Here is a 70,732-nt window from a genome sequence, read left to right on the forward strand (position 1 = left end):
CGATTTCTAGCACCTCCTTGTCTCACAACGACAACCGTCATGGTCATCGCCACGGTTGTGGGCGCGGCAGCGCTCCTCACGGTGGTTCTAGCTCGCCACGTCCACCCATGGGCTAGGCATCGGGCCACAACCCATGGATGGGCATGGTCCAGGCCAAGCCCATGTCGTTCCAGGCGCTAGGCGCAGGCGTTCTTGGTCCACGCCCCGACACTGCTCCTCATCAGGCATACTTCATCGGTGGCGCGCCCAGTACACCGTTGCTCAGCCTCCTCCACCGCCACCATCGATTGATCCATGGAACCACCAAGCGCTCCTTGTCATGCTGAACACGGCGCACGCCTCGCCGGCCATCCCCCAAGCGGTCGAATGGTTCCTTAACATCGGTGCCTCCTCGTAGATGGCCTCCAACGCTGATAAATTCTCCAACCCTCAGCCTATTCTCAATTCCATGCCCATCGCAGTTGGCAATGGCACCACCATGTCGATCACCCATCGTGCTTCCACATCAATACCCACCTCCAAATCCCCTCTTCTTCTACTTCACAATGTTCTAGTGTCACCATCATTAGTACAGAATCTGATTTCTATTCGTGCACTCACCCGTGACAACAATGTCTCCACTAAGTTTGACCCTTTCGGTTTTTCTGTCAAGGATCTTCCAACTCGATCGGTGATCCTCCAATGTGATAGCCACGGCGAGCTATACCCCCTAATCCCTGCAACACCGAAGGCTCACACCACCACCATCACCAACATTGACCTCTGGCATCTGTGTTTGGGTCACCTAGGGCGCCGTGTGCTTCATCAGTCCCTCCCTCACCTTGAGTTTAGCTCCACCAAATAGTCGTCTGCTCTTTGTGACGCTTGTCAGCTCGACAAGCATGTTAGATTGCCATTTGCTTCTTCAAATTCAGTAACTTATGTACCTTTTCATCTAGTGCACGCTGACATCTGGACATCCCCTGTACTTAGGTTTTTTGGTTTCAAAAACTATCTTGTTCTTATAGATGATTATACACATTATGTTTGGACCTTTCCATTACATGCCAAATCCGAAGCTCTTTCATGCATTCTAGCATTTCATGCTTATGTCAATTTCAGCTTCCCTTGATTGCTTTGCAAACCGACAATGGCAAAGAGTTCGACAACCACACCATGCGTAGCTTCCTCAGTACCCATGGCATCGCGTTCCGCTTGTCATGTCCCTATACATCTTCACAAAATGGGAAGGTTGAGCGTATCCTGCGCACTGTCAATGACTATGTTCGTAGCCTACTTATCCATGCTGGCATGCCCACGACTTATTGGGTTGAGGCGCTAGCCACGACGACCCATCTAATCAATCACCGGCCATGCCAAACCAGTGGCGTTGTCACTCCCTTTCAACTCCTACTTGGTGAGCCACCATCCTATAATCATCTTCGAGTCTTTGGGTGTCTGTGTTACCCAATCAGACCGCGACCACGCCGCACAAACTCAGCGCTCGCTCCACGCCGTGCGCGTTCCTCGGCTATCCATCCGATCACCTTGGTTACCACTATCTGGATCTTCACACATAACGCGTGATCACTTCTCGTCACGTCATTTTTGACAAAACGTAATTCCCCTTCCTCTCTGAGCCTTCGTAGCCAGCACCGACAACAGCTGGTTCTACTAGTGTCGGATGACACTATCGTTCTTCCGACAACAGTGCCTGCACACCAGGTACCACCTACACAACCCAGTCTTGCTACACCTAGCCCACAACCCAGCCCCGCTGCACTCAGCATCCCAAAATTGACACCTCCAATTTCATCATCATTCCAATCTCCAACTGGTTCTACTCCTCTCGCGCAATCACCTGCTGCAGCGCCTGCCGCCCCAACCGCTACTCATCCCATAATCACTCGCGCCAAGACCGGCATCCACAAACCCAACCCTCGATATGCCCTAGCGTCAAGCACCTCTACCATATCACCTATTCCTAGCTTGACACGTGCTGCTCTCAAAGATACCCATTGGCACAATGCCATGGCATAGGAGTTCGACGTGCTTCAACGCAACCGTAGCTGGCGACTTGTTGATAGACCACCGAGTGCCAACGTCATCTCCGGGAAATGGGTGTTCAAGCACAAGCTCAAGCCAGACGGAACATTGGAGTGCTACAAAGCAAGGTGGGTGGTCCGTGGCTTTACTCAACAGGCCAGCGTCGACTTCGGCGAAACATTTACTCTAGTGGTCAAGCCGGCGACCATCTGGACTGTGCTCACCGTTGTTGCATCGCGACGTTGGGCGACAAAGCAACTGGACGTGTGTTGGTATTTTTAAACACACACAAATAAATCCGTAAGCGCACGGATACCGTTGTAGCTTTCACCCAGGAGTATTCCAGAGTATCATATTTATCCACAGGGAAACAATGGTTAAAGAAGTTGATAGTTCACTACCATGTATCTACTAACTAGTATACCAACTGAACTAAAGTGGGGGTAGGTGTTGATGATGATAAGAGTTATGAACAATAACACACATAAGAGAATTCCATGGTATATAAATGAGCAGTCTAGCTAAATTGAGAGGACAACGGTTGAGTTCAAGGTTCCTAAATACTTCTCTATTACTTTGGTTCTATTCTAGTTTAGACTAGAGGGTATAACTAAAACATGGGTAGATATAGCGATCACACACAATAGCACTTTGGGACATCAGAATACTAGCCATAGAAAGGGATGAGAAAAGGGACTAGGAAGCTCCGACTATGGTCCTACAAACACCAACCCAAACATGGTGGACTGTAACACTCTCGGTGTTACGCCCTAAACAAACTACTAAATCATGTCATGAGCACCATGTTTATGTGATAATACATATGATAGAAAGTGTTGATAAATTTCTTGTAGCCTAAAATGACCAATAAAAATGTTAAATAGAAATTTAATCCAATAACTCATGTTATGTCAAGTAAGGTGGAAAAACCAATTTTTATTGAGCAAAAATACTATAGAACATGTGTGTGATACTTAAATAAAGTTTGAAGTACAAACTTTATAGATGACAATGAAATACTTGCTGTGGATAAAATAACATTGCTAGCTAACATTTCTAATAGCCTAAAAATAGAACTTGAAATCAAATTCGGCTCAAGGACTTAGCAGAATTTAAGTATATATATACACACACACACACACACATATACATATACAGCAAGACAATGCCATGTTTGGCAATTTATTTTGTGAAATCGAGTTATAAAATGGTGTCATGTTTTAGCTCGGGTTGGTAGCCTGATATGCTCTCTTGAGCATGGGGAAGATGGTTTAGGTCCAGAAGCAACCGTTTAGTTGTTATAGGTGCTTTAAAATGCGTGCACGACACGTTCTTGGGCTGGCTCGCCGGGTGGACACGGTCACCAAGCTCTGGCGCTTGACGTCGCCGCGATGGTCGCACGTGCGCGCGCTGCCGGCCGTGGCTGCATCTGCCCTGGCTGTGGCCCGGCCACCGCTGGCCTAGCCACACGGAGCCACTACTGCTGCCGCCTGCCTCGCCCCGCGCCACGACGAAGCCACTGCCGGTGCCATCACCTCATCGTCGCGTCCGCGCACCGCAGCCCTGCCTCGTGTTGCCGCTACCGACGCCACCACGACGCCATGCTACGCTGTTGCCGCTCGCTCTACCACCGTGTGCATGTGGGCTGTCCTAGCTGCGCTCGAGCTATTGCCTCGCCTTAATGGCGCTGCAGCCGTGCAAGCCGCGCCCCACTTGCCTTCCCCGTGCGCACATGGTCTGGTCGCGTGTCACGTAGCGAGTGCGTAGACATGGTCGTGGGTCCGACCGACCGCTAGCTGCCAAGGTGAGGACGACCAAAGCTCGGACCCGTCTCCCTCTTTCCCTCTGCTACCACCGTCGGAGCCACGCCAGCACGTTAGACAGTGAGATACCATCTCTAATCAATTCCACCTATCTTCAACCCCACTAGTGAGTTCTCCAGCGACCCAACTCCATCCAGCCATGAAGCACGTATTGCCAAGCTCCAATTTGGAGCTTTCCCCGCCGCCGTGCTGATAAGGCCGCGATCGATCATGGTCAAGGGCAGCCCTCCTACCACCACCCCAAGCCAATTCACTTGCACTACTAGCTTCGCCTTGCCTCCCTCTCCACCTTAAGCACGCCAGAGGAACTGCTATCACCTCCCCGTCGCCGCTGACACGACCGTGCCACCACAGTGTGCCGCCGCACGGCTCGGATGCACATGGTCACCCCTTCTCCGTCATCCTCTACCCCAACTGTCACCTCATTTTGGTCCATGGTAGTCTCCTGATGCTCACTCGCTTTCCAATTAGGTCTGTAGCAGCCCCAGCTCACCGGTCTAAGCCCACCGTAACACATACCATTTTATAATTACTCTCATGATAAAATGATGAAATGAAAACAGTGTAACCAAGCTAAGCCCGTGATCACCGTTGGATGAACTGACCTAAAAGGCTAAAACCACCTTAGAATCAATGGTGTAGATCATAGGAAGGAATACGTGGCGGCGGAGGGCGATGGGCCACCCCCATGGTGCCAGGTGGGCTCCTCCTTCTGGTGGCAAGGCTTGGGCTCCGTCTTGAGTCGACTTTCATAGGTGTCGCAGGTAGAATCACTTGTTGATGTCGGTTTGCTTGTTTAGAGTGTATGACAGTGGTCCCAGGAGCTGTTTTTTGGAAAATCCTCCTACGGTCATGAAATCATCAAAGCTCGTGGAATTCATTAGTTTAACCCCCTAAACCTTTATTGGTGATTACATGTAAGACCTTATACATGTTTAATTAACAGTTTATAATGGTTGTTAACTACCATCAACAACGTATCTAATGCCTTCCTCCATGGACACCTGAAAGGTCCTAATGGCTAGAGGGGGGGGTGAATAGCCTATAAAAATTTCTACAACAACACTTAAGCAAAGTGGTTAGTCAAATAGATGGCGAAGCGAGTGTTGCGCTAGCATACTAAAAATACAAGCCACCTACCACAATTCTAGTTGTTATAGTCTCTATCTACACAATGGTTATGTCACTACACTAAGTTAGTGAGTTCTCAAAGACTAACTAAAGAGCCTCACTAACTACTAGTCCCGACGCAAGCTAGCTCTCAAAACTAATTACACTAAAGAGCTTAGCTTACACACTAGGAATGTAATACAAGAGATGATGACAATGATTATACCGACGTGTCAAGGTATGAGCCAATCACAAGATGGAGCCAATCAATCAATCACAAGATAACCAATGAAATCCTCGGACAAGGTGACACAAGATTTTTTTTACCGACGTTCACTTGCTTGCCGACAAGCTAGTCCCCATTGTGGTGATTCACTCACTTGGAGGTTCACGCGCTAATTGGCATCACACACCAAACCCTCAATAGGGTGCTGCATAACCAACACAAGATGAGGATCACATAGGCTACGAACAATGCACTAGAGTACCTTTTGGCTCTCTATCGGGAAAAGGTCAAGAACCCCTCACAATCACCACGATCAGAGCCGAAGACAAGCACCTTTCTCCGCTCGACGATCCTCGCTGCTCCAAGCCGTCTAGATGGCGGCAACCACCAAGAGTAACAAGCGAATCCCACAGCGAAACACGAACGCCAAGTGCCTCTAGATGCAATCACTCAAGCAATGCACTTGGATTCTCTCTCAATTTCACAAAAATGATGAATCAATGATGGAGATGAGTGGGAGGACTTTGGCTAAGCTCACAAGGTTGCTATGTCAATACAAATGGTTAAGTTCAAGCACTTGATCATCATGTCCACACCATCATCACATCATGATCTTCACTTGCTTCACTACTTGGAATGTTCCACCTATCTCATAATCACTTTGATAAACTAAGTTAGCACATAGGGTTTCATCAATTCACCAAAACCAAACTAGAGCTTTCAACACCTCCACGAACGAGTCCTCTGTCAACAACCGATCGACTTCGTTGACCAAGCACAGCCGAACGTTGTCTGCCTCCTCGACAAGTCCCTGTATGGTCTCCGCCAAGCACCGCGCGCCTGGTTCACCCGTTTCGCCAACTTCGTCGTCAAGCTCGGCTTCCATGCCACACGTTCCGACTCATCACTCTTCGTCCTACAACAGGGGCATGACATCGCCTACCTCCTGCTGTACATGGACGACATCGTCCTCACCGGCTCCAACCCCGCCCTCCTCTAGAACATCGTCGAACACCTACGGGCTGACTTCACGGTGAAGGACATGGGCGAACTCCGATTCTTCCTCAGCATCGACGTCAAGCGAACACTATCCGGGTTCTTCCTCTCCCAGGAACGCTACGCCGAGGACATTCTGGAACGCGCTGGAATGGCGCAGTGCAAGCCAGTGTCCACCCCATCGACTCTAAGGGCAAGCTGTCCACTGAAGGCGCCGTGATCGACGACAGCTCCTCCTACCGTAGCTTGGCGGGTGCGCTGATGTACCTGACGGTGACCAGGGCGGACCTGGCGTTCGCAGTGCAGCAAGCATGCCTGCACATGCACGATCCGCAGGCACCGCACCTTGCCATGCTCAAACGGATTCTTCGGTACCTGCACGGGACGACGTCTCTTGGCTTACACGTCCGCGCATCCGCGGACCTCGCCATGACGGCCTACTCCAACGCCGACTGGGTTGGCTGCCCGGACACCCGGCGTTCTACTTCGGGCTTCTGTGTCTTCCTCGGCGACTCGCTGGTCTCGTGGTCCTCCAAATGGCAGCCCACCGTGTCACGCTCGAGCGCCGAAGCGGAGTACCGTGCAGTGGCGAACACAGCCGCGGAATGCATCTGGCTACGGCAGCTCCTCGGCGAACTCCGGAGTTCCCTCTCCAAGGCCACGGTGGCCTACTGCAACAACGTGTCTGCGGTGTACATGTCTACCAATCCGGTGCCCCACAAGCGCATGAAACACATAGGAACATCCACTTCGTTCGGGAACGCGTGCAGCTCGGCGACTTCCGCGTCCTCTATGTTCCGACCGGCGAACAGTATGTAGACATCATGACAAAGGGGCTTCGTACACCGACGTTCGAAGCTTTTTGGTCCAGTCTATGCGTTGTTCAGATCACACGCCAGACTGCGGGGGGATGTATTGTGTGTTTGTGTGTACACGTAGGCCTACGGGCATGGGAACAGCACGGAGCGTGTGCGCGGTCACCGCCCGCTCCCACGACGCGCACGTTGTGCGCTAAATGATTTCGGTTGCCAAGTCTGCAACCCGGTTGTACTCGATATATATTCATTGGAGATCAACAGCCTGTTCGGTTGGCTGGTTCGTATCGTTGCTGGTTCGTGAAGAAGTACTGCTGGCTGGTTTACGTGAGAGAAAAATACTATTCCGGCTGAAAATTTACGATCGTTTACGACAAGCCATAGCCAAACGAACAGTGTGCAACTTGATTCCCTGTTGGCTCCCAATTCTACTCTCTACAGCCACGATCTCTTTGCCACCAGAGATCATCGGCATTACGGCAGCGTGCTTTTCCCCTGCTGACGACTTGCCGTGCGCCGTGTCCGTGTGCGGGGGCGAGATCGGCCGGCTGCGAGCCAACGGCTGGACGTGTTCGCTGAACCAATCCACACTCTGTGGCACGCTCCCGGCCGGCCGGGCCTGCACGGAGAGCGACGGTCTTCGATCCAGAAAGTGCTAGAACACGAGTTGCTACGAGTTATATCACGGGGAGGTGCCACCACGGCCGCCCGCCAGCCGCCACCTGTGCCTAGCTCGTGCGCGAGTCGTGGCGACGACCGAGTGGGCGCGTTACGTGTCGCCTCCGGCAGGCGTCGGGGCGTCGGTGAGCCGGCCGGCCGGTCGCCGCTCACGAGTCCGACGAGGAATGCGGCTCTGTGGGCTGTGGCAGACTTTTTGCCCGTTGCGTGTGGAGAAAATTAAAGGGCGACGCCGGCCGTGGACCGGAGAACGACGTTCCCTGCTGCTGCTGTCCGCGAGACCTCACAGCCTGAAGCCCTGAACTGAAGGAGAATCCATGGCTGCCTGCCTCGCCGAAATGCGGTTGCGGCAGCATCGTGTTCTCCTTCGTGCTGGGCTGCAGGCTCGGCTCAGCAGAGCAAGAAGATCGACCGCCCATCGTGGAGGGCGCCTACAGAATAGTTCTGATCTCTTGATCGACTAGTTTTTCATGAGTTGGTACGGCGAGGAGGCGAAAGCGACTGCCTGGTCTGCTGCATCCAAACGTGTGTTTGGACCGTTCGCCGGGCAAAGCCTTTTACTTACAGCTTACGGAAATCAGGTCAGAACGTACAGTGGAGTGACCTGCGCGCGCTGCACGTCTTCGACGACGACGACGACGAGGCCGGGCCGTGACGGCCGCACAACTGATGCCGTGCACTCTCGACTATTCCAACTTCCGACGCAAATGAAATGACCCCTGGCCGCAGGTCCACTGCACCTATCCGTGTGCAGTAGAAATGTGGTGTGGCACCGGCATGGACGTTACGGGTAAGTGATTGCGTCCACTTGATGCGGACATCACCATTCACCAGTCAGCTGGCGTTGGACGAACTGACGAAACGAGGAATATACGTAGCACTCTTCGTTATAGTCGTTAAGGAACCCGATTTCCATGTGGAAAATACAACTACGCCAATCAGAAACGACACAGATCAAGTACACGTCCAGTGTGAAACCATCCAGCTTTGGCACACCCTGCATCGGCTCATAGGCATACATACTTCGTCTCGCTAGGTAAAGCTAGCCGATAATTACTCCGTCATCACTTAATGCATAATGAATTGGACATAATCGTTGAAGCCAGAAATGCCTTTGGTAGTGCCGTAGTGGAATCTTTAGAGATTTGGTAATTAATAGTTGCCTATTGAACCATTTGGAGACATGGAAACATTTGATACTAATGAGCATCTGTCCCTTCTGCAGTGGAAGCATCTTTTTTAGGAGCTTGCTTTGGTTGTCATAAAAAGCCAAGTCAACAGTAAAAGCTCTCCTAATTTGTGGCTAGAGTATTTCTAAATATTTCCCCTCTTTTTTTAAGTTTGGGTCTAAGGTTTGGTAACTTATACATACTCTCTTCCTTTTGTTAAAAAAAAAAGGTAGAGGACTCCCCTGCCTCCCAAGAAAAATGAAGAGCCATCCATGGACAAGTTTATTGATGGAGTGCTTGTTGACTCATCCTTTTTTAATACCTGAGTATCTACATTCAATTTATTTTGTCCGGAGATTGTGGGTTATCGACTAGTCACTGGTCTGTTATTGCTATGTAGGTCAGGTATTGTTGATATGTGGTAGGCTGATTGCGTACTTCAACCAGTTTCCTAATCTCTTAGAGAAGTGTCTATATCATTATGCATTGCGAAGGTATATGAGAACATGGAAACCCGCTCATTATTATGCAGTGGTGGGGTGAATTAGTTTCAAGTCTGATTATGCAGTTTCAAGTATAATTATGCATGTGAACCTGTGAAACATGCTTTGACTATGCAAATTTATTGCCATGCTATCCGTTGGTAGTTTGAAACACAGATAATAATAACAAACGTGCGTGGTAGTGGCGACGTGACCAGCAACCACACCATAACAGCGCCACATGTATGGCCGTATTCAACGAAATTTGACGGTCACTCACCGTAGAACCTATTGCTGGTACGCACGGGGCGCTAGGAGTTAGGACGGTGGGGCAAGGTATGGTGGTAACGGTGGACACATAGCCTCTCCGGGTGGCATAGGAGAAGAAAGGTGTACTTGTGAGTTGTGAAGGTGTGTTGCACGACACGAAGCGATACTTACGTATGGCCAGGTCACTCGGAGTCGGAGCCACAAGTTTGGTAGAGTACACAGAGGAGCTTGGAGAAAAAAAAAATCACCCTAGATCCCATAAACGTGTCAGCCTGTTAATCTTGTCGTCTGGCACTACTACGGCAATGGCCAACAATCGTCATCGATCAATATAGTACAGTACACCTCGGCAAACTCCGGCCCAGCTCACAGTTTGCGATGATAAGCGGACTTTTTTGGTTGTGCACCCACTGCACGGGCCGGGGTACGTGGCCGAGTGGACAGGTGTTGGATGGCCGCTGCTTCTAGAAAGCGCAGCGCAACGAACGTCAAAGCTGACGCGACCGGGAGACACTGCCGCCCCGTGACGACTGCACTGGCGTGAGCGAGTCCGAGTCCGAGTCGGGCGGCCGGGCGGTGGGTGTGGTGGGGGTCCAGCCGGGCCAGCGGGGTCCGGTCTCGCTACACGGAGAGAGGGGAGACACACAACTTGGCATTGGCCATTGGGTACGAGGAGTATTCTACCGTTAGGCACAGTGTCCGTGTGCGAGTGCGAAATGTCTTCGCCGAACCTGATCGATCCAGCGCGGTGGCCCGCCGCTGTACGTGTACGCGCTCGTGAACTCTAGCCCGTCCCGTGGGCGGGGATGCTTGGGCGGGGCCTGGGGGCAAGCCGGCAGCCGAGTAAAGAGGGGCAGGTGCATGCGCGTAGCAGCGTAGGCACGAAGACGACGCACGGCACACGGGCATCGCACATGCACGCACGGCCCTGCTGTGCCTTTGTGTGACGCCCACATTGACCTGGCGGCGCTGGTGGTGGCTTTTGCATGCATTGAGTGATCGGGGTCTCTCGGATCCGTCAAGGCGCCTTGAGATGGGGGCCTGGCCTGGGGCTGCCTCCGCAGGTGGCCCTGCCGGGCTAACCAACCAGCCGTACCGGGTCGGTGAAGACCACACACACGGGCAGGCATGTCCCTATCACGGGGAGGCGCAACCAGCCTGCCCCTACTCGACTGTCCTTGCTCTTGCTCCTGACCGCGTCGCTCCCAACAAACGATAGACGGTCGCAGCTCACGGGTTCTATAGGAACTAGCAGGAAGGTCCGCGCAGTAGCGCGGGCTAGGAAGCATCACAATATGCAATTTTTTCATTATAAGTACCTGAGGTGTCATAACGGTTCTACGTCTGTCCTCATGGAGATGTGGGCTGTTGTTACGTAGCCTCTTCGGAACGATTGGCTTGTTCGTTGCTGATCCACGAGAAAGTACTACTGACTGGTTTGTGCGAGAAAAAAATATTATTCTTGACTGAAAATACTGTTCACATAAACAGTGCCCACGTGAGATGGCTGGCCAGCACCAGCCAGCCAGCCGCTCCAGCCAAACAGGCCGATAAACAATATTGAACACTTACAATCAAGGACGATGTAGAAGAGGTTTTCCCTGGACTGGTGTTCGCCATGGGCATGAGCTGTTGTGTGGATTGGCACATAAGGAAAATGTTTCAAAGGACACCCAGTGCAGAGAGTTTCTGCTCTGTGTAGGGTCTGGGGAAGAGTGTCAGTGGCAAGCCTTACTCTACTCTGTGCAATGCGAGGAGACTGCGACTCGAACCCGGGACCTTCTGGTCACAGACGGTAAGACTCTACAGCTTACACCAGGCCTGTCCTGTCCTATATAAGGAAAAATGTTTTAGTAGGTAAATAATATTTTTGATTAAAATAGTACGCCACAGATAATCCTAGTTGTACAGCTGACCACTGTACAAATTGATTTAAAATGATTGTAATGCATACCACATCATGAAGAAATGATTAATTCTATTATATGGCACAGATTCATATGGATCCTCTAACTAAAGAGGATGAAATCATAAATGACATTGGTAAGGTGATGGCAGCAAAGCGCATATCCGAAAATGGGGGCACTAATGCTGTGTTGTAGGGACATCATTTACCAAAAGGACCTATACAGAGTCCATGTATATATCTATACACGGATTGTTGGTTCATAGTCCTACAACTAAGGACGGATATCGAGCCAGCTCAGCTCGGTCCAGTTCGGCTCGGCTGGTTAATATTATGAGCTAGATGGGCAGTTCAACTCGTATTATTAGCGAGCTCGAGCTGGCTCGTTTAGCTCGCGAGCTACTTAAAAAAATAGGACATACATGTTTATAATGTTCATACCACAATAATTCCAGAATGTGACGTCCAACATTATGCAACCATGCATGATTAATACATATCAAGTTTATCAAAAGTATCAACCATGCGACATAGTTGGTCCATCAATGATCCATGCAGTTCCAGCATACTTACTGGTTGCTTGCCACTATAGACTTAGAAAAATCCACAAATTCAATGTCAGCATCATCTTCTCCTTGGAAAACAATTCATAAATCAACATTTAAGTAACACAACAATTATAAAATCAAAATTCATATAAAATAGTTGAAAATAAGAATTACATATCAATGGAATAGGTGTACACTTCTATGTCAGTATCATCATCTTCTGGATTCATGATCGTGGGCTGATAGGCTTCAGCTTGTGAGCAACTCGTGAGTTGACTCGTTAAAACAGCGAGCTAGACTTCTAGCTTAGCTCGTGAAAAAATTAAAACGAGACGAGCAAGCCGAATCGGACACGAGTCGAACGAGTTGGTGAGCCACGAGTATTTTATCCAGCCCTACATACAACGGTACACATGGCAGGTAGTAAAATTAAATAAGCAATTGAAACACAGGAGGAACAACAGCAAGTTAGGAGCTTCCGACGGTGTCGATTGCATAGCAAGGGCGCCGAATTCTCTGCAAGTAATATATATGTGTGAAGGAATACTGATAAAAGAGGAAGTGTTGGCGGTGTGTCATGGAAGAGCAGTGTTGGTTGTTTGGCTGGTAAATTATGAGCACGTACCCTTTTTTTTTTTTGCTCCGGGAGCTATCGCTCTGTTCGTTTGGGTTTGTTTGACTGATAAATCATGATTGAAAGTACTGTTGACTAATTTGGTGTGAGAGAAAAATACTATTCGTTGATTGAAAAAGTACGACTTATAAGCAACAAACCCAACCAAACAGGACGTATAACGGACGGACGTCTTTTGCGGCTTTCAGTGGCAATGAACGACCTGGGCGTAGCATATGTATTGCAAAGAAATAACAGAGATTGGTCAGTATGATGACATACGTGGTCTGTGCTGGCATAGCTTGACGAATTTTACTGACTATAGGAAGAATCATCCTACTGATTGTAAAAAAAAAATATTTGACAGGTCATAGAAGAAGCAGGCAGTAGTCTCGGCATGGTTTGCAAAAATGTGAAACTTGACATCAGAGACAGGAAAGCATTAGATATGATATACATAGAAGTAGGCAACATCACAGGGGAGTAAATATTAAATTCTAGAATCACCTAGCCGGTCGCCTGACCAGGCGTGTTTGTGAGACTGCCATTCTCGAATCCGAAGGTGACATAGAGGAAGCGTCACAACGTAGTTGTCCGCTGGTATGTCCGGCTATATCAGAAAGGGAAATTAATGAATGCCTCTGTGTATGCCTATGAAGGCAAACACTGAATCAGCAAAGCAAATGGAAGCAGCAGCGTTGAGAACGACAACATTACCTATATGTGGCTCATCAACATGAGCAGGCCCGCGCTTACGGCCTTTAACCATAACTGAAGGAACTACGCCACCGGCAGTGGGAGGGCGACGAACAGCACAGTAAGCAGACTGATAGAGTGTTTGAAATAGCAGGCTGTTCTCACAGCTAGTGGATGAAGAGACCTATTAAACTCTGCATGTTTCTTTGATGGAACAGTAAACATATTTCCGTTAATCATTTTCATCTCTGATATGGCCTCCAACAGCGCAGACCCTGTACATAGTGCATGCAAATGACATTTGCATATCAATACTAAGAGTACTATAGAAGGTAGCATCAAACTCTTTGAATGAAACCTGTACTGCCTAATTAGAACTGATGTAAAAAAAAAAAATTCAAACTCTGCATCCCTGTAAGCTCGCATCTCTTTGTTGATTAAAATTGGACTTCATCGAGGGTCAGCTTTAAGTCTGTATCTCTTTGTCTTAGTAATCCCTTGGTGTATGTTGTTCGCTGATGATGTAGTGTTAGTGGACGAAAGTCAGGCGGGAGTAAATAGAAAATTAGAGTTATGGTGGTAGATCCTTGAGTCTAAAGATTTTAGATTGAGCAGAACTAAAACCAAATACATGAGATGCGACTTTGACGGAGTTGTACAGGAAGAGGGAGACGTGAGTTTGGAAGATAAGTAGTGCCTAAGAAGGATACATTTCGGTATCTGGGATCGATGCTAGAGAGGGATAGAGATATTGATGCGGACGTTAGCCATAGAATCAAAGCAGGCTGGATAAGTGGCGATAAGCTTATGTCATTCTCTGTGACAACACAAAAGTTAAAAGGCAAGTTTTATAAAACGACGATTAGACCGACTATGTTGTATGGAGCAGAATATTGACCTACAAAGATTCGACATGTTCAACAATTAAGTGTTGCAGAATATATTCGATATGTTCAACGACTGAATGTTGCATAAATACGTATCTTCTGAGCACCTGCACGGCAGCGGAGAGCGAGAGCGGAGAACCCATGCCTCCTTCATGGGGACGTGCTAGTAATACACTAAGGCTGTGTTTAGTTTGCGAATTTTGAGAATTTGGCTACCGTAGCACTTTCGTTTTTATTTGGCAATTATTATTCAATCATGGACTAATTAGGCTCAAAACGTTCGTCTCGCAATTTCCAACTAAACTGTGCAATTAGTTTTTTTTCGTCTACATTTAATACTCTATGCACGTATCGCAAGATTCGATGTGATGACTACTATAATACTTTTTGAGAAAGTTTTTAGGAACTAAACAGGCACTAATACTACGCGTTGGTCAATTGTCGTCGATAAGGCCGCACACAGGAAACCGGGAGCGGAAGGGAGGACAAAGCTGCGTCCGTCCAGAACATGAAAAGGCATGGAAAACCAAGGCACAGAGGCTGTAACTATCTGAAAAATAAGATCAGTTCCACAACAACGACATGCACCGCAGAGTCTGCACGGCATCGACGAGACCGACCGTTCCAGCTTTGAAGGCTAGTCAGACACCCAGACCACCCTCCACTGACCCAGGCACTCAGGCAGTAACAGTGACCCAGTGGCGGCCACTCGATGCGAAAACCACGAGTCGGCAGTAGGTGAGTTGGAAGCCTATTCAGAACCACACGGTCCAGACAAGGGAAATGATTGCCAGGGAACCAAATTCCCACGAGGATTCTTTTTTATGGACCACGAACGCACGAATCAGTAGCATACAAAACGGCAAACCAACACATGCGGAAAGAAAGTTCGGCTCGTGAAAATGAAACGGTACTAATTTGTAACACAGCATGCCTGAACAAATGTAGCAGCTCAAAACAGACAACAAGCGTCAGACGCAAACTACAAATACCCCATTACTACTTTGACAGAATTTTCACTCTGATTCTGATTCTGACTGGCACGCAGGGAGGTAGTAGGTATCCAGTTGCCAGTATTTCTGCTTCACGCCCTTCCAAACTTCTTCCGCCAGGCAATCTTTGACCGGCAAAGGGATGAACTGCGTCGAATACCCCAGATTGGCTAGCTCTAACGCGACAAGCTGGCAGTACACGGCGTGGAAGAACGCATTGTCGCCGCAGAGGCCATTGAAGTATGAGTAGATGCCTCCGGGTTTCAGTAGCTTAGGAAGGTGTTGGTGGAACTCTCTCATGTCCTCGTAGTATTCCCCGTATGTGTCAAAAAATATGCCTGCACATGTAAGAAAACAATGGCATTAGAGAAGATTTCCGTACTATGGTTTTCATGGCTGTACTCGAGGAAAGTCAAGCTATTTTATGGTAGTATCCATTCTGAGCGTGAATTCATATTCATCTCTGACGGTAAATAGATGATAACTTTTGCTTGATTATAAAATCAAAAGGAAATGGTTATCGCATTGACAGTTAGTTAGTTACATATCAATTTCAGTTATCATAACAAATACTATAACATAGTTGGTTGCAGGTTCCTTTCTTCCTTCCCTTTGATATTTTCAAAGATAAAAACTAGGTAAATGGTCTATGTGCAGTTCAAAGTATCAGAGATGGCAAACTGCACATGGTTTGAAATATCCGAAACTAGATTCATAGAGGACATATGTGCTCATAATTCAACAACTTATCCACAGAGGATGGTGACTAGGGTTTGAAATCAATCAATTGTCATGCACTGGCCTACTTCTATTTGAACATATATTATTCATCACTCAAGTTATCTATGCTCATAAACGAAGTATAAAAAACATGATGTTGAAATATGCATCCACAGCGTTAGAATGAACTCAAGAAGATGCAAATCACTTATTTAGAACAGGTCTGCTACACTAAAACAAATAAATCACTGTATGACACTTGAAGAAAGGATTACAAACACAGTGAAGACAAAGGGTTTTGCTTATAAGGAATGCTTGGGTGTTGACGGGTTCTGTTGTTTGGTAGGGAGCAATGTTGGTCCAGGTGCTTGTGCTCTTAATATAAGAAGAGCAACAAGGAAAAAGGAGGAGAAAGAGACATGGAGAAAGCAAAGTAATATAAAGAGTAAAATGCACCACAAGTCGATTAACTTTTGGAGAGGTGTCATCTAGGTCCATCAACTTTCAAAGTGCATTTTCGGGTCCTTAAACTTTCTATGTTGTGCATTGCAGGTCCATAACCATTCAGTTGCTTGATAATTTTTCATTGAACCCCTTCACTTGAATAACTCTATCTCAAAATAGCCCTCACGAAGAACATCGGTGCTGGCAACCACGACGTCGCTCAGTGAGCGTGCGGGGCCAGCCACGTCACCGCGCCAGGTCAAGAACGCCATAGCGCCGCAGGCAAGCAGGATGGCGGTCGTGCGGGGCCAACCACGCCACCGCCGTTTGAGCGGGACGAGCGGGTGGCCACGTCGCCGCTGGGCGGGCGGGCAACCACACGGGGCCCACCACGCCACCGATGGGCCACCACCCTGTCCTTTGAGTCACGGATCCTCTCACAGAGGAGTACGCACGTGGATGCCCCGAGGAGTGTCTCCATGTTCCGCTTGGCGCTCTCCGTCACGTCGTCGTGCAGCGCTGCCTCGAGCGCATTCTGCATAGCCTCGGCCTCGTGCACCTCTGCTTCGCGTTCTCCAGCGCGTTCTGCATCCACGACGTCACCCGATCATGAGCGTCCGAATCCTTGTGCGGCTGTGCCACTGCCTCCGCCTGCATCGTCTCGGCCTGGCACCTCTGTTTTGCGTTGATGAGCCGCATGAAGTAGATAGGGTAGACAACACGTACCGCTACGCTGATATGAACATTCGGGATAGACGGTGCCAACGAGCGTGGCCACCTGCGCCACACAAGGTGCACCATCCGCATCGACAAAGTCGGCGTGGCCCCTGCCAGGTCGAGGTCCCCCGTCCCCATGTATGCCACTCTGCCTAAGAAGCTGCTGCACTGCTGCAGTAATGTGGATCGGAAAAGCAGTCAGCTTGTTGGTTCTAGCGACGTACTCCTACTAGGAAGCAATTAGCAATTAGCTTCAGGGCTGCATACATACGGTGTCATTGTCGCTGGCCACCCACTGGCACTGTTAGTCTTGGAACGGCGGTGAACGCCGACTGCGACGACAGGACGCCGGGGACGAAGGAGTCAAGCTCACGAACTCACACAAACACAACGCGAACTCGTGTAACACTTGGGTGTTTTGGTGCTGCGATGAAGCGGCAGCTTTTCTGTTCTTCTATTCTTCCTTTTATTGGGAATTACAGGAAAGTCATGCCTGGCCAGTGGCGGCGTGGCTGTCCGGCTGAGCAGCCCGACCACCCAGGCTCCGGCTCGCCTAGCTGTGGTGTAGCAGGCCCGTCCTAGTGGCGCGCGTGGCTGCCCAGTGCGAACGACTGCCCGGCCGCTAGCACGGCAGTGCCGTGGCTGGCACACGCAGCTGGCTGCCCACTTGCCTGGCGGCAGCATGGCACAGGCGCCTGCCCGATCCCATGGCGTTGTTGGCCTGGCGCGGCGGTGTGGCTGGCCTGTGCGACCGCCTGCACGCTCGCTGAGCAACGGCATGGCTCCCAGCGCCGATGCCTGCTCATGTTCTCCATAAGGCTATTTTGGGATAGAGTTATTGAAGTGAAGGGGTTCAATGAAAAATTACCAAGCAACTGAACGGTTATGGACCTGCAATGCACAACATAGAAAGTTTAGGGACCAAAAAATGCACTTTGAAAGTTGATGGACCCAGATGACACCCCTCCAAAAGTTAATGGACTTGTGGTGCATTTTACTCTAATATAAATAGACAGGTTTCCAGGTTCTGTTTTCACAGTTTCCCATTGCATGTTGACTAAAATGTACACACATCACATTTGTTTATAAGTATTGCAGTGTCTTCTAAGTTCCTATGTTTTCTCAACTACCAATTGCAGTGTTTTTGTATTCTTTTTCGAATTTATGCATTCTAAACAGGCCTTATGGCCTAAACACTAACCAACTGTTCTTATTTGGACTAGCACAACCACCACCACGACCACCGTGCCCAAAAAAATGGTTACTTCAATGGATGAAGAAAGATGCCCAAAAAATAAGAGTAAGATTACTAAAATAAACAAAGGTTCACCTTTTAAATAAGTTTCATCAAAAGAAAACAGTAGCTCTGTGCATACTGTCGCAAATTACCCCACCTGAGTGAAGCTAAACAAGGTTTCCAAGTGCCACACAGAGCCATGAAACGGCTGTTTGCAACATAATACTCATGTGGTAAGCACTTCTATAGACGCCTTCCAATGTAAACATGTATTCAGAAACTATCTAGACGCACACTTTTCCTGACAAAAGGTCCAAAATTACCTACTCCGAAAACTTTTAGAAGCACTAGCTTGAAAACTTTGAATATACTCCCTCCAGTCAATAATAGCTGATGTTTGTGAGATTCTGGAAAAGTGCACCAATACTTGACAGTGGATAAAATTTGGCCTAATTAAACGTATCATATCCATTCATGCCCTGCATCCCTATGAGCTCCATGTCCCGTCCTGTGACAGCCACCATCTCCACGGCTGACAGCGGCAGTCCCTTTCCTCCGAACATGCTCCTCTCAGTATCCTCAGGTACAGCTCGGAATGAGCAGTAGTTGGCTAGCGCAACATCTGGGGTTCACACAAAGATTGCCTGGATGAGGCCGCTTGTGGAGACAGCTGAATATTGTCACCCAGAATGTCCTGCTTCCATCTCAGGTACAAGCTTACTGGTGAAAGTCCTTATCTTGAGCATCCCACTCTCCACTCATTCATCTTTCCTCCTTTCCTTTCAGATCTGAGGTCCAGCCGTGATGGAGGTCCGAGCTTCTGTGAGGGCATCGATGGAGGCCAAGGAGTTCTTAACGGTGGTGAAGCATGCTGTACTCTGATGGACTAGGTGAGGAACATGAGAGTCATCCAGACAGGATCCATGGTCTCCGCAATTCACTCTCTCAAATCAATGTTAGATGGCCATCCCTTTGGCTGAGCACAACAGCATCAGCGGATGAGGTGAACACTGGGAACCAGTGACATTAGTGGATGCGGTCACTGGGCAGTGGGCACCAGTACTGGTGGAGTCATGCCGGTGGATGGCGGGAACAGCGATGTGAGAAGTCACATTCAACGGGGAAGAACAGGGAGAGTAATTGAGGAATGGTCAGACGGGGAAGCACCAGAACCAACTGGAAAACTAAAGTATCATCTTTGATACTAATAAGCATCAGCATAAGCTTCTTTATCATTCATTGAAAACAATGAATCTTAACATCACCAAATCCTATGTCATTCTACAGAACATTACTCCAGAAAGGCCACAGACACAGAGAAAACTATTGTTAGATACTACCAACTTCTTCATGCTCCTGAATTCCTGCTAGAGCCTATGGAAATTTCACCTGAGACATACTCCAGAAATTTCCTATCTTCAGCCAACTTCTCCATACTCTTGAATCCCTACTAGGCATACCATGGATAATGCAACCTATGAAATTTCACTTGAGAGATACTCCCAAAAAATTTCTATCCTTCAGCTTTTGCACAACTTCTCCATACTCCAGAATACCTACTAGGGCATGGCGGCATGCAAGGATAATGCAAACCTACGGAAATTTCACCTAAGACACCTAGAACTAGGACATTCAGCAACAGAAAACTTACCCCCAGTCCCCAGACAAGAAAGCATTTAGCATTGCAACATCGATGACCAAACATGACAACACTGAAATGAATAAGCAAAGGCAAAAGATATGTTATACCGTCATAAGATCCGAGCTGCGGCATCACGTCCTGCCATCGGCCGAACACGATTCTGACGTTCTTCTTCTCGCCCCACCCGAGCTTGAGCATCCGCTCGTACACCTCTGGGTGGGCCTCGACGATGGTGTGCTCCTCGGGCTCGTACCTCTGTATCGCCTCGTCCACCAGCCCCATCCCGAACCCCACGTTGAGCACCTTGCCACCGCCTTGGCACACCGCCTGCGCGTGCGCCTCCATCAGCGGCCGCTCCCACGCCATCATCACTGCCTTGCTCTCCGCGTCCATCACCCTCTCCTCGCTAAACGAGACCCTGGATTCGAGGTAGCTCTCGGCCGGGGCACCGTCCGAGGCGTTCGCGGGGACCGCTTGCCGCCGCGCGACGGTGCCAAGGACGAGCTCGGAGCGGAGGGCGTGGTCGAGGAGGATGTCGTAGGTGTCGGGGTCCGAGGCTAGGTCCCCTGCTGAGAGGCCCGAGGGGGAGAGCGCGTTCCAGGGCGCACCGCGGTCGAGGAGGAGGCGCGCAACGCCGGCGTGCCCCCCCGCGGCCGCGTGCATGAGCGGGGTCAAGCCGTCGGCATCGAAGTGGGTCGCGTCAGCTCCTGAGGCAAGGAGTTTAGCGACTTCCTCCTCTTCACCGGACTTCGCCGCCGCGCAGAGCAGCTCCTCCGGCGCCGCCGCCATTTTTTGGGTCGAGCAGTGGTCAGTGGAGGCTCCCCTTTTCTCGCTTTCTGAGGTTTTAGCTCACCAGCATTGGGCCTTATGACTTCTCATTAAACCAATGTCGGCCCAATCAGTTCACCAGGTTTAAAGCCCATATGCCTCTCTGCCTTGACTTCGAGGTCACTCCACGAAACGGACTGGATCGCACTCGCCCAGTCGCACCTGTTCCTCTCTTCGATTTGGCGGTAGCTTCGTAGCGCCGCTCAGTCGCCGCCGATCACCTTCGCCTCGCCTGTGGGGAAAATTGGTTCTATAGCATTGAAAGAATCGTGTTTTCGAAAAATACCATTGAAAGATCTGGAACACGTGAAATACCACCAAAAGAGTCTTCCGTCACCGAAAACTAGCATTCTGTCACGATTCAGAGATAACACCGTGAATCCACCGTCCTCGCCTTCTTCTTCCCATCTGCTCATCTCACCTTCTTCCCATCCGATGAGAACCAGCGGACAATCCTTTCTGCGTCAGCTTCGGCTTAGATGGAGTCCATGCGCGCTGAGGGACCAGATGATGCGCGCGGGCAGACGGGTCACGGGTGACGAGCGGCTCGCCCGGCCAAGGCAAGGCCGGCACTGCACGGATGGGTGACGAACAGCTCATGCGGCGCGGCTCCTGCTCCACCTCGTAGCCGATAGCTCCAGCCCGTGCGAGGGCGAGCAGCTCGCGTACGGTAGCGAGGGCGGCGGGTCACGGTTGTGAGCACGGGTGCGCGGGCACAGAAAACGGCGAGACGGGTCTTCAGCTGGGCGGCTCCGCTGGCCCGCATGGAACCACCGGCGGCCAGGCGGGCGGACGAACGGGCACACATCGCGGCGAGGTAGGGCATCAAGTTCAAGACGTAGGCGGTGCGCGGCGATGTCGGGCCGCAGCTGCACACCCTGGCACACCACGGCGACGTCGTCGCGTTCCACTTCCACCTGCTGCTTGAAGAACATCAACTTCACCTCGACGCCATCGAAGTGCTGCAGCGTCTCGGCATTTGCCATCGAGCTCCAGGCCTCCAGCACCAACTGGTGCAAGACTTCGGCATCGGCATAGCCGCGCACCTCGGCGCCAGCACCAACCAGCGTCGTCCTCGCGTGGGGACCTCTCTATCGCGTCGTTGTCACTCGTCACCACAGGCCGGTGGCCACACACGGGAAGCTTCGCCGTCGTCATCACCGAGCACTCTGACACCGACATCATGGCTCCTCTCCCTCTACGTTAACCCAGGTTGGGTTGAGATCATTTTGTTTTGTTCTGGCTCCTCTCCCTCTACGGTGGGAAAAAAGGGAGCTGCAGGACTGCGACCTGTGTGCGCTCTGCCACAAAGCTCCGGAGACGATGAACCACCTATTAACTGCTTGCGTCTACACGAGGGAGGTTTGGGCTAGATTACGTGCTGCCATCTCCCTGCTGCAGCCTGTTCTGGCTGAGCCAACAGCCGTTGATCAATGGTTTGGCGAGAGGAAGCTCATCCCGAAGGACCTTCACAGGGGCTTCGATGCACTGTTTCTGTTGGTCTCCTAGCTAATTTGGAAAGAGCGCAATAGCCGTATTTTCGAGAGGTCCGCCACTATGCCGGCATGGTTGCTGCCGAAGATCCGAGAAGAGTTGCGATGCTTGGGTGACAGCGGGTTTCAGTAGAATCGCCCCCCCTGATCGCAACCTGGTCGTAAAGCGGTGTCATGTAATAGCTCCGTAGTGTTTCTACTGCCTTTTCGTCTTTTTGCTATTTCGACCTTGTTGTGTTGTTGCAAGCCGTGGCTTGCATTCTGTATTCGTCTGCTACCCTCTTAATGAAAACGGGCTCAGTTGAGCGCGGTCACGAAAAAAAAACATAGCACGCTGAAGATCGACATGAGCGAGCTCTTGTCGTCGCCGTCGCCGTGGCTGGCATCGAGAATGAAGGCACCGAGGTAGTCATACAAGCACTTCCTATCTCCAGGCCGTTCCCATGGGGACTCTAGCACCCTGTACTGCCTGGTCCAGGGATCGCACATGACGGCGTGCAAATCGTCACGGACAAAGGCGAGGAGGCCACCACGGCTGTCAGTGAGCACTGGGGATCTGTGCATGTGCTCAACGTCGATGAGGAAGTCAAGGGAGAGGCGCTGGTAGAGGCGTACTGTTGGCCGCGCTGGGAAAGGGACGAACTCGGTGACGGTAGAACACAAGCCTGGCTTCGTGGTGTTCACGGAGTAGTCAGTAGTGGCCTAGAAGATGGTTCGCTGGTGGAGGGAGCGGACGCGCTGGAGGAAGCCGTCGCCGGCGATCACGTGGCGCCAGAGCTTGCACGTGGCCGCGGCGCGGAAGAGGTAGATGGGCGTGCGGACACGCAGGAGGACCAGCTTCAGGACTTTATCGGGGAGGTCGTGGATGCTGGTCCGCATGAGCTGTTCGTCACCCATCCGTGCAGTGCCGGCCTTGCCTTGGCCGGGCGAGCCGCTCGTCACCCGTGACCCGTCTGCCCGCGCGCATCATCTGGTCCCTCAGCGCGCATGGACTCCATCTAAGCCGAAGTTGACGCAGAAAGGATTGTCCGCTGGTTCTCATCGGATGGGAAGAAGGTGAGATGAGCAGATGGGAAGAAGAAGGCGAGGACGGTGGATTCACGGTGTTATCTCTGAATCGTGACAGAATGCTAGTTTTCGGTGACGGAAGACTCTTTTGGTGGTATTTCACGTGTTCCAGATCTTTCAATGGTATTTTTCGAAAACACGATTCTTTCAATGCTATAGAACCAATTTTCCCGAAGAGAAATGGGTGACTTTCACCACACTTGGTTGAAGGCACGCGAAGTGTTTGTAAGAATGCTTAGCAGTGAAGGCGGGGCCAGCGTGGGCTGTGATACCCTGCTGGACGCCTCGGACCTCGCCAAGCGCCTCTGCAAGCTCATCATCTCCTGCCGGAAGGCCTGGGCCCTCGAGCACAAGCTCGACCACAGCGGCATCCGCGTCACGCCCGAGGTCGCGAAGCGCGTCCTTGAGCGCCTCGACAAAGCCGGCATGCTCGCGTACCGCTTCTTCGAGTGGACGCGCAGGCAGAAGCGCGGCGGGTGTGCCCATACCGTGCGTTCCTACCACACGGTGGTCGCGTCCCTAGCCAAGATCAGGCAGTACCAACTCATGTGGGACGTCGTGGCCGTCATGCGCAAGGAGGGTGCGGCCAATGTTGAAACGTTCGGCATCATCATGCACAAATATGCCCGGGCGCAGAAGTTTGATGAGGCAGTGTACACGTTCAACATCATGGAGAGGTATGGTGTTGCCCACAACCTCGCTGCCTTCAACAGCTTGCTTGGTGCACTGTGCAAGTCGAAGAACGTGCGCAAGGCGCAGGAGATCTTTGACAAGATGAATAATCGGTTCAGTCCTGATGCCAAGACCTATAGCATCTTGCTTGAGGGTTGGGGGAGAGCACCCAACCTCCCAAAGATGCGGGAGGTTTACAGCGATATGCTTGCCGCTGGTTGCCAACCTGACATTGTCACATATGGTATCATCGTCGATGCACTCTGCAAGACAGGCCGAGTCGAAGAGGCTGTCTGTGTCATGCAGGACATGAGCTCCAGGGGATGCCAACCGACAACCTTCATATACAGCGTCTTAGTGCATACTTATGGAGTTGATATGAGGATTGAGGATGCTGTTGCAACATTTTTGGATATGGAGAAGGATGGGATTGTGCCTGATGTTGTTGTGTACAATGCGCTCGTCACTGCCTTCTGCAAAGTGAAAAAGTTTGACAATGCCTTCAGAGTCATGGATGACATGGAAGGCCATGGAATCTCCCCCAATTCAAGGACCTGGAACATCATCCTAAATACTTTGATTAGCCTTGGAAAGGATGATGAGGCATATAGGGTCTTCCGCAGCATGATTAAGCGCTGCAAACCAGACTCTGATACTTACACCATGATGATAAAGATGTTCTGTGAGAATGATAAGATAGAGATGGCACTGAAGGTATGGAAGTATATGCGGTTGAAGCAGTTCTTGCCGAGCATGCACACATTCTCCGTGCTGATCAATGGTCTCTGTGACAAGGGTGAGGTTAGCCAAGCTTGTGTCCTGCTTGAAGATATGATAGAGAAGGGCATTAGACCTCCTGGTTCAACTTTTGGCAAACTGAGGCAGCTACTTTTGAAAGAAGGAAGGAAGGATGTGCTTGACTTTCTTGTCGAGAAAATGAAGATCCTCATTCAAGAACCTTTGTTTGATTGACCCTTCACTTCTCCATTGGTATGAATGCTTACTCCTGTCATCTATTTGGATACACGTGGTTAATATGGGGTAGATGCTCCAAATGCCTTCTCTTGTTTCTTCATTCTTAATTTGCAGTGCTATTTATGAATTATATCTGAGTTTCTGTTGCTGATACTCTCCATGGTTCATGTGCCACTCCAGCTGCTGAGCATATGCAGTTATCATTTAGGCTTTATGAATAGATGCTCCCAGTTGAAGGATCAATGGATGCCCAACCAAGCCATGGCTGTGTTATTAACGTCTCACTCAATCATTACTACTATCAATTATCAAACATCTCATGGCCAAAATGCTGAACTGCTGATATATTTGCTCACCGGAAACTTTTGTGTTGTAAGACTCAGACTTGAGTCCTCCAAAAGCAATGAACTACATGTGGTCAATGGATCAAGAGGAGCTGTTCAGCGCAAGAATCCTACAAGGACTGGTGTCAGTCACAAGTGTCCATGTTCTGAACTCGAGAACTTTGTGCCGAACTGCCAATTTGTTCAGGCACAAGTCACTGCTATATAGAAATTGGTACTGGTCTGAGCATTTGATCTATGAAAAGGGGCACCACATTTCTTGAGGATTTAAAACGATGGCTGGAATTGCTCTTACCTGCAGTACAACTAGCTCCATGCTTTCCTCCCGAAAGGATAAGTTGTGACGTTCAAGAAGAATACCAAGGAAATTACTGAGCTCAAGAAGGTAACATAAACGACTTGCTAATATTTTTCCCCTGCTGAACTGTATTTTTCCTGTTACATGTGACAGACTATCTTTTTTTCTTCTCTTTTGTCAAACCAGTTGGCATTGCCCTGTGCCCCTGTGTGAAGCTACATAACAGGCATGAAAAGGTGAATAACGCTTTGGTGTCGTACAAGTAGCCAAGTAGTTGATCTTAGACTCTTAGCATTAGCTGTGCAGCTACCGAGTGGCCTTGTATCTCTGTACTTATGTTATAGAATTTGACAGCTCTTTCGGTCCAGTAGGGTTGTACATCATATAGCTATATTAAATTCAGAGGATGTGAAGATGCTATTTCAATTCACAGGATTGGAGAATCACCTTTTCGCAAATTGTGTGCAGTCCATCTATTTCAGTTCTGACAATGAGTAACTCTATGATATTGTGGTCATTAAACAGAATTAATGTTACAATCCTCTTCTCAGAAAGTACCTCGGCTACAGTAGCACTCACTACAAGACAAAATAGTGGTAAAAAACAGGGAAGGCAGTCAGCACAAAAGACTATAATACCATAAATAGTTGCAGATACAAAAGAAAACTGGAAATTAGTGGAAATAATCCAGTTATTTCAGATTAACTGGTAGGAGATCAGATGGTGGGAAGTGTGGGTGTACACTCCCAGAACCTAAGTTGAAGTCCTCTTCAACTCAAATTTGGGTGCCTCTTTCCTCTTTTTTACAATGAGGTGTCTTTTTTCACAATAACTGGGTGCAGAAAGTAAGGAAAGCAGGAGTCACTCGTGTAATCAGTAAGATAGCTAGGATGCTCCTAAATGTATTTTTTTTGCATTCCTTCTTTGTTGCTGTGTATATGTTTAAATTTAACAAAAATGCACGGCTAAATAAGGAAACTGGGGAAAAAGCAATCGAACATATGTATGATAACTAGGATGCTCCTAAATGTAATTTTCTTTGCACTCCGTATTTGTTGCATCTGAATATGCATTTCTATGTATATGTCTTAAATTTAACGAAATGCACTGCTAAATAAGAAACTGCAAAAAAAAAGCAATCGGACATAAAAAGTTGTGTTTAATAAGTATTAACTTGCAAGAGTGCATAGCATGCTCCTGCATTTCCCAGGAATTAGAAATGATTCAATGTGTGCTCTTAACGCTCAGATATTTAAATCATTTGTAACAAAAGATGATGTTGATGAACATTAGAAAACATAAGCCCAGAAGTAAGGAAACCGTCCACTGTGTATTGTCATGCTTAAATCCACAACCAGTTCAAGCTCCAACCAACATTCTATGCCTGAAACTTTCTTTTTAGTTAAGAGTGTGATGAGCTTACCTCCAATAGTAGCACCAACCATGGCTATTGCGAACAGCAAAGGCATGTTAGGGAGAGAGTATTCTTGCTCACATGGTTCTGCTATACAACTGGGTGGTAGAACATATATGATACAACTACTGAGAAGACATGCTTTGCTAAAGGAGGAAAATACAACTTCCTGCATATCATTATAGCTAGGTTTCCGTAACAAAGTTTTCTAGGAATTAAATTTAAGCTGTGTTCAATAAGACAGTATTAGGTTAGTTTAAATTGTTAGGAAAAGTTAAGTCTCCTTAAGCCTTATTTCAAATCAAAGGGCTGTGTTATCAGATGATACATGCTAAAATAGAGCAAGGGACTCACCATCATACCTGAAGATCAGATACGGACTTCATGAGATCATGTCCATATACACTAGCTGCATGGATGCCATCATCATTCCTAGAATCGGTGTGAATTGTGATCAGTCAGTGATGGGGCACGCCGAGCCGCAGAACACTTACTAGTTACTAGGACAGGACAGACTTGCAGTGCTGCAACTAGTAAAGGGAGAAGAAATGATTGTTCTGCATGTCAAAAGTGAATTAGTTACCTAAGGTAAAATTTTGCATCACATTGTGTAAGTATTGCAATGACTTTGTCAGAAAGATGAATTATAAATTTGGTTAATCATGATCAGTAGTGACATCACATTCTAGGAAAAAAACACAAAAATGAGCAGTAACTTACACATTCTTAATACTATCAAATACTTCATTAAATTGACCAACATAATTGTGGTGTTAATTTTTTTTTTGTTGCGAACAAATTGTGGTGTTAACTAAACAGGTGTCAAGATAAATTCATCCAATAGAATCCATATTAACTTAACAATGTGATCCTATGGAAATAATACATGCATTGCAAGAAAATGACAACAAAAAGGTGAAATTTTTCTTTCCCAGTTTTCAGGCAGAACCACAAAGCAAGGATGAAACATTAAAGATCAAATGGCAACACTCTTCTAGCAAGCAAAGACTTTACAAACTTAAAGTGGGTGTTTTTGTTACAAAAGCACTCACTCTAAGCGCAGAGATACATGCTGCCACGTTCAAAGAAACGGAGACATGTGGACCTGATAGAAGCAAGTTTTAGAATGGAGGCTACTCAAAGGTCAAAGCTGTATTTCCCTTTTAAGGGAGTGCATAAGCACACCGCCCCCCCCCCCCCCCCCCCCCCCCCTCCCCCCCAAACCCAACACACACACAAACACTAAAAGCCAGGCTAATAGTAGAGCGGGCTGCCGGGTGTAAAAATCTTTACAGCTTACCTCTCGGTCCACTCATATAATAGTTACTTTTCACTATTAATTCTAGCTCCACTCATTTCTCTCACAGAGTTTTTCGGTTCCTGTGTCTAAGTCGGCTACTCCTCTCTACTCCATCTCAACATTCAGTCTGCTTATAGGTTATTATTATACTTATTCTAACAAAAGCACCTAGCTAAGCATTAGCACAGTTATTACCGAAGTCAAGCAACACCTCTTAGGATAATACTGCCCTCCTCTCTGACATCACAAGAAAAAGGGAAAAAAGGCTGCTGCACTAGTTAATCGTCAACGTGTTTAACAACAAGCCCTCTATAACAGTAAATTACCACCACTGACAAAAGGTTATGGAGGAAAGGAACTGGATGCCAAAAGTCACTTAAAACCTGAACTGTCCGGGGCTAAGATATTACATCCTAATCTAAGCCCTGGACAATTCATGTTTCGGCAATGCTAGCGCCTGAACGTCCGGACGGACGGACGCGCGCTGCACTCAGTTTCGCGCACTCCGCGCGGGGCCCGCACGCCCGAGCGACAAGAGGGGAAGGACTCGCCCGTGACGTTGTATGGATGCCCTGCCAGCGCCGAGAGGAGGACACACCGAGACGATGCAACAGAAGGCTAGGAGGAGAGATGCAGCACCCGATTTGCTTTTGAAACATGCAAATACAACAGTTGCAACATACGTCTGAAGGCATATGAAACACTTGAAATATGCTTGTGAAACACTTGAAAAAAAAACACCTAAAAACACTTGAAAACCATTGCAACCATACACAACATCCAGATAAAACACATGCAATGTATGTGTGAAATATATGGAACACCCAGATAAACACACTTGCAACGTGCGTTCAGAAAACACAGATGGAACATTGGTAACAAACCTTTACAATATACGTGTACAACAATGTAACATATGCAACATCATGATCTACTTTTACAACATCCATTTGAAACACTTGCAACATACTTCTGAAACATTCGAAATATACGCTTGCAACATATGCTTTCAGGATCTCGGCTGTGCGGTCGCAGTGGAGGAGGATGGCGGGCGAGCGATTGTGCGGGCCCCGGCGATAGGGCGCACGCAGTGCCCACGGTGGAGGCAACAACAGTCGGGTTATGCGGCCTCGCGCGGCGGTGCAGGTACAACGGCATTGGAGAGGAAAGCTGACGGGAAGCGCAGTAGAGAGGGAGGCGTGCAGGAGCCACGGCTGAGCTAGTCGCGGAGCAGATACGTGAATATTTTTTTTAATCACGGTGTCCAAAGGGGAGCGGATAGGAACAGCAGCTTCTACACGTCGAGTACACCAACCGGGAAGTCCAGCGGGGATGGACATCTGACTTCCAGCATTACCGTTCATGTTTACGTCTTTTCTCCAGCGGAAGCGTAAACAAAGTGAGCACGAAAAATTGCGGCTGAAGCCACTGTTCTTCAGATCAGGGATCAGTGCAGGTCAATTTCACCCTTTTCTCCATGATTCTAGGCCAGAAGATTAATAAAAATAAATAAATTTGGAAACTAAACCTGGCAACCTGCTGACAATTATAGTAGAATACATCAAACGTTCCCAGTTGGAAAAATGCAGGCGCTTACAAAAGCAAACTATGCCATCTGAATGCCAATGCCACCATAAAATGCATGTAGTGGATAGCCGGACTTGAAGAAATACTAGTGACATAACTTAGCAGCACAGCATGCATAACTGGAATATGTTACAAATACATGCAGTAACTGAGTAAACTACAACTTGCATTACATTACTTTGACAATGTCAAACCACGTTTCGTGAACTCTGCAAAACATCCCTAGTTGTACAACAGCGTAGAATAATAAAACCTAGAGCCTATGCATTTCCTCTCTACACAAACAAGGAAATCTCTGGTGGTTGGACAAAGGAGAAGATGGCTTCACCGAAGACCTCATACAGAGACCCCAAGAGATGACCGGTGTCCTGATCCTCCTTCCAAGCTTGCCTAAGAACTGCAGAAACTCTCTGAGCGAGATCACTGCCCTGATCTCTCCGGATGGCAGCTGATGGGATGCTCTCCACCATCTGCCCGGAGGACGAGGCCTGCATCATGCCAGGGTTGGCTAACTGGTTGGAAAAGCCATCCATGGCACCTTGCATGTTTCCTCCCATGGAAGCTGAGGCCATGGAGTTGGCTGTTGCGTCTGTTGCCATCTTCTTCAGAGGTGGCTGAGTTGAAGAGAGATCTGCGCTAGATTTTCGCTTATCTGAAATTTGCAGTGCAACATACTCTTTACTTTCAAAGTCTACTAATTCAACTGCTGACAGCAAAGACCATTTGGCACTTAATTGCCAGTCAACATGTGTCTAGTGGCATATATTCAACTAATAGTGTGCTTATATTCAACACTTACTTGGGTTGGTTAAGACCCTTTTGTTGCTCCGTAAAAGAGGTCGCTTCGATGGAGAAAGCAAACCAGGAAATAATTTCAACCGATCATACAAGCATTTGCCTGCAGCACACTAAAAAATGCATTCCACTGGTAAGAAACTTAGCTTGGTATTAGTTGGTGAACCAAAATGCAGTAAACATTATATTGACTGAGGACTCTAAACTGACCAGCAAGGCACCATAAACACGCCAAGCTTCCTTCCTTTTCATCTCGTTTTTCTGCTTCTCAAGCTGCAGTTCCGGCTCCAGAAGTTGCATATATGTCACAAGGTTGGGCAAAAGAAGAAGTCTAATCTGGTAAGCAGAAAAAAACAATCAGCCAGTGCATAACTAATAAAAAAATGAGTTTCAAATGGGATCTACCGCGCTGGGCCCCAATGCAGATATCCCTTGAACAGCACCGTAATGTTGTGTCAGTGATTTGGCAGGATCAAGAAATGCATGGATCAATGTTTTAGTTAGCCGATTTTGAAGGTTGTGATAGACATGACCAAACCTGAAAACCATCATCTTCAGTTGATCAACAATGTCATGAGAAAATTATATAGGCAATTAGCCAATTACTACATACAGAAAAGACCAATTAGCAAAGAGAGCTAGAGATCATCATTCAGAAAAGGACTCACGCTCCATGAGCAGAGTATGCAAAAGCCTATGGATCTATCAATTCCAAAAGAAAATGGATTTATGGGGAACACATAAGACACGAACAAGTCATGACCCACCCAACAAATGCATGAAGATAGAACTAAAATAAATCCTCTGTCCACACACAGCATATATAGTGAAAATATTTATTTACCAGTTGGTCTCTAAAAGGAACACAATATGTAGTCTACTCAGTAGCAAAGCGATGCAATGGTTTATTGGTATGTTTTCCGCTAAAGAAGATGTAAGCTGCCATGAAACCGATCATGTCACATATAACATGATCCCACAAAATAGTAAAATCTTGTATATATGGAAGAAAGAGTATGAAATGGTGGTCAAACTATTATTGACTTGATCTTCAACTTAAAACTGTCTAGCATATTAGCATAACTAAGATAAAGCACTTTCATGGGCACATTTTTTATGAACTGTTCTTTAAGATCATAATATGGGAATCAAGGAGTTAAAATCATAAATGTAATTGAATTAAATTTTGATAATTATACACAGGACCTACTGACACCCTTCACATATCACTCACCTCCGACATACCGAGGCAACCAAATTGGCAGAGAAGTCTCTAAGTTCCCAGTGGTTATCTGAGAGCCTATGCCCTAGCCTTTTTGCAACAATGCAAGTGATCATTGATGGCATTAGCTGGTGCAACTACAAATCAAGACAAATATTGCTAATTTAGGACTAATATGATGAAAAGAATATACAAAATGACTAAAAACAAGCCACACACATGAATTATCAAAACTTTATGGTTTACCACTTACATAAGGTTCAATATGAATATGTGGATTACGGAGAAGACTTTGGACTACTCTCATTAGAGCAAATAAAACAGGAAGATCACCCAAACTCCGGGTAACCTGAAAGTCAGATGGATATACACTTTAAGTAATGCCATCTCAAAAAAAAAAAAAAACCAAAAGCAAGAAAGGTATGTACAACCTCGTCTACAATGAAGTAGGAAAAGTAAGGAACCAAAGGATGAAGACCAGAATCTTTTGCCAAGCTCACTAAGGCTTCTTTAAAAAGGGACGTATCAGATCTACTCATAGTAAGCTCAGCTATTTTATCAAAGTACATCTGCAAAACCAAACAGTTAAGAGGTATATAAGTTTATTGGATATATGAGTAATATACAATGCACGGAATCATAATCAAAGTACCTGTAGTTCTCTAGATAATACATGCTTAACAGGAAGCTTGACATCAACTGGAAGTCCATCATCCTTCCCATGCTCAGACCTTTTATTTTCAGTTGGTGGTACAATTGCTGAAATAAAATGCTATTTGTCACAACTCACAAGTGTTTTTTCTCTCAATATTAGAGAAGAATGTGACTACATCTTGCCAAGGAGAAAAGTAAGGACTATAAATGTCTGGACAAAAAGAGCAAACCGTCAATAGCAGGATTCTCCGGTATTGCAGGTTGCACCCCCTCGATCGCTAGCCAATGGGCTACAACTGATGTGTCCAGTGGGGCTTTAGGCAGAGGAGCTTCAATAATCTGCATGACACCAACCAGGAAGAAACATTTCAAATGAATTGTTTCAAAATAAGTGGTACGAAAATTTAATAATCATTAATATTGCCCCTACCTCTTTGAAGTCTACCTCCCGATCATCAAGATAGAAGAGATCCTTATGCCCAACAGCTCTCTTAAAACGCAATGGATCACCAGAAACAAATCCATACACGGGCTGATGGAGAACCCACAGTAATGAAACAGCAGAGTTAGTTCAAACAAAATAAGGTGTAGCAGAGGATTTAGACACTTCAATATAAAAGTATGACAAAAAATTGCATAAGGCAGTTTCACACAAACAGAAGCTAATCAAAGAGCTTGACATGCTGAGAAAATTCTAGTCAGAAAATCACATCTATGAACTGAGGAACAGATATTACAACTGTAGTAAAAACAAGTAAACAACTATGTACCAGTAAAGCCAAACCACTTTTTGCTAAAGATTTCTGAGATGAAATTTCGAGATAATAAACATATGGGATCATTGTTCAAAAAATACTTGTTCGATTGTTTACTGAACCAAATATGCAAGTGGAGGGCGTAAGTTGAATATCATTTACATATAATACCATAAAGACACTTATCAAAATCTAAAAGTTGATTGTAGTTACACGTTTTGGAAGTTCTGAACATGATTCGGAAAAAATACAAGGAAAAAGAATCCTAAATTTATTAGCTACCAATTCATAAGTGCATAGTGGACCTACAAACATACATTGCAAGTATCCAGAAATTTTAGCATAGGAAGGTAATTCACCTCAACATTCCTTAGGCCCAGGGCACTGTCAACATCATCCGCCGTCAGAACAGTCCGCTTTGCATGCCGCATACATTTAATGGATTCCTGAGGCAAAAATACAGAAAATGGGATCATCACAATGGCAAAAGAAGAAGTAAAACTGCAAGGTTTCATGAAGACTCATGGGATTATAATTTTAGCATAAATCAGCGCAAGTGGCAGAAAGGGAAAGGGAACAGACAGTATCCACAAAGAAGTGAATTATGGAAAACACTAGCTAATGAAATATCAGGCTGTAGAACACTCTTCTGTTATCAAACTCCACTAGTACTTTGACAAAATTTTGATATCCAACTAAGTTCTACATCCCTAAAGGGAAAGAACTGTATGGACTCAACTAATTAAGCAGCATAACTCGAATTATCAGTTGAAAGAAAAAAAAAGACTTTTCCACCAGTTGTGCCAGTGGAAAAACAAACACCATCTCACTTGACAAGTTTATCCCATCATGCAGCCCTCAAAATTCCATCTCACATCATAAACAAGCACACCCTAGAATTAAAAGTACTGATTTCATACAGTTGCTCGGGAGATGGACCCAAACAAATGGCATGTACTTAGTTGGGAAAACGGTGACAATCCAAGCAATCTTGATGAGAACATACGGAAAAAGGGATGCTTCTTTTGCCCTACACCATTTTACACAACCAGTAAATTTTGGATAACTGGGAACAATTCCAGCCCACAGACTCATAGCATCCCCGAAAAGTAAATGATGCTCATCGCATACACTTATTAATTAATTTGGCCGAAGCACACAACCAGCACTTAGCTCAGATGTAGCAAATCAGCAAAACATCGCTTACTGAGCTCCCCAAATTCACCTCGACTGCTAACAATTCCAAGGACATCCCTAGGGCGACGGAATCAAAACGAAATCTAGGCAAGGGGGGCGGGCCTGACCTGCGTGATCTCGCGGAGGCGGTATTCCACGTCGGGGGCGAGCGCGACGGCGACATCGGCGCCGAGGCTGGGGATGCCGACGCTCTGAGCGATGACTTCGATCGTCTCCTTGGGCACGATGCTCATCGTGCTCCTCTCGGCCCCAAATTCCCTGAACCCTAGTTTAGCACTCTCCCCCTCGCTTCTTCTCCCCCAACAAATTCCCCCGAGAGGAAAGCATTGTCAATCTCTGGCTGTTTGAATCCCGTACGTGGCTCAGGCGGCTCGGAGGGTGTCCGAACCCAGCTAGGGTTTCGGTGGGTTCTCTTCCACAAATCTCCCGCAAATCTCCACAAGTCCAGGGCGTTCCTGTGCTCCCTCGTGCTCCAGGTCGGCTGTGCAGGGCTGGGTGACGAGGGCGCTGCTCTGGGCGCGCGAGAGGCAGTACAAGGAGCTGGGCGGCGGGCGCTGGTGGCGGGGACGGGGAGGCGAAGGGAAGGGCGGCGCGGAGATCTCGCGTGTGCGCTTGGAGGTGTCTGGGGGCCAACGTGGGCTGTGCGCCTGTGCCACCCCCCCCCCCCCCCCCCCCCCCCCCTGACTCTTTTTTTTTTTTTTTTTTGCGATTCAGTAATAATCAGCTAATGGCCCATGTGTTTCTAAAAAAAAAAACTAATGACCCATGCAAAACTTGAGTCTGGAGGCCCAAAAGTTACAGCTTGCAAAGGTCTGCTACCCTGCTTGTCTCATGAGTCATGACTCGTGGTCTCGTGGACTTCCGAACTGCAGCACCGCTGCCACCGCCGACCGCCGCCCGCCCGCCCCACTGCTGCGCGGCCGCGAGCTCCGTGACTCCGCTAGCCGCCCAGTCGGCCAGCGGGCTGCCGTCCGCCCGTCCAGCCCCCGTGCGCCGCCCTGGTGGCCTGTTGACTACTTGACTGGTGAGTGCATCTGAGCATCTGACTTCTCAGCTTAGGATTTGGACATTGGAGAATGGAGATTGGGCTGTAAATTGGGCTTAGGGATAGTGTATATATATTTTGCTATATGTCTTCTACTGGTTCATTCTAGTGAACAAAGTTACAATCATATCTTATACATTGTTAATGTAGTGCTCTGTCTGGCTGAAAGGAACAATCATATGACCGTGTCCTAGCAAAAGCTGAATAACAAGTGAAAAAAGCTGGAACCTCAAGCAAAGTTTGCATGAGTAGAGAATTTATAAATCACCATCTGGCTCCTTGTTTGCCAAAAATGCAATGTCCACAAACTATGTTGCTTGTCATGAATAACATACCTTAGCAATAGGTTCAGCCTAAAAATCAACAATGTTCGTTCTATATGTATGTTCGGTACTATCAATATGCATTGTGATGCCTTTTGCTTTCTCTTTTGCCATACAGGTGAGGAGCAAGTAAGCTAGCATCTTTAAACTTGCACCACTCTTATTTTAGTCTGCAGTAAAAAATCTTTCACATTGTAACTAAATTTGTTTCTAGAATGTAGATCTGTGGCAAAAAAATACTAAGGAGCCTTTTGCAACTGAAACTGAATAAAGCATATCTTCCAGTGTTTTGTTTCTATTCTAATTTGTAGTCATGTATACCAATTATTTTTTTTGATTTTATAGTATTGCACTTGAAATTTTTGACTAGGACTACCCTTGTTTCAAATCCTAGGTCCGCCACCGCAGCAAGGTCGGTGGGTGCCAGAAGAGAAATGGGTGACTTTCACCACACTTGGTTGAAGGCACGCAAAGTGTTTGTAAGAATGCTTAGCAGTGAAGGCAGGGCCAGCGTGGGCTGTGATACCCTGCTGGACGCCTCGGACCTCGCCAAGCGCCTCTGCAAGCTCATCATCTCCTGCCGGAAAGCCTCGGCCCTCGAGCATGAGCTCGACCACAGCGGCATCCGCGTCACGCCCGAGGTCGCGGAGCGCGTCCTTGAGCGCCTCGACAACGCCGGCATGCTCGCGTACCGCTTCTTCGAGTGGACGCGCAGGCAGAAGCGCAGCGGGTGTGCCCATACCGTGCGTTCCTACCACATGGTGGTCGTGTCCCTAGCCAAGATCAGGCAGTACCAACTCATGTGGGACGTCGTGGCCGTCATGCGCAAGGAGGGTGCGGCCAATGTTGAAACGTTCGGCATCATCATGCGCAAATATGCCCGGGCGCAGAAGTTCGATGAGGCAGTTTACACGTTCAACATCATGGAGAGGTATGGTGTTGCCCACAACCTCGCTGCCTTCAACAGCTTGCTTGGTGCACTGTGCAAGTCTAAGAACGTGCGCAAGGCGCAGGAGATCTTTGACAAGATGAATAATCGGTTCAGTCCTGATGCCAAGACCTATAGCATCTTGCTTGAGGGTTGGGGGAGAGCACCCAACCTCCCAAAGATGCGGGCGGTTTACAGCGATATGCTTGCCGCTGGTTGCCAACCTGACATTGTCACATATGGTATCATGGTCGATGCACTCTGCAAGACAGGCCGAGTCGAAGAGGCTGTCTGTGTCATGCAGGACATGAGCTCCAGGGGATGCCAACCGACAACCTTCATATACAGCGTCTTAGTGCATACTTATGGAGTTGATATGAGGATTGAGGATGCTGTTGCAACATTTTTGGATATGGAGAAGGATGGGATTGTGCCTGATGTTGTTGTGTACAATGCGCTCGTCACTGCCTTCTGCAAAGTGAAAAAGTTTGACAATGCCTTCAGAGTCATGGATGACATGGAAGGCCATGGAATCTCCCCCAATTCAAGGACCTGGAACATCATCCTAAATAATTTGATTAGCCTTGGAAAGGATGATGAGGCATATAGGGTCTTCCGCAGCATGATTAAGCGCTGCAAACCAGACTCTGATACTTACACCATGATGATAAAGATGTTCTGTGAGAATGATAAGATAGAGATGGCACTGAAGGTATGGAAGTATATGCGGTTGAAGCAGTTCTTGCCGAGCATGCACACATTCTCCGTGCTGATCAATGGTCTCTGTGACAAGGGTGAGGTTAGCCAAGCTTGTGTCCTGCTTGAAGATATGATAGAGAAGGGCATTAGACCTCCTGGTTCAACTTTTGGCAAACTGAGGCAGCTACTTTTGAAAGAAGGAAGGAAGGATGTGCTTGACTTTCTTGTCGAGAAAATGAAGATCCTCATTCAAGAACCTTTGTTTGATTGACCCTTCACTTCTCCATTGGTATGAATGCTTACTCCTGTCATCTATTTGGATACACGTGGTTAATATGGGGTAGGTTCCAAATTCCTGCTCTTATTTCTTTATTCTTTAATTTGCAGTGATATATTAATCTATATCTGAGTTTCTGTTGCTGATACTCTTCATGGTTCATGTGCCACTCCAGCTGCTGAGCATATGCAGTTATCATTTAGGCTTTATGAATAGATGCTCTGTCATGGTCGGGCGCACATATGTGAGACGGCGTCGTGCCCGTGACGTGCACCGCGCCCTGGAACGAGCAACAGCCACGCGGGAGGAGGAGGCGCAAGGCTCAGGCTCCGTTAGTGGCTAGGAAAGAAAGTAGGAGAGCTTTCTGTTATTAGTTCCTTAAATTATGGAGTTTGTTACTTCCTTTAGTTTGGGCCCTGCGCCATATAAGTTGTAATCGCACTTTGGAGAGATTAATGAAGAATCAGTTGCCTATCTTCTCTCTTCCTCTCAATCTCTCAAGCCGCCGGCCAGGGGGTATAACCCAGCCCGCGAGGACACGGCGTGGGGGTATAACCCTGCCGGCTACCACGGACCGGAGCTACGAGTTGCGTAGTCGAGGTCCGGCGACCTTGAGCGCGGAGGCCCTTGACAACTTGGTATCATCCAGGTCTCGTCGTTCCTCTCCCACGCGTTCCGATCAACCCACCACACCAGCCGCCGCCCAAAACCCTAACCCACCTCCTCCTCCACCCACCACATCCACCATGGCCGAGCCCACCATGGCCGAGCTCATGGACATGATCAAGGCGATGAACTCCGAGATGAAGTCCGAGATGAAGACACTGAAGGATGAGATGGCGGCCCTGAAGGACAAGCCGTCGCCCTCGGGTGGCGGAGGGGACGACCACCGCACCTACGCGCCGCGTGATGAGGAGTTCCACCCACGTCCCAAGAAGTGGGATTTCCCCCGCTACGATGGAACCACCGATCCGCTTCTCTTCCTCAACAAGTGTGACGCCTACTTCCGCCAACATCGCACGATGGCTGAGGAGCGCGTCTTGATCGCGTCCTATCACCTGGACGAAGCTGCGCAACAATGGTTCATGCAGCTCCAAGATGAGGAAGCCACACCGTCGTGGGGGCACTTCAAAGATCGGCTGAACCTCCGCTTCGGGCCACCCCTCCGATCCGCACCGATGTTTGAGCTCTCGGAGTGCCGCCGCACGGGCACCGTGGAGGAGTACTCCACGCGCTTCCAAGCCCTCCTCTCCCGTGCCGGGCGTCTGGAAGAAACCCAGCGGGTTCAACTCTACACAGGTGGACTGCTGCCGCCGCTGAGCCACGCCGTTCGTCTGCATCACCCAGAGACCCTCACCGCCGCGATGAGCCTCGCCCGACAGGTCGAGTTGATGGAGTTAGATCGGCTCCACCAGGCGCCGACCCGAGCCGCGCCGCGCGCGTTCCTGCCTGCACCAGCGCCCCGCCCAGCGGCCCAGGCGCCCCTAGCTCTGCCCGCCCCGCAGCAGCAAATCGCGGCGCTTCCGGCCCCGCAGCCACTCGCGGTGCTGCCGGCTCCTCAGCCCAGGGCGAACGCCGGCCCGGCCAAGCGCCTGACCACGGAGGAGCAAGCGGAACGGCGCCGGCTCGGCCTCTGCTACAACTGTAATGAGCCTTACTCCAGGGGCCACAACCGCGTCTGTCGTCGCATCTTCTACATCGACGGCGTGGACCTGGCCGAGGAAGGCGGGGAGGAGGAGGCCCCGGTGTTTTCCTTGCACGCGGTGGTAGGCGTTCCCGGCAACAAAACGATCCAGCTTCGGGTCCAGGTGGGCGCGGCTGACTTCATCGCGCTCATCGACACCGGCTCCACGCACAGTTTCATCGGGGAGGACGCCGCCCGCCGCGCCGGGCTTCCCATCGAGCCGCGCCCACGGCTGACGGCGACCGTGGCGAACGGAGGGCGCGTCTCCTGTCCGGGCGTGCTTCGCCAAGCGCCGGTGATCATCGAAGGCCTTGCTTTCCAGGTTGATCTGTTCCTCATGCCCCTTGCAGGATATGATGTGGTGTTGGGCACCAATTGGATGGCGCCACTGGGGGACATCGTGTGGAACATCAACGCCAGCACCATGGCGTTCCAACACGACGGCCGCTCCGTCTGCTGGCACAGCGTCGGCCCCAAAGCCCCTGCTCGTCTCCACGCTGCTGAGGCCACCGAACCCCTCCTCGACGCGCTCCTGGACGGCTTCCACGACGTCTTCGCCATGCCAAGTGGCCTACCCCCGGAGCGGGGCCGTACACACCGCATCGTCCTCAAGCCCGACGCGACACCGGTGGCCGTCCACCCGTACCGCTACCCGGCCGCCCACAAGGATGAGTTGGAGAAGCAATGCGCTGACATGATCAGCCAAGGCATCGTCAGGAGCAGCGATTCCGCGTTCTCATCGCCGGTCCTCCTCGTCAAGAAGCCAGACGGCTCGTGGCGTTTCTGCGTCGACTACCGCGAGCTGAACGCCATCACAGTGAAGGACGCGTACCCGATCCCTATCGTCGACGAACTGCTGGACGAGCTCCATGGTGCCCGGTTCTTCACCAAGCTCGACTTACGATCCGGGTACCATCAGGTGCGCATGCGGCCGGAGGACGTCCACAAGACGGCGTTCCGCACCCACGACGGCCTCTACGAGTTTCTGGTGATGCTGTTTGGGCTGTGCAACGCCCCGGCAACATTTCAGGCTCTCATGAACGACGTACTCCGCCCCTTCCTCCGTCGCTTTGTACTCGTTTTCTTTGACGACATTCTCATCTACAGCAAGTCATGGGCGGACCATCTTCGACACCTCCGCGCGGTCCTCACCGAGCTCCGCCGCCACGCCCTCTTCGTCAAGCGCTCGAAGTGTGCGTTCGGGGTTCCCTCGGTCGCCTACCTCGGCCACACTATCTCAGCGGCGGGCGTGGCCATGGACTCGACCAAGGTCCAAGCCATCCACGAATGGCCGGTGCCTCGCTCGGCGCGGGCGGTACGCGGCTTCCTCGGCTTGGCGGGCTACTACCGCAAGTTCATCCACCACTACGGCACCATGGCGGCACCCCTCACAAGCTTGCTCAAGAAGGAGGGCTTCTCGTGGAGCTCCGAGGCCGCGAAGGCGTTCGAAGACCTCAAGATGGCCATGACCACAGCCCCGGTCCTGGCCATGCCCGACTTCACCAAGCCGTTTGTGGTCGAGTGTGACGCGTCGTCCCACGGCTTCGGGGCGGTCCTCATCCAGGACGGGCACCCACTCGCCTTCTTCAGCAGGCCAGTGGCACCACGACACCGAGCGCTGGCGGCGTATGAGCGTGAGCTCATCGGCTTGGTCCAGGCGGTGCGGCACTGGCGCCCGTACCTCTGGGGTCGCCGTTTCAGTGTCAAGACGGACCATTACTCCCTCAAGTACCTGCTGGATCAGCGCCTTGCCACCATCCCGCAACACCATTGGGTCGGCAAGCTCCTTGGGTTCGACTTCTCTATCGAATATAAGCCGGGCACGGCGAACACGGTGGCGGACGCGCTGTCCCGCCGCGACACGGAGGACGGGGCGCTGCTCGCCCTATCAGCCCCCCGCTTCGACTTCCTCGACCGCCTGCGGCACGCGCAGCGCGACGACCCCGCCCTCGTCGCTCTCCGCGATGGGATCACGTCCGGGAACCGCCAGGCGCCCTGGACGCTCGTGGACGGCATGGTCCACTTCGACGGCAGGCTCTACATTCCGCCCAACTCCCCGCTGCTCCAAGAGATCATGGGGGCGATACATGAGGATGGACATGAGGGCGTTCAACGCACCCTGCATCGTCTACGGCGTGACTTCCACTTCCCTAATATGAAGCAGCTCGTCCAAGACATGGTCCGCGAATGCACGGTGTGTCAGCAGTATAAGTCCGAGCACCTCCAGCCGGCTGGCCTACTTCTTCCTCTACCGGTGCCACAGGGTGTCTGGACTGACATCGCCCTTGATTTTGTGGAGGCTCTTCCTCGCGTCCGTGGCAAGTCAGTGATCCTCACCGTGGTGGACAGATTCAGCAAGTACTGTCATTTCATCCCGTTGGCGCACCCATACTCTGCTGAATCAGTCGCCCAGGCCTTCTTCACCGACATCGTTCGTCTGCATGGCGTTCCCCAGTCCATTGTCTCGGATCGGGACACGGTTTTCACGTCCTCCTTTTGGCGGGAGCTCATGCGCTTGATGGGCACCAAGCTCCACATGACGACGGCCTTTCACCCTCAGTCCGATGGGCAGTCCGAGTCGGCCAACCGCGTCATTGTCATGTACTTGAGGTGTTTGACAGGGGACCGACCTCGCCAGTGGGTCAGGTGGCTTCCGTGGGCGGAGTATCTCTTCAACACGGCGTTTCAGTCTTCCTTGCGCGACACCCCTTTCCGTGTGGTGTACGGGCGCGACCCGCCCTCGATCAGGTCCTATGAGCCGGGCGACACCAGGGTGCACGCGGTCGCTAAAACAATGGCGGAACGCGAAGAGTTCCTGGCCGATGTCCGCTATCGCCTGGAGCAGGCGCAGTCCGTGCAGAACCTGCAATATGATCGCCACCACCGTCAAGTGAGCTACCAGGTGGGAGACTGGGCGCTTCTGCGTCTTCGCCAACGAGCAGCGTCCTCGCTGCCGCCAGCTACAGGGGGCAAGCTAAAGCCTCGCTTCGTCGGGCCGTACCGCGTCGTCGAGCTCATCAATGAGGTGGCTGTGCGTCTTGCTCTACCGGCAGGTGCCCGCATCCACGATGTCTTCCATGTGGGCCTCCTCAAGAAGTTCCATGGCAACCCGCCCGCTGCTGTGCCACCGCTACCGCCCCTTCGTCATGGCGCCGTCGACCCAGAGCCGGAACGCGCGGTGCGCTACCGTCTCGCCCGGGGCGTTCCATAGGTGCTCATCAAGTGGAAGGACTGCTCCGCCGCATCGTCGACATGGGAGGACACCGACATGTTCCGCACCAGGTTTCCCTCCTTCCAGCTCGAGGACGAGCTGACTCTCGACGGAGAGGGAGATGTCATGGTCGGGCGCACATATGTGAGACGGCGTCGTGCCCGTGACGTGCGCCGCGCCCTGGAACGAGCAACAGCCACGCGGGAGGAGGAGGCGCAAGGCTCAGGCTCCGTTAGTGGCTAGGAAAGAAAGTAGGAGAGCTTTCTGTTATTAGTTCCTTAAATTATGGAGTTTGTTACTTCCTTTAGTTTGGGCCCTGCGCCATATAAGTTGTAATCGCACTTTGAAGAGATTAATGAAGAATCAGTTGCCTATCTTCTCTCTTCCTCTCAATCTCTCAAGCCGCCGGCCAGGGGGTATAACCCAGCCCGCGAGGACACGGCGTGGGGGTATAACCCTGCCGGCTACCACGGACCGGAGCTACGAGTTGCGTAGTCGAGGTCCGGCGACCTTGAGCGCGGAGGCCCTTGACATGCTCCCAGTTGAAGGATCAATGGATGCCCAACCAAGCCATGGCTGTGTTATTAACGTCTCACTCAATCATTACTACTATCAATTATCAAACATCCCATGGCCAAAATGCTGAGCTGCTGATATATTAGCTCACCGGAAACTTTTGTGTTGTAAGATGACTTGAGTCCTGCAAGAGCAATGAACTACATGTGGTCAATGGATCAAGAGGAGCTGTTAAGCACAAGAATCCTACAAGGACCGGTGTCAGTCACAAGTGTCCATGTTCCGAACTCGAGAACTTCAAGCCAAACTGCCAACTTGTTCAGGCACAACTCACTACTACTACTCCATGAAAAAGGCCAAACTGCCAACCAGTATATTGAAACTGGTACTGGTCTGAGCACTTGATCTGTCTATGAAAAGGGACACCGCATTACTTGAGTATTTAAAACGATGGCTGGAATTGCTCTTATCTGCAGTACAAATAGCTCCATGCTTTCCTTCCGAAAGGATAAGTAGTGACATTCATGAAGAATACCAAGGAAGTTACTGAGCTCAAGAAGACTGAATTGCGTGTTTGGTGTCCCTGTGCTGATAAAAAAGGTTACATAAATGACTTGCTAATGTTTTTTCCCTGCTGAACTTTATTTTTCCTGTTACATGTGACAGACAATATCCTTTTTTTTCCTCTTTTGTCAAACCAATTGGTATTGCCCTGTGCCCCTGTGTCGATGACAGCCATGAAAAGGTGAATAACGCTTTGGTGTCATACAAGTAGCCAAGTAGTTGACCTTAGGCTCTTAGCATTAGATTAGATGTGCAAGTGCAACTGCCGAGTGGTCTTGTATCTCTGTACTTATGATATAGAACAGGTAGCGTGCTTGGGTGTCTCTGCGAGACAAGTAAATTTTTTGTACTAAAAACACATGGATCGCATGATAAGATAATAATATTGTTAAATTAAATACCGACGTCAAAGTGGCATTTAATTTAAAAAGCAAAGTTCGTGAAATTAACACAGTCATAGAGAACGCGACGTCGGAGGCTCACAAACTCTACTGTATAGACTTTTTCGTGATACGGCTAAGATAATATTTTATATCGGCAAAAAGAATTTCACGATATCCATTTCTTTCATGCGCCAATAAATTCATGAGTAAGTTCCGCTGTATTTCCATATAATCATGTACACACAGGTTTAAGTATATATGTAAATAGGTTCGTGCCCGTGCATTGATACGGGACAGCTAAACTTTTGTACTAAAAACACACGGATCGCACGATAAGATAACAATACTGTAAAAGTATATGACCGACGTTAAAGTGACATTTAATCCAAAAAGCTAAGTTCGTGAAATTTACACAGTCACAGAGAGCGTGGCGTCGCGGCTCACAAACTCTACTGTGTAGATCTTTTCGTGATGCGGCTAAGATCATTTTTTATACCGATAGGAAGAGAATTTCGATATCTATTTCTTTCGTGCGCCAATAAATCTACGAATAAGTTTCACCACATCTCCATACCATCCTGTACACGGCGCTGGCAAGCGAATTAACCACAACTTATGTAATTAGTTTTATAATTAGCTCATGTTTAGTCATTCTAATTAATATCTAAAAATTCAATGTGACTGGGACTAAAGTTTAGTCCTAGGATCCAAACACCTCTGACTCTCGACTCCTGCTGCCTATTCACTTGCACCACCATGCCTATGTGTCTGCACGTATATACTCTAATGCCAGAACGTCTAAGATGGTCTTTATTGTTCACCCTTTGAAAATATCATAACTTTAAGGTTGTTATTTGCGTATGCTGTAGGATTGTGATGCTTTGTATTGATCCATGAGGGTGTCCATAAGAGTCGAAATTTTTTATGCCATTATGATGTCTAAGTTTACCAATCAGACAAAGACGAACTTGATTGTTAAAATATTTTTAGCACTGCTTTTATATACTCCCTCTGTCCCAAAATAGAATTCATTCTCGCTTTCCGAGAAGTTATTTTTTTAACTTCAACCAATTATATATAAAAGAATATTAATATTTATAATACATAATTAGTATCATTACATAGAACATTGAATATATTTTCATAATAAACTTATTTAGAGATATAAATGTTGCACGTATTTTTTACAAACCTAATCAAAGTTGAGAAAGTTTGACATGCACGCATCCTATAATGGCTTATATTTTGGGGTAGAGGAAGTATATGCTAATGAGAGTAGTCAACTGGAAGTGGTGATGAACACAACAATACTGTGATATTATATACTAATGGGAGCACGAAGAAACGCAGAGGAATGGACCTATATACTAATGGTGGGAATATCCGTCGCCGCCGCGGCTTCCCAGCCCCCACCCACTGCCCAAGCGCCCCCCCCCCCACTCCAGCCTCGGCCTCCCAGCCCATGTCCTCGTCGTCGGCCGTTTGCCGGTCTCCAGGAGGCCCCGAGCAATCCCGCCTCCGGTCCCTGATGGTGGGCTCGATTGAGCTGCCGCTCCAGGAGTCAACGACCTCCCCTCCTCCTGCTGCCCCACAGCGCAGGGTGCGCTTCGCCATTACTCCTCCCCCAACCACCAGCACCTTTATTGCTTCGCCATTACCCCCACTAGGGATGAAAACGGTACGAATATTTTTCGACCGTATTTGAAACCGAATCCGTTTAGAGGGATTGCGATCTGTCCGTATCCAAGTCCGGATATCCAACATCCGATACCGTACCCGTATCCGAATACTCAAATCGCATATTTATGATGTTGATATCCAATCGTATTCTATCCGACATAGTTGACACTATCCGTATTCGAATCCAAATCCGGACAAAAATATGAAAACAAATATAATATCGGTGATATCCGTCTGTATCCTATCCGTTTTCATCCCCTACCCACCACCCAGCAAATCCCGCCTCAGATCCACGGCCGCCCGCACGAGGGAGAGCGCCTCAGGCTGCACTTGGCGCACCTTCCCAAGGCAGCCTTGAAGCGACGGAGGACTCCAGCGCCGCGCAGCGCCGGGTGGCCATGCCCAGTCACCTCACGCATCCAGAGATCGATGAAGATGGTTGGACAAAGGTACTACGGAAAAGGCGTTCAGCTCAGGCCTTGTTTAGTTACCTCAGAATCCAAACTTTGGCACTATGCAAAAAGAAGATTCCCCGTCACATCAAACTTGCGGTACATGTATGGAGTACTAAATGTTGATGAAATCTAAAACTAATTGCACAGTTTGGTTGTACTTTGCGAGACGAACATTTTGAGCCTAATTAGTCAACGATTAGACAATTATTATCAAATACAAACAAAATGCTACAGTGCGCCAGAATTCAGGCGGCGCCAATTCGGCCGGCAACTAAACGGGGCCTCAGGCGAATTCAAGCCCACCAGCGCCCCGCACGCCATCGCCGCGCTCTGCACTTCTGCAGCCTGTTCGCTTGTTGGTTTCAACCAGCCCAAACCAGCCAATCAACAGTGTTTTCCTCTCACAACGAACCAGCACCAGCCAGCCTAAACTAGCCCAGAAACCAACCAGCGAACAGGCCGCTGGAGTCCACTCAGAGGGAGGTGCCTCCGGTGCCTCGTTGGCTCTACTGGGCGGCAGACTGCAGGGAGCCGGTCCGTTGCATCAACTGCAGACAAATTGGCCATAAAGCCAGGGAGTGCAGCAGAGCTTCACATCCCCCGTCCGGCCGTGACACAGCTGCAGCACACCCATCTGCCTCCTATGCTCAGATACCACCAAAGCTCAGCTCCTTCCCCCCCTGCCACGTCGAGCCATGCCGGCACCCGGGGACCCCGCGGCCCGCCCAGAAGATACCTGCGCGGTGGCGGCATCGACTACGGCAATGGAGGCGGAGGCGAGGCGCCTCTCTTCCTGCGCCATCGTGCTTGGGTAGTGCAGAGGCAGAGGCGAAACGGAGCCTAAGGAGGTGGAGAAAGCGCTCCGTAGATGCTTCGGGGTCCTAGAAGGCGACGTCGTTGTTTCCCGTCATCGACCAGAGAACTTCCTCGCCATCTTCAAGTACTCCCACCACCGAGATGCTACGGTGACCAAGGAGAAACTTCCGGTGCGCAACCTCGACTTCCGTATCTGGCCATGGCGGATAGAAGCCTATGGAGACCACTGTGAGCTGCGCCGTCACGTGCGTCTCTGCCTGGAAGGAGTTCTAGTCCACGCTTGGAACGAGAGCATCGCTAAGTGGGTGGTGGCGAGAGCGTGCGACATCGACTACGTGGAGCAGCAGTCGGTGGACCGGGAGGACACCAGGGTGCTATGCCTCTGGGCGTGGACCTACAATCCCTCCGATATCCCCAAGGTAACCTGGTTGACCATAACTGACAATACAGTGCTTGTTCATGACGGCGTAGTCCCCCCTCATGGCCGACGCGGGCTAACCTTCCGCATCATCGTCCACCTCGACCTGCTTGAGCTGCCCCCCGACAGTCACGGCCGGGTGGAAACCAAGGACTTCACTTGGCACTTTGGGGTCATCGACGGCGAACGCATGCCGCATGAACGCCAAGAGCCACCGCCACCAGAACCCAGGCGCCAGCATCGCCGGGACGACGACGACGACGAGCGCCGTGGCCGTCGCGAAAGGAGGAGTGAGTGAGTGACCACTGGGGGTCACGTCTGCTCCGGAGCCTCTCTCGTGCCCCGGAGCGGGCAAGAGAGAGGGAATGGTCAGAGTCACGACATGGCCGTCGCGATAGATCGACTGCTCCAGGGGAACGACACAGACACAGCCACTACAACGATGGTGCTAGGAGCTGGACTCCGCCACGCAACACACGCGCAGATCGTCGGAACGAGGATGACGGCGTCCAGAGCGGGTCACCACCTCGCCAGCCGCGCTCAACTACTGGAGAGCACTGCATCAACGACGACATCAGCAGCAGGTCTCCATCAATTCGCAGGTCTCCATCACGCCATTCCCACCCTGCTCCTCGTGGGCGCACCAGGAGCGAATCTGCATCGTGCCACACACCCAGCTCGCGGCCACGACGATGAAGGCGCCCAGAATGAGTCTTCACCTGGCCGAGCGCGTTCAACTCTCGAAGCCCCGCCCCCAGCAACCTCCAACGGCGCTTCAAGCAAGGGGGCTGACCCCGGCGCTGTGCTCGGAGAGGACAGCAGTAACATGGTCGTGGGGTCTCCAGGGACAACAAGCAGGACGGCGGCCACGACAGCACCCTCTGGTATGCCACATGTGACAGGGAACACCCAACTGCTCGTCTCGACACACAAGGAAGGCGCCAACACTACACCGCTGCCTGCTGCAGGTGAACACGACGTCCTGCCACGGGACGGAACATTGCTGTCCGCCGGCCATGCCGTCCTGGAGCAGGGCGCAGCATCGCCGACCACCGTCCACGGCATCCCGGTGCAGGGCACAGCAACACCGACCTCCGGACACCAGGGACCGACTTCTGAGGGCGGGAGCGTTCTGCAAGTCCCACTCCCACTCATGGCCACGCCCCCTGCTTCGCCGGCGACTCCAGCAACCTCCATCCGCGGCCGCACAAGGGAGCGTCAGTACGGGCGCCGCGACAGTGGCCGAAATTGCTCCTAGCCCAGAAGCTCGCCCAAGACGCCGACAAATGACGGCGACAGCTGCATCATCAGCCACAGGTGCAACACTCGCAGACTTGACAACGACAACAGTGGCTCCCCGCATCCACCAGCAGTAACATGTTCAACTGCAAGTTTTGACTGTCCTTCACCCCCCATACTACACAGGTTGTCATCCCCAACCAGTGGCGACAGCAGGGACGAGGCTGCACAACGTTCTACCACAAGCCCACAACTGCGGTGTTTAGGCGATCTCCTCGCTCCCACCAGGCCGAGTCTGGTACCCGATTCAGAAGGTACCACCCAAATTGCGTCTATGTTAGAGCAAGGCTAATAATACAGCCGGCTTGCTGGCTGTAAGGTTCCTTGTAGCCTTCTCTCAGCCCATTCATACAGTAGTTAGCTCTTTACAGTTAATACATGGCCCACTTATCCCTCTCACAGACTTTCTTGGTTCTTGTGCCCAAGCCGGCTGTAAGCTTACAGCCCACTTCTCCTCTCTCTCCTCCTCTCTCTCCTCCACCTCAGCATTTAGTTGGCTTACAGCCTGCTATTATACTTGCTCTTAGGCGTAATTGTCACAGGCAGCGCACGGCGTCTCCACTAGCCCAACAGAACACGACGGCCAACTTCATCAGCACAGTCACACTGCAGACTGCAGTGCCACTGCTCCAAGGGCCACCCCAGCGAACGAGGACAGTCAGACGCAGGAAGAAGCGGTCTTCAGCCCCCCTGCGCAGTGGCGGATGCACGATGCGGGATAAGGGGGGCTAAAACAATGAAGATGTTGATTTGCATGAAGATTTAATGGTGAAATTAAGCTTTTGCTACAGTGATTAGGCTTGAAATCAAGACATTAGGGGGGGCTGGAGCCCCCCCCAGCCCCCCCTTTGGATCCGCCACTGCCCCTGCGCAAAAGTGTGCGCATTGCAACAGCATCTTGGCCGCGGGGCGATGCGCAAGCGAAGGCGCGCCAAGTTCTGATGAAAAAACTTGGCTTCATGGAGGAGGAGGACCGTTCGCTGGACGACGCGCTGCTGGGCTACTTCAAGCTGTTCGGCGGTCCACTTTCAGGACGGTGATCCAGGCATTGACTGCCCTTTGTGGCCTCGGCGACGACTCTGGGGCAGGCTGCTCCCAGGCTTAGGCTTCATAGTTCGGTGCAAGGGCTACATTATGTAACTCATGTCAAGCTCCAACCATTTGTATCTTCAGTTCAGTAGGTGTGTCGTCGTCTCCAGTTATGTATCGGCTGTGAAGGATGCAGTGGTGACGGCCAGGGGCCAAAAATCACCAAAGCGCTCTCCACTCCTTCAGGGTCACCATGTCATCTTCAGTTGTTATTCTACTATGTCTGCAACAAAGCTACTGCCATCAGCGCTGCTAGCTACCTGTTGTAAGCTTCGGTTTGGAAATACTACTGTGATCGGCTGCAGCCAGTTTACTCGCTTCAATGTGTCTGTTCTTCCCTTGCAGTTTCTGCACAGGCTATTATTTGGGGTAAATCTTGTTTTCAATGACACAACGTAATTGCAACATCCTGTGCTGGAACGTGAGAGGCCTCAATGATGTGGTGAGGCAAGATACACTGAGCTTGCTAGTTAGAGACACTGGCCTCCGCCATCGTGTGTTTGCAGGAGACGAAGATGCAAAATTTGGATCAAGGTGTTGTCAGACGTACTGTTGGGGCTAAGTTCGCCAACACTTTTGTTGTACTACCAGACACGAGGCGGCATTTTTATTGCGGTCAATGAGGATTATTTTCAGCTCTCCGACCAATATTTATCTACACCTGCAGTGACTGCAACAGTCACCATGAGGGCATATGGAACCAAATGGCAAATTACGGTTGTCTATGGCCCGCAGGGAGACGCCGAGAACAGCTATTCCTTGCCTGGCCCATGGGAGATGGCTCATCCTAGGAGATTTTAATCTCATCTACCAGTCAGAAGACAAAAACAACTCCAATCTAAACCGTCGCCTCATGGCCTCCTTCAAAGCGGTCATCGACGACCTGAACCTAAAAGAGATAGGCCTCAACGTCATTTCACTTGGAGCAATGAGCAAGACAATCCGACGTTAACAAGAATCGACAGATTTTTTGCACCCCTGATTGGGAATTAACCTTCCCGACATGCTTTCTCCACTCTTTGCCTTCTCTCATGTCCGATCTTTGCACCCCGTTACTCCTGTAGGGAGAACTTGAGCACTGCCACAACAGGACCTTCCGCTTCAAAAATTTTTGGCTCAAGATGGATGGTTTCAGGGACTTGGTGGAACAAGTCTGGAGTAAACCTGTGCACTCTTCTTTACCCATCAAACGGTTGCACACAAAATTAGCATGAGTGGCCAAAGGCCTTAAGCGGTGGCACGGGGAGAAGATTGGGGACACACGGTTGCAGCTGACCATCGTCAAAGAGGTGCTGCTACAGCATGAGGCAGCGCAGGAATTTAGGACACTCACACAGCAAGAACTCGACATGCGTCGGCATCTAAAAATCAGAAGCACTGGCTTAGCTGCCATTGAAAAGTCAAGGATTAAACAGCGGGCTAGGCTCACATACATCCACAGCGGAGATGTAAATACAAAATTCTTCCACATTCGGGCCAGCACAAGATTGAGGAAGAATTATATCCATTGTCTACACATAGATGAGAGGGTGGCGGCTACACACAATGACAAAGAAAAAATCATCGCGGATTACTTTTCAGCACACCTAGGCTCACATACATCGAGGTCAGTGATGTTCAGCTAATCGACACTCGGTTATGTCCCATGGGATTTATCGGCTCTCGAGGCCCCGTTCACGCAAGAAGAGATCAAAGAGACAATAAAGTCGATGCCACCCGACAAGGCGTCGGGCCCAGATGGTTTCATAGGTGCCTTCTTCAAAGCCTCTTTGGACATCATCAAAGACAATGTTACTGTTGCGGTGAACAGCCTGTACATGCTAAACTCTCAAGGCTTTGAGCTCCTAAATACGGCAAACATCATCCTACTCCCAAAGAAAAGGGACGCCTTGCGAGTTACAGATTTTCGCCCAATCAGTCTCATTCATAGCATAGCGAAGATTTTTGTCAAGTTACTTGCAAATAGGTTGGCGCCGCTGCTGGACTCCTTAGTTTCGAAAGGCCAAAGCGCATCATCAAAAGGAGGAGCATCCACGAGGCTATATGTTCAAAACACAGTACGGGCAATGCAAAAGATGAAGCTGCCCACGCTGTTCCTGAAATTTGACATACACAAGGCCTTCGATACGGTCAGCTGGAGCTACCTTCTGGAGGTATTGCAGGCCTTAGAGCTCGGACCACACTGGCGGGAGTGGGTATCGATCCTTTTTGCACGATGTCGTCGAGAGTGCTGCTAAATGGACAACAGGGCCCAGATTTCAGTCACAACAGAGGGGTTCGACAGGGCGACCCTCTATTGCCCATGTTGTTCATTCTCGCTATGGACCCGCTTCAACGCCTGCTAGACATGGCAACACAGCAAGGCGTCCTCTCTGCTCTTCCTCTATCTATGGCTAGGTGGAGGACCTCCATGTATGCTGACGATGCGGCTATCTTCATTAACCCAATCAAGGATGACTTGGACTCCATCGCGACGATCCTCCAGGAATTTGGTATGGTCTCAGGCTTACATATAAATCTGCAAAAGAGTTCCGTCCACCCCATCAGATGCCAAGACATCGATCTAGACCATGTGTTAGCCTCCTTTGCAGGGGCAAGAGAATCCTTCCCGTGCCGCTACTTGGGACTGCAGCTACATACGAGATCCCTGCAGAAGGTCCATGTGTAACCGCTCATTGAACACATAGGGCAGAGGCTACCTGGTTGGAAAGGTAGAATGCTCAACAGAGCAGTAGATTTACTTTGGTCACCTCAGTGCTATCCTCGATGCCTACCTATCACCTCACCGTGTTCCCTCTGGTGGTATGGGCAAGAAAGCAAATTGACAAAATCAGAAGATCATTCTTGTGGAAAGGTGATGTGAACGCCAACGGAGGGCATTGCTTGGTAAATTGGCCGACAGTTTGCATGCCAAAAGATTTGGGAGGGTTGGGGGTGCCAAACTTGAAAAAAATTGAAAGAGCCTTGCGCCTACGTTGGTTGTGGCAGGAGTGGGTTCATGACTCAAAACATTAGGTAGGGACGACACTGCCGTGCAATGACCTAGACCATTTGCTCTTCAACGCCTCAACAACAATAACAATTGGGAATGGTAACAAGGCACATTTTTGGCATCACAGTTGGCTAGACGGTGAAGCTCCAAGATACCTAGTGTAAGGAAAATGGACCCTTAGCCCATTTACTTTGGATTTTGGTGTTTGATGACCAACACAACCAAATTGGACTAATGAATTTGCAAGTGTTTGTTTTGTAGTTCAATAGGATGCAAGACGTAACTTGGATGAAGGCGACGTGATGATCCGATGATCAACACCTCAAGCAAGACCTTAGGAGCATAAGAGAAGACCCAAGAGATCAAGCAAAGTCCAAGCATGAAGATTGGAACCAAGCCGTATGCAAGATCGCGAAGAAATAAGCTCACTGAGGTGATCGGATGCAGGACCGGACGCTGGACAAGCAACCGGATGCTGCGACCGGACGCTGGGCAAATGGCTCGGTAGACAGGCGATCGGACCCTAGACTGGACGTAGGACAACAGCGTCCGATCGAGTACAGTAAGGTTCTAGAGTGGCAAATCTACGACCGGACGCGTCCAGTGGCAGGCGACCGGACGCTGGCCAGTGTCCGATCAGTATATTGCCGGCTCAACGGTCGGGACAACCGGACGCGTCCGGTCAGTAGCAGTTTCGCGGGAATTTGACCCCAACGACTACTTTCTCAGTGGGGCTTATAAATACAACCCCCAATAGGCCATTTGAGAGTGTGGAGCTGAGGAAACATATCAAGGGTGTTGATACACCATTTTAGTGATCTCCACTTGCATAGAGCTTAGTGATTCATTAGGTGATTAGCGTAGGTGCTTTGCGAAGTGCTTAGGTTGATTAGACCATCGCTCATGCGCTTGCTCTAGGTTTAGGCCTAGTGTTTAATGAGGTTTGCATACCTCTTACCACTCGGTGCTTGCGCGCACCATTGTTGTACATCGGAGGGGCTTGAAGTCTTGCGAGATCACACCAACCGCGTTTGTGGTGTGGCCACCACCGTGTACCGGAAGGAACAAGGCCCACGGCATTTCGGCCGAAAGCTTGATAGAGAAAACGGCGGGGAGCATCCGGGAGAGGCTTGCTGGAAGGCACGTTGGAGACCCACTTGCGCGTGGGGAAGGCCCGAGGTTATCCACGGAGTTACCTGACCGGGAGCTTGGCCCTTGCGAGGGATTCCTTGCGAGGGGCTCCAACGAGGACTTGGGGGAAGCTTGCGCGCTTCTCGATACCTCGGTAAAAATACCGAAGTCATCGACGGGAGTTTGCATATCTCTACCTTACTCTTTAGCTTCCGCATTTACATTGATTACTTTACTACGTTTGCGGTAGAGATAGCAACATATTAGCAAAACCGTAATTGCACATTTAGATAATTTATCTTTTGCATAGGTTTTGCTAAGGTTAGAAAAAGATGCCATAGTTTAGAGTTAGAATTTTAAGTTGCCTAATTCACCCCCCCTCTTAGGCATCACGGTCCCTTCAATTGGTATCAGAGCCGGTTGGCTCATATTTGGACCTTTGGCTTAACCACCGTTGAGCCGACGCTATTGTAGAGTGGTTGGGATGGATACCGCTAGGCCTTCACAATTTGATGGCACTAACTTCCTCTACTATAAAGCTAGAATAGCTTGCCACCTTGAGGCGGATGATTTAGGTGTATGGAGAGTCACTCATGATGGGATAAAACCCATTAAGAATCCCAAAAAGCCCACAAAGAGTGACGAAAAAGAAATGCATTTTAATGCTAGAGCTAAGAATTGCTTATTTGAATCTTTTAGCATGGATATGTTTAACCAAGTGTTCACCTTAAATACGGCACATGAAATTTGGTTAAAACTCCAAGAGCTCCATGACGGCACAAGTAATGTCCATGAGCAAAAACATTGTCTAGCTAAGCAAAATTATGATTCCTTTGCTATGAATGATGATGAGCTTGTTCGTGATATGTATTCTCGATTGAATCTAATTATCAATGAGCTCCATTCAATAGGATTATTAAAGCTAGATGATGCGGACATCATGAGGAAGATTATCTCTGTTCTACCACAAAAGAAATATGCAAGTATCATCACCATCCTTCACAACATAGAGGACTTGAGCAACATGACCCCGGGCATAGCCATTGGCAAGTTAGTGGCATTTGAAATGTCACGTAAGATGGGTCAAGAAGAAGCTTCTTCATCAAGCAAAGGCAAAGCTCTTGCTTGTAGCGAGAAAAAGAAGACGAAGGGCAAGAAAGTTGAGACAAGCTCAAGCTCAAGTTCCTCAAGTGAAGATGAAGAAGAAGATGAGGATGATGATGATGATGATGAAGATTCAAGTGATGATCAATCTTCCTCCTCCACCACCGATCTTGATGAAAAATCAATCAAAGTGATCAACAAGGTGGAGAAGATGATCCAAAGGTTCAATGTCAAGGGTGTGCCCATCCAAATTTAAGATTTCATTTTCACAAATCAAAGAAAAGAGCAAAGAAAGAGAGGATGCTATGGATGCGGCGAGTTGGGGCACTTTGTGGAAGTTTGTCCAAACAAGCCCACACCCAAGACAAAGAAGAAGGCATTCAAGAACCAAGCCCTCACATCAATAAGATCATGGGATGATTCTTCAAGTGAAGAAGAACCCCATCACAAGAGGCGAGGCCGCAAGCACTCATCATCAAGCTCTTCTCGTATGTGCCTTATGGCACGAGGTAACGAAAGCTCTTCCTCTAGTGAGAGTGATAGTGATGATGATATGCCTTCTTATCATAAACTTGTGCAAGAAAATCTTAATTATGCTAAAGCTTGCACTAGTCAATAAAAGAAGCTCAAAAGTCTAAAAGAAAAGCTAGATAGTTCACAAAAAGCATACAAAACCTTACTTGAACAATATGAGAACTTTGCTAATCTCAATGTTGAACTATCTACTAAAATTGAGAAACTTGAGACTAGTGCAACAACAAATGCATGCACAATCAATGATGAGCAACTCTTAAAGAAAAATGAAAAATTAAAAGAAAAGTTAGCTAGCTCACAAGAAGCATACAATAGTTTGCTTGCTAAAATGGAAACCATGTGTAAACATTGTGATGAGCTAACTAATAAAGTTGCTAATCTTGAAGCCGTTAGGACAACCCCCACCAAGGCATCTAAAAAGAAAAGCACTATCTTTAATATGTCTAAAAAGGATGCCTCTACTTCTTGTAATGATTTATGTTTAGACTCACCCTTGTACAACCAAGTTTGTGTTGAGAAAGTTGTTGTAGATACATGCACACAAGAGGTTGCAAAGGAAAATGAGCAACTCAAGCAAGAAGTAGCTCGCCTCACCAAGGACTTGACTCAAGTAAAAGGCAAGGCGAAGCAAACCCAACTTCATCAAGATAACACCGTCAAGGGAGTGAAGAAGCTTGATGAAGAACAAACCGTTGTTTGCTACGTGTGCCACAAGGAAGGCCACAAGTCCTATGAGTGCAAGGGGAAGAATGGGGGAGGAGCAAAGAAGAAGGAGAAAAAGCAAACAAGCAAGCTCTCCAACACCTACACCAACAAGGTGGACAAGAAGGCCTCCACACCTTATCTCTTGAAGAAGAAGAAAAATGACAAGGTGATGCCCATCAAGGTGAACAAGCAAGCCAACAATGGGGTCAAACGCTTTTGGGTGCCAAAGGAAATCATTTCAAATATGAAGAGCACCAAGAAGGTTTGGATCCTGAAAGGGAAGTAAGAAGTTCGTCGGACAACGGGGAATTCGGAGACTTGGCAAAGTTTGGGTGCATTTCATGGGGTACATCATGATGGACAAAGTCATTGCCAAGTAGGTTAGTAAATACCATGGACCCAAATTCCCCTTCCCATGTTAGGTAACTAGATGTCATTACTTTCAATTAGTATTCATTTCAATTGGTATTGTTTTTCAATTGATATACTCTTAAAGCATCTAGTTATCTTTCATGCCTATGTTTACATTTACATGCTTAAATCTTTTGTCATGCATTCAATAGGTATATCATATGGTAGGCTTGCTCGGTTTTATTATCAACCCTTGGAGCAAACCTACATGGTTTAAAATTGTTTAGGAGCACGGCACATAGCTTGTTTTATAATTATTTATCTAATATGTGCCAAAGTCCAAATTGTAGATAATCTCTCCCAAATATCATCTTTCAAGTGGTATTTTGATACTTAAATCAATGTGCACAAATTTTACAAGTATTCAACACTTGTGTGCACAAATTTAGGGGGAGCTTAATCTACAAGTTGGATGCCTTGAGACTAACACATTTTCAAGCTTATCTTGTGTGTAGTAGTCTCATTGCAAGGAAAATAGAGTCCCCGGAGGAAAGCATTATACTTCAATTGGTAGAAATCAAATTGATTTTCACATGTGGTATTTCTAAACCGATATCACCATGTTGATCTCACTTTGATATTTATTTGCTTTCTCCATGCATTATATAGATTAACCTCTCTTATGCAATAAATTGCTAATTATGCATATGCTTTGCTTTTTATCTTATGTATGTATAAATTTAGGGGGAGCTTAGTCTATATAATGTGATAGTCAAGTTTTGTGACCTATTCCATGCTAATCAAATCCTTCATTTGGTACACAAAGTTTGACCCTCCCTTGTGATACTATTGTATTCCTTTTTGGGTGTTTGATGCCAAAGGGGGAGAATGTGAAGGACCAAAGACAAGCATTTAGTTACAAGGAGTAATGGTCCAAGAAAAGGAGGAAAGTGAATTATGGATTAGTCTAAGTAACGAGGAGAATTTTTTTAGAAAGCTAGGCTTTAATCCATAATATCACATGGGGACATTTGCAAGGGCAAGACAAGCTCTTAAGTAAAGTTTTTATTGGTATCTGTCAATTAGTATCATATAACCTTGCCCTTTGCATTGCATTCTAGCAAGTAGGTAGTTTTTAATCTCCAAATTCTTATCATTTGCTTGCTTTGGTCGTGTTGTCATCAATCACCAAAAAGGGGGAGATTGTAAGGAAAATGGACCCTTGGCCCATTTACTTTGGATTTTGGTGTTTGATGACCAACACAACCAAATTGGACTAATGAATTTGCAAGTGTTTGTTTTGTAGTTCAATAGGATGCAAGATGTAACTTGGATGAAGGTGACGTGATGATCCGATGATCAACACCTCAAGCAAGACCTTAGGAGCACAAGAGAAGACCCAAGAGATCAAGCAAAGTCCAAGCATGAAGATTGGAACCAAGCCATATGCAAGATTGCGAAGAAATGAGCTCACTGAGGTGATCAGATGCAGGACCGGACGCTGGACAAGCAACCGGACGCTGGGCAAATGGCTCGGCAGACAGGTGATCGGACCCTAGACCAGACGCTGGCGGCAACCGACCGGACCCAGGACAGCAGCGTCCAATCGAGTACAGTAAGGTTCCAGAGCGGCAAATCTACGACCGGACGCGTCCGGTGGCAGGTGACCGGATGCTGGCCAGCGTCCGATCAGTATATTGTCGGCTCAATGGTCGGGACGACCGGACGCGTCCGGTTAGGACGATTCAGCGTTCGGTCAGTAGCAGTTTTGTGGGAATTCGACCACAATGGCTACTTTCTCAGTGGGGCTTATAAATACAACCCCCAACTGGCCATTTGAGAGTGTGGAGCTGAGGAAACATATCAAGGGTGTTGATACACCATTTTAGTGATCTCCACTTGCATAGAGCTTAGTGATTCAGTAGGTGATTAGCGTAGGTTCTTTTGCGAAGTGCTTTGGTTGATTAGACCATCGCTCACGCGCTTGCTCTAGGTTTAGGCCTAGTGTTTAGTGAGGTTTGCATACCTCTTACCACTCGGTGCTTGCGCGCACCATTGTTGTACATCGGAGGGGCTTGAAGTCTTACGAGATCACACCAACCGCGTTTGTGGTGTGGCCGCCATCGTGTACCGAAGGGAACAAGGCCCGCGGCGTTTCGGCCAAAAGCTTGATAGAGAAAACGGCGGGGAGCATCCAGGAGAGGCTTGCCGGAAGGCACGTCGGAGACCCACTTGCGTGTGGGGAAGGCCCGAGGCTATCCACGGAGTTACCCGACCAGGAGCTTGGCCCTTGCGAGGGGCTCCAACGAGGACTAGGGGGAAGCCTGTGCGCTTCTCGATACCTCGGTAAAAATACCAGAGTCATCGACGGGAGTTTGCATATCTCTACCTTGCTCTTTAGCTTCCGCATTTACATTGATTACTTTACTACGTTTGCGGTAGAGATAGCAACACATTAGCAAAACCGTAATTGCACATTTAGATAATTTATCTTTTGCATAGGTTTGGCTAAGGTTAGAAAAAGAGGCCATAGTTTAGAGTTAGAATTTTAAGTTACCTAATTCACCCCCCCTCTTAGGCGTCACGGTCCCTTCACCTAGCGCCCCATCTTTTCTAGCTAGTAAGCCGAAAGAATAGGATGGTTTGCCAGGAACTACAAAATGGTAATTGGATTCACTCCCTCAGGACACGAATCACAACATCCGTTCAGATACAAGAATTCGTCGCCCTCTGGTTTAGGATTCAGGAAGTGTAGCTCACGCCCGATGTGTAGGACTCCATAGTGTGGAGATGGACGGCTGATGGAAACTACTCCACACGTTCGACATATAACATACAGTTCCAAGGTTCACACTGCAAGTTCCAAGCTAATCTCATTTGGAAATCAAGGGTGGAAAATAAATGCAAGATACATGCCTGGTTACTAATGCACGGCAAAATCCTCATGGCGGATAACTTGCAAAAGAGACGGTGGCCACATCATGAGCATTGTGTCTTGTGCAATGGACCTTTGGAAATAGGACTGCATCTATCTTTGCTATGCCCCTTTGCTAAAGTCGTCTGGAGCCAGGTGTTATCTTGGGAAAACTTTGATGTGCAACTGCCCCAACAAGATCCCCAGTGCTAGGCCACCTGGTGGGAGGAGGTGGCGAGCAAGGTGCCAAAGCAAGAACGCCGAACATTTAATGGAGTGCTCATTTATGTTGTGTCGAACCTGTGGAAGTAAAGGAATAGGAAAATTTTCAAAAATGAGCACAAAACATCAAAACAGGTCGCCTATCTGGCTAAGGAAGATATTGTTCAGAGACGTAGGGCCATGTGTAGTGCGGGCTAAATCAACAAGCGCATGAGCGGTGGCTTCTGTGTGTTGGCTCTATGGCCGGTGTTTGAGTTGGTCCTATGACCAGGTTTCTTTGCACCATTGGTGCCTGTACATAAAACTATATTTCCTTCTTAATTGAGCAACAGAGCTCCTGCCTTTACTTTAAAAAAACTATAGAATAGTAAGGTTGCAAAATCATATCATATAAGTTGATAACCATATGTTTAATGGAAATCCTAAACTGAGAAAAAGTGTAAGAATGTTCATAACTAACATTCTAATCACATAGGCATATAGAACTAGAATTAGCTTGCAACATCCTTTGTAATTGTGTAATTGACTTTTACTTTCATAATTCAAACGAAAACCAAGTGCACACCACACAACAGTCAATGTCCTTAGAAAATCATGATGATTTAAGCTATCGTTTAAGCTATCGCCCATTGCAATTCAAAAGTTCTAGGTTACTATAGATTACTCGAGAATATCTTGTACTTGCTCTGTACCACACAGCAGCCAAGCAGGCTTGTTTTCATGCGCAAGCTTCTCAAACTTGTCCGCGATAGCAGGCCTCTCTTGAGATGCTAACCTTTCCTCTGGCGCAGCAACATCATGATTTGATCTATATGATGTGTTCTAGCTTAAATAAAGCTCAGATAAAAGTTTTGTGAAAATCTTATTTTTATGTGATGTTTACATTTGAATGTTTTGAGATGATGTAAAACTTAGTTCCAATTTGCCAAGTCCGAAAATAGTTAAAATGTTCAAGGTTTGGTGTTCATTTTGTCGGTGTTTTTGGACCACCGATGAGTAAATTTGTATTTGCGCGTCTGGCTCGGATGGTGTGCTCGAAGGACACAAGGGTTTATACTAGTTCAGGCGGAACGTCTCTATGTCCAGTTCGCTATTGCTCATGTTACCGGCACTTGGTTTGCAGTAGGGGTTATAAACAGGCGAGAGAGGGAGAGGATCCCAAGTCTCTGATGGAAGGGGTGAACGGGTGCTGAGAGCTCGCTTGCTGCTCAGCCGTGTGCTCGTGTCATGCTCTTGTATTTTGATTTCGTAACTTTTCATGGGGCGTCCTGCTTTCCCTTTTATAGGTAAAGGGAAAGCGTGGGTTACAACGGAGGAAAAGGAGAAGCATGAGAGACAGAGAGAAGAAGGCTTCCAAGGTCACCGGGTCCTTCTCCTTCATGCGGGTTCGCTGATCCTATAGATGTCAAGAGGGACAACTCCATGTCGTGGCCCTGTTCGTCACTGACGCCATGCGCAGGCGTCATCTACCAGTCATGGCGTTCCACTCTGTCCTGGCATATGTCCCGGTGAACTGACGTGTCTGTCAGTGTCCGTACGAGGGTTAGGCAGAACAGCACCGGCATGCCCGACACTATTCTTGATGTGAATCCCTAGACATGGCCTGTCATGGCCATGGGTTACATCGAGATGTGCCAGTCTCTTCCCTGGTGTTAGAGTTTTGACCCAGGCCCATAAGCTTGGACCAGAAGTGGTTGGCGGCGGTATGGGTCCTCGTCGGACGAGACAGAAACCATGTCCCTAGGGTCGGGCATGATGGAGCCTGTACCCAAGGGGTCGGGTAAGACAGAGCCCACGACCTTGGGCGAGACAGAAGCCGAGTCCTTGTGGTCGGGCGAGATGGAGCCCGCACCTAAGGGGTCAGGCGAGACAGAACCCACGACCTCGGGCAAGACGGAGCCCACACCCAAGGGGTCAGGCGAGATGGAGCACACGACCTCGAGGTCGGGCGAGACAGAACCTGTGGCCTTGGGATCAGGCGAGACGGAGCCCGCACCCAAGGGGTCGAGCAAGACAAAGCCCGCGGCCTTGGGGTCGGGCGAGACAGAGCCTGCGGCCTTGGGGTTGGGTAAGACCTTTTAATGTGTCTTGATCCATCCGGGGAAGTCAGTGTGGGTGCTAACTTCCTTGCTTTGGGTATCCCTAATATCGATACCCGACAGTTTCCCCCAAGCCTATGGAGGAGTAGAATACTCCTCTGGAGGCTTTTTCGGACGGGAGGGCTCTGAGGGCCTTGGCCTTCTTTTTGTAGCCCACGGTGTGTCTTGGTAGGATGGTGATTCCCTTTTGTCATGATCGGTCTTCTTGGGGGCATGTAATCATAGGATTCGGGAGGTCAAAAAGATTTTTCTTGATTCTAGTCCCCTAGGATCCGATCGGTCCACCGTCGTACTGTGACCGCGCATTCGATCTCCTTGTGAGTCCAACTTCCCTTGAGCCCCCACATGTAGCAGGGGTCCGGTCGAGGGTCGGCTCATCTTTGTGATCGTTATCCCCCCAGCGTCTTTTTTGATAAAATGGAGGGGCTGAGTCGTGCCACATTTTTCCTCGATGGACGAAACATGGTGCTCGGTGAGCTGTTAATGGGCTATTCTGAGTAGGGCCCTGGCTTCCTGTTCACGGGGGTCCAACATGGGTCAGCTGGTGATCGACTCTAGATTCTTAGTGGCCAATCCATATAGCTCTTCGAGGAAAAACCATGGACTGGGAACCGACCAAGACTCAAACATGTGTTGGGATGCCCGCGGCGCTCGTTTGCCTAGGTACTAGCCGCTAGTGGGCCCATCCCTTTCCACCCCTCACTCTAAGGGTGCCTTAGAGCAGTTGTAAACCAGTCAGAGGGCCAACCTTCAAACTCCTGGGCCTGAATGGACCGTAGGAGCGTTTTTAGCTCCGTATCCCTCCTTACCTACAATGGTTCTTGGCCCATTGACCGAACGAACCATCATCCGGCGTGTCCTTTGAGGGCGCGTCCAGGGATAGCGTGCGCACGATCTTCGGAGGGAGGTGATGTGACGCGGCACAGCAGGCGCATGTACTTTGGTGGATGGTTCGCCTTCTTGCCTCGCTCCGTCCAATAAATAGCGACCTCCCCTTCTTGTTTCTGCACGCCAAAACCACAGCCTTACCATCTCCGTTTCTCTGCCACCGCCGTTTGGATCCACTATGCTTGCTAATCCACTGCTGGAGCCCTAGATATGTAGTTTCCGCTTCTCCACCGCCGCCTTTGCTTCTCCACAGCCACCTCCATCCTCCATGGATTCATGGTACCGCTCCAATGTTACCCATGCACGGATGGAGGGCCTCGTTAAGCGTGGTCTTCTTCGCGGGAGGAGCAATGCGGCGGAGTGGCTTGTGCCCAGCCATGAGGATGTGCCGACGCCACACGATGGCTACGTCGTGTAACACCTCTGGTGTTACGATCTTGTTTAGCACCACGATTTAGGCCTAAGTAAAATTTCCGAAAATGGGTTTCTCGGAATTTTAATTTAAAACGAACTTGATGCGATGAGTGAATCCGGTGACTCAGTTTTGTGGACTCGAATCAACGCCCAAGTCAAATTACTCAGTGCATAAAGATATTCAGGAATGTCGAACGACAATTCTAGTCAATAGATAGCGAACGGTTTATTCTATTAGATTAAGCACGAAAAACAACTTTTATAAATAAAATAAAATTCATTAATAAATAGAACGATATATATATAGCTTTCAAATCTAATTTAAATTTGAACTTGTTGAAAATCTCCTTGTGCGTAAATGTTGCTAATTGTCAAAATTAGTAAACCGATAGAAATATCTATAGGTATATGTATATATGCTCTACATGCTTGATTTACTTCTTCTGGCATGGCGTACAACGTACTCGTTGCGTGGCAATTATTCAGTGTCACGTCTCTCGTCGTGGCTCTGCATTGCTCTGCACCCTCGCGTGTCTGTTTGCCTGCGCCCCTGTCCTTCTCTCCCGTGCTTGCGTCGCATTCGATATTTTTATGTGAGCGCCAGTCGCACCGAGCATTCAAGCAACAGCAGGTCCTTTTTCTTTTCCCCGCTCTCTCTCGCGCGCCTGCTTTTCAATGCCTCTTGTCTTGTCTATGTTACCTACACCACTGTCTCTCTCTATCTCACTGCCAACTCATCGCATCACCCTATAGCACCATAAATGCCCTTGTCGTGCTCTTTGCTCTCTGACCTTGCTTGCCTTGCCTGGCTCAGCTTGTCTCTGCCTGCTACGGCTTGTCTTCGTCTGCCTCGGCTTTATCTGTGCGCTGCCCCCGCGTTCGCATCCAAGTGGAGGCCGAATCCTCAGCGCTTGGCTCATACCGTCCGTGCCCTTGCCCGACATGCCGCATCGCCGCGCCACACCTCCCTTCCCGCTCGGGACCATAGCTTCTCCTCGGCATTGCCTATTGCGCTGCCCCTCCCATAGCCCCATAGCACGCCCATGCCGATCATGGCCGCGCACCACTCCACGCCGGACTGGTGGCTCCACAGCGCTCCACCTCCAGCGTCGGTGCCCCCACTACCGCCAGGGCGCACCTCGAGCGCGCTGCTCATTCACTCCACACCAGCCGAGCCAGCACCTCCACAAGGTTCGTCGTTTCCGCCCCGCCTCGCTCCTCCGTAGCGCCCGCCATGGCCAGTCACCGGCCGCCATGCCCACAGCCACCTCGAGGCACCCATGGTCATGCCGCCGTGCTGTGCCCCGCCTCGGCCTGCGCCTTCCTCCTCATGAGCGCGTGCGTGCCCTAGGCCACGCGCTTGGGCCCTTGTTGCCGCACCTCCTCCGCCTCTGCGACCCGCTCCCATCGTTGCTCCAACTCCATTGCTGAGCTGCCGGGCCGCATCCTGCCGCCGTCGCCCTTCCCTTTTCCCTCTTGCACGAGGGCGCACCTGGGCCCACGTTGCCCCGCGCCGCTTGTAACACCCTCGATGTTACATTGCACTATTTTTGCTAAAACACTACACGAGCATCATACTTGTACTTGGATGTGTGTAATATAGGGTATAAAGTAATATACATAACTTGAAACGTTCATCTGAAATAAGAAACAAATGTTACATTTCATGTCTCTTTATATCGTTTAGGGTTCTAAGTGAAGTTTTAACAAACAAAGTGCTATAGAGCGCGCTTCTGCGAAACTTTGATAAAGTTCATGGTACGAACTTTATAGGCGATGATAAAATACGTGCGGTTGAGGATGGGGTTCGCTAGTTAGTGTATCGAGTGGCTCAGGAATGGATTTCGACGCGAAACCGTTCGAAGTTAGTCATTTCGCGTAAGTCTGAAACTAGGTCGACGAAGCCGTGTTCGACATTTTTCGTAGAATGATTGGGTTAGGAAGTGGCTAGATGTTTTGGCTTAGTTCGATGGCCCTTTGTACCCTCTTGAGAATAAAAAAGTTGGTTTAGCTACGGGATCATAGGGTAGAGTTTTTCAATAGCTTTAAAAAGCGTGCAAGTCACATATTTTGAACAGAGCGAGCGCTGGCCGCGGTCACCACCGCTGCTCGGCCTAGTGCCGCTGCTGGCCTGCCTAGCGCACACCATCGCGCTGGCCATGTCCTCACTGCCGCCCTTGTGCAAGCACGCCCACGCGTGTGGTCCTTGCGCTGCTAGCCATGGCCGCCTGCCACCACGCGCTGGTGCGCGGTTCGCACCGCCGCTGCTGACACGTCGCGTCTGGGACGCCGCCCGTGCCCTACCATGCACTCGCTGGACTTGCTGTCGACTCCCACGCTGTAGGTTGGGCGGTCGTATTTGCCTGGCACTCAACATGCATGCACGCACGTGCACTGCACCAAGGTCCTGGCAGCTCTGCCTCGCCGTCGGGTCGCACGACACCCCAGTCATGCTACGCGCCGTCCATCACCATGCCCGGCACTACACCCGTTGACCCACCATGGTTGCACGCAGGTGGGATGACTGCCTACTTTGCCAGTGTGTCCATGTCCGCTGCCACACCACGCCATGATCTCCCCAGCCCTGCTAGCCTCTGCGGCGACAGCGCCGAACCGACGTGCCTACTTTCCCCTACTCCTCTATCGTTGGGCCACGCCATGACAGCATGCAGCGTCGATAAAAGCAGTGAGATTGCGTATGCCTTGGGATGGAGTAAGTACTTAGCCACACGCCAAAAGCGTCCACTGTTGTTGTCGGCCGTTGCCAAGCCTAAATTGGACGGTTCCGTCGTCGTCGGCTATTTTAAGACCCACAGCAGCACCGTGAAATTCCCCTTACCCACGTCCACCGATGTCCAATTCCTTGGCATTGAACCTTTGCCTCGCTCCACTCTACCACGTGTGCGCCCTAGTTCACCCTACTGTGGCCGGCCCAGCGCTGCCACCGCAGTCGCACCATCACCGCCGTCGCAAGGCCTGCCAGGTGCATGTGGCCAGGTCCGCTCGAGCAGCCTCCGGTCAAGACACCACGGCCGGTAAGCTTAGGGTGAGTCTCTATTGCCTATCCGTGAGTTGGTTCACGCTGTCGATATTGTGGCTCACGAGAACGCATCCGCCGTCGTAGGGAGAGGACCATTGCTAGGGAGGTAGCTCGGGACAGCGTCGCCGTTCACCGTATCGCCTCCAATCGCTGCGTGTTGATGTCAAGGTGATCATTGGTCCCTTAGATAGGGGTTGGAGGGTCAGGTGTGGCCGGCGTGGCCGCCCGTTGCTCGCGCCATTGCGCCATTGCGCGCATGGGTGCCAGAGGACGTCGCCACGGCGAAGAAGGGAAAGGGGAGGGTGGTAGATGAAAAACCTATGACTCGGTGTAATAGTGCTTAGTTTAGTTTTGCGAATCGGGTAGGGAACGGGGGCTCTTTTGCAAAAGAGCCAGCCGCGCGCGGGTCCTCCCCGCCGCGGGCCGTCGTCCGACTGGGTCGCGCCGTGCGTGCGCGCGCATAGCCCCATTTTGGGCCAAGCCAAAGCGCGTGGGCCACGCGATTGAATTGTGTTTTCCAATTTCTAGTAAAATAGGAAGTGTTTATTCAATAAAGTTTTGAGCTGAACTTTGATCAATTGTAGTAAATTGTGTAATTGTCCAAAAATAGTGAAACCAAGTTTGTTAGGTTCACAAAAATGCCATCTACCTGTTAGTGTAGTTAGATTACAATTAGTTATGACAATGGTGGGTTCATAAATTCAAACTAGATGACTTAGTATTATGTAGATTAATAATTTTAGGAATTTTTGTGGTAAATTGGTGATAGCTATAGCTATAAAAATTTTACAGTAGGATCACTAGAATATTATGTGCTTGCTGTAAAGTTTGTAGCCCTAGTGTGGGTTGATAAATAGAGTAGCTATTATCCTTGCTTTATCATGTATAGCGTAAATCAGCATTAGGAGTAAGAATACCTGTTGTTGCTATAACAATGTATGCCATACTTCATACTTGTTATTGGTAATAATAGATAACTTAGTACCATGGTCAGTAGCACTAGCTTAGCAGTTAGACAGATGTACTTTTATTTTAAGAGTTGTTGTTGCTATGTTACTAAGTATCGCATCATAATTTAATGCATGTAGATCACGAGTTGGTAGAGTTCGTGCCCGTCGATGAATAGGAGTATGAGGAAGTCATTGAGGAGTACGAGGAGGAGATCCTCATGCAGGAGGGAGGCCTAGAGCCTTTTGGTGCTAACCTTACTGACCCGTCGCCTACCCAAGGCAAGCCTCGGTGCATAACCCATATTTTTAATGATCACTGAATATATATATATATATATATATATGATGTGCATTTACGTTACAGGTATTTTATGAAAACTACATGCATACATATATCTATATATGAGTCCTACTAGTACAGGTCGAGTAGCTGCTATGCTCAGGATATCGGTAGCATGAGTAACATGCCGTTACTCGCAAATAGGTGATAAATATGATCACTCATGATAAAGTGGTGGAAAGAAAATGGTGACCGGGTAGGAATATGGTTGGGTTCGGGTGGGTGTAAAGGGTTGTGTCCTATGGCCAACAGGGCATAGCTCGGTTACACTTTTTCCTTGTCTGTGTCAATTAAGGACCGGTCATTGCAATGGACGTGAGGCAAGTCACAGATCTATTGTCCCGAGTGCATACTTGGGTATGGACGCAGGAAAGACTTGTTGCTCTCTTGTCGTGGATCCGGCTCTTTTCAGACCGACTGATTGGAGGCAGAGATGGTAGAGGTCCTTGCACCGCACTGAGTCTGGGACTCAGGAGTGGGGGCTTAGAGTCCAAGTTTAGACGGGGACCTAGACACCCAGGACAGGAGTGTGATGGGTTAGTCCTGCTTGTGCCTAGGGTATAAACGAGGCGTGTGTTTTTAGGGCGCCTAGCTAGGCACATTGGTTCGTGAATCACCGCCGAGTGGGTACGACTTGTCTTACCTCTAGCATCGTAGTAAGAACTGAAAGTGGAAAGGAGAAGAAATGGAACTGATTGCTCAACTCTTGCTTGAAAGTAGAACATGTGATTATATAGACTGGCTAGCTAATAACTTAATCCGACTGATAATCATTACATAAATAAGGACTCACTATTAGTATTGCTTTTTGCTAAAAGAAAACCAGCAAACCATGAAGCTTCTCATATTCCTTGGAGTCGGGAAATTATTCCCACTAGTCGGATAAGTCTTACGAGTATATTATGTACTCAGGGTTTATTTAACCCTGTTGTAGGTGATGCTTGATAAGTACAGTTGGGTGGAGGATTCTTCTTGTGGGCTCAGATGGATCCTCGTTCTTATCGCTAGATGTTTATTTTAAATTCCGTTGTTTATCATTCCGCACTCTAACATTCGGTATTGTAATAATGTAATTTAAGAAACTCTGATGTATGAAATGGACAAGTATTGTAACTCATTCTCATTATTGGATCCTTGGGAAAAATGTGGATCTTTCGGGTTCTCCCTTAGGGTGTGCCTGACGGATACCGCCCGTTGTACCTTGCTTTCGGGATGCTTAGTGTCTGGTGGAAGACGAGCACCTCCGTAAGTGTGTTATTTCGGGAGGTTCTGCCACACCGCTCCCCTTCTAGGACGGCCGCAGCACCTTGCCGCCACTACATCACCGTGCCGCACCTCTTGTCGCCGTTGCCGGTTCTTCCTCCATCTTGTGAGGGTGCGCGTGTGCACCGAGTCTGCGCATCTCCATGCGCTACTCCACCTCCGGCCGTAGCCCCACTGCATTGTCATGCCATGTCTGCCGGCCGGACCTCCTCTGCTCTGGGCTCTGCTCCTAGGAAAGGAAGGAAGGTGAGAAGGGTATGAATCGAAGTAAAGATTTTGTTCAGGGTCCTAGGTGTAAAATACGTGACTCACGTGAATAGTGTATTCTAGACTATGGATCGATTTAGTAAAACTGTGGGGTCCTTTCTGCATAAGTGGCGCGGACCTTTGGGCCTTGGCTACAGTCGGCCTTACGCTGTTGGGCCACGCGCGTTGTGCTGCCGGGACTGTCGCGCGTCCGTTGGGCCATCCTGTTTTCATCGTGTTCAGGCCGCTCGTTCTCACATGATGGGCCGACCGGTTGCCAACGCGCCTGGGCCGCGTTGTGCACCTACGGGCCACGCCGAATCACCGGTCATGGGCCACGCTGGAACCATGCTCGCCGTGGGCCTTTTTGGCCACGGTGCTCTTTTCTATTTTCCTAAGAATTAGTTAGATTTCCTAATATAAATTTTGAGCTGATTTTGTTATTTAAATATAAAATCACTTAAGAGTCCAAAAATTATGAAATCAATTTTATTAGTCTCCTAAAATCATGATCTACCTGTTAGTATATCTTGTTCACATAGTTTTATAATATTCTTGGAAGCTATATAATTAAATTGAGATACTTAATATCGTTAAGACATAAACTTGTAGGAATTGTTATGAGAAAATGGTGATAGTGCTGACTTTGAAAATTTTACAGTAAATTACTAATATTATTAGCTACTCACTGTAATTTTTGTAGCTCTAGAATAATTAGTTTGCTAGATAAATAGTGATGCCCTATTTCAAATAATGATTAAATCGATAGAATAAAATAAAGAAACAACTTGGGTTTATATAATAAAAACATTTGTTGGGAAATAACGCCTTATTCGACAACATGGATATGTAGCCTAAGTACGGTCGTCGTTAGAACTAGCTCGTTAGCTTGTGAGGCGTGATCGGGTTTCTAAGTATTTCGGCTGTCGTTGATTATTTACATCTATGCATTTGCATCAATGCATATCATATAGGTACGATGATGGATCAATGGATCAATTGAATGATGATTGGGAATCCAAAGATGGTGTAATGGTATTCTCTCTAGGAGATGATGCAATGGGCTTTCTATTCAGATGATGGTGGATGATCTAAAGATGCAAACACTAACTTTTGGTTATATTTTACCCAGGCAAGCCCCGGTGCATAACCCCTAATTTTCTGCACTTTAAATTATATTTGTGCATTAAGTTTTAAGGAGTTGAATGAAACCCACTTGCATATATAAACCTTTATCCTATGAGTCTTACTAGTATGACAGGATCGTGTAGATTGCTATGCTACAGGACTCCGATAGAAGTTGAGTGATTGCCTATCTCTCACGAGAGATAGAAAATATATTACTATATTACTATCACTTAGAAAATATAAATGGTGGAAAAGAAAATGGTGACCGGGCAGGGATATGGTTTGGGTATTGATGGGTGTAAGAGGTTGTGTCCTGTGGCCACGGGTCATAGCTTGGTTACTGTCGACAGAATATGCTCGGCAGTCCACCGAGGGGTATCCCACAATGGTAGATTTGTCGGTGGGGATGCGCGTAATCAGGAACCA

At 49.0% G+C, this 70,732-nt stretch overlaps 4 protein-coding genes and 1 long non-coding RNA gene across 10 annotated transcripts; 2 read left to right on the top strand and 3 right to left on the bottom strand.

Moving 5' to 3' along the window:
- Positions 1 to 13,032: 13,032 nt before the first annotated feature.
- Positions 13,033 to 13,585, bottom strand: LOC136476707 (uncharacterized). Its single transcript, XR_010763704.1, has 2 exons — positions 13,379 to 13,585; positions 13,033 to 13,271 (listed from the first exon to the last, which is right to left on the bottom strand). It is a non-coding gene; the product is annotated as an uncharacterized lncRNA (long non-coding RNA).
- Positions 13,586 to 15,119: 1,534 nt separating this feature from the next.
- On the bottom strand, positions 15,120 to 20,837 carry LOC136476712 (protein arginine N-methyltransferase 2-like). Its single transcript, XM_066474650.1, has 2 exons — positions 20,104 to 20,837; positions 15,120 to 15,574 (listed from the first exon to the last, which is right to left on the bottom strand). Exons 1-2 carry the CDS (start codon positions 20,783 to 20,785, stop codon positions 15,261 to 15,263), a joined length of 996 nt encoding a protein of 331 aa, XP_066330747.1. The 5' UTR covers positions 20,786 to 20,837; the 3' UTR covers positions 15,120 to 15,260.
- Positions 20,838 to 23,565: 2,728 nt separating this feature from the next.
- Positions 23,566 to 26,098, top strand: LOC136476722 (pentatricopeptide repeat-containing protein At1g77360, mitochondrial-like). Of its 2 annotated transcripts, XM_066474662.1 has the most exons (3): positions 23,566 to 25,047; positions 25,213 to 25,761; positions 25,861 to 26,098. In XM_066474662.1, exon 1 carries the CDS (start codon positions 23,566 to 23,568, stop codon positions 25,027 to 25,029), a length of 1,464 nt encoding a protein of 487 aa, XP_066330759.1. In that variant the 3' UTR covers positions 25,030 to 25,047; positions 25,213 to 25,761; positions 25,861 to 26,098. The 2 variants fall into 2 exon arrangements, with proteins under 2 accessions (XP_066330759.1, XP_066330763.1); XM_066474666.1 differs by lacking the exon at positions 25,861 to 26,098 and having other exon boundaries at positions 23,566 to 25,098; positions 25,213 to 25,236.
- Positions 26,099 to 30,064: 3,966 nt separating this feature from the next.
- LOC136476735 (transcription initiation factor TFIID subunit 6-like) lies at positions 30,065 to 35,243 on the bottom strand. 2 transcript variants are annotated; one of them, XM_066474675.1, is made up of 12 exons: positions 34,706 to 35,243; positions 33,761 to 33,847; positions 33,077 to 33,178; positions 32,877 to 32,985; positions 32,645 to 32,751; positions 32,424 to 32,561; positions 32,246 to 32,341; positions 32,005 to 32,129; positions 31,176 to 31,308; positions 30,981 to 31,106; positions 30,775 to 30,883; positions 30,065 to 30,627 (listed from the first exon to the last, which is right to left on the bottom strand). In XM_066474675.1, the coding sequence occupies exons 1-12, from the start codon at positions 34,829 to 34,831 to the stop codon at positions 30,251 to 30,253; spliced, it is 1,635 nt and encodes a 544-aa protein (XP_066330772.1). In that variant the 5' UTR covers positions 34,832 to 35,243; the 3' UTR covers positions 30,065 to 30,250. The 2 variants fall into 2 exon arrangements, 1 of the variants encoding a protein (XP_066330772.1); XR_010763711.1 differs by having other exon boundaries at positions 30,488 to 30,627; positions 30,775 to 30,873.
- Positions 35,244 to 35,465: 222 nt separating this feature from the next.
- LOC136476747 (pentatricopeptide repeat-containing protein At1g77360, mitochondrial-like) lies at positions 35,466 to 38,322 on the top strand. Of its 4 annotated transcripts, none has more exons than XR_010763714.1 (3): positions 35,466 to 35,622; positions 36,361 to 37,933; positions 38,046 to 38,322. XR_010763714.1 is itself a non-coding variant. In XM_066474697.1 (3 exons), exon 2 carries the CDS (start codon positions 36,401 to 36,403, stop codon positions 37,862 to 37,864), a length of 1,464 nt encoding a protein of 487 aa, XP_066330794.1. In that variant the 5' UTR covers positions 35,466 to 35,622; positions 36,361 to 36,400; the 3' UTR covers positions 37,865 to 37,882; positions 37,981 to 38,322. The 4 variants fall into 4 exon arrangements, 3 of the variants coding, with proteins under 3 accessions (XP_066330794.1, XP_066330792.1, XP_066330786.1); XM_066474697.1 differs by having other exon boundaries at positions 36,361 to 37,882; positions 37,981 to 38,322; XM_066474695.1 differs by having other exon boundaries at positions 36,361 to 37,882.
- Positions 38,323 to 70,732: the final 32,410 nt, after the last annotated feature.

Source organism: Miscanthus floridulus, chromosome 1 (genome assembly GCF_019320115.1).
Source record: "Miscanthus floridulus cultivar M001 chromosome 1, ASM1932011v1, whole genome shotgun sequence".
Classification (NCBI taxonomy): Eukaryota; Viridiplantae; Streptophyta; class Magnoliopsida; order Poales; family Poaceae; genus Miscanthus; species Miscanthus floridulus.

Excerpts from the sequence above, each read along its gene's own strand:
- LOC136476712 (XM_066474650.1), bottom strand. The coding sequence starts at position 20,785 with ATGGCGGCGGCGCCGGAGGAGCTGCTCTGCGCGGCGGCGAAGTCCGGT. Across the intron at positions 15,575-20,103 it reads GCAGCTCGGATCTTATGACG|GCATATTTTTTGACACATAC; the intron begins GTATAACATATC and ends TTACATGTGCAG.
- LOC136476722 (XM_066474662.1), top strand. The coding sequence starts at position 23,566 with ATGGGTGACTTTCACCACACTTGGTTGAAGGCACGCGAAGTGTTTGTA.
- LOC136476735 (XM_066474675.1), bottom strand. The coding sequence starts at position 34,831 with ATGAGCATCGTGCCCAAGGAGACGATCGAAGTCATCGCTCAGAGCGTC. Across the intron at positions 32,130-32,245 it reads ATATTCATATTGAACCTTAT|TTGCACCAGCTAATGCCATC; the intron begins GTAAGTGGTAAA and ends CTTGATTTGTAG. Across the intron at positions 31,107-31,175 it reads CTGCATTGGGGCCCAGCGCG|ATTAGACTTCTTCTTTTGCC; the intron begins GTAGATCCCATT and ends TCTGCTTACCAG.
- LOC136476747 (XM_066474697.1), top strand. The coding sequence starts at position 36,401 with ATGGGTGACTTTCACCACACTTGGTTGAAGGCACGCAAAGTGTTTGTA.